This window comes from Triturus cristatus, chromosome 12 (assembly GCF_964204655.1).
Source record: "Triturus cristatus chromosome 12, aTriCri1.1, whole genome shotgun sequence".
In the NCBI taxonomy this organism is placed as follows: domain Eukaryota; kingdom Metazoa; phylum Chordata; class Amphibia; order Caudata; family Salamandridae; genus Triturus; species Triturus cristatus.
The window spans coordinates 371,497,864-371,569,952 of NC_140595.1; positions in this window are offsets into that span (position 1 = coordinate 371,497,864).

The window sequence follows — 72,089 nt, forward strand, 5'->3', positions numbered from 1 at the left end:
CACTAAAATGAGCTATTATCTTTTTTGATAGGTTTAGGGTACCTATACGTAAGTACTGATGCAGAGTTTAAAATTTAATAGGAAGACTCTCTTCCCTTCATCTGTGAAATGTACACCATCTCTTTTTTAATTACTTTGCCACTCCCCTCTCTTTGTCAGGGAGTCCCTGAAGGTTTACTAAAGTTAAAAAAAAAGATTTTTTTTTCTAAAAATGTCATTGGGGGCGCGCAGGGTGCGCGCAGGGTGTGAGCACCCCAAAAACAAAATTGACAAATAGATTAAAAAAACAAGTTTTTGTGTTTCGATTTTATGTGGCCCGTAAAAAGAGCCCTTGAGTTAATGTAGGGACAGAGGAAGAGAAAAACGAAAAAAAAAAATAACAAAACTATGGCCTAGTGCAAGGGTGCTCCTCAAATTTTCTCTGAATGAGATCAACACTGCTCTCACCCATAGTAATAAGAGTAGCACAATCCATGCAACGTGTACTCATCCTCCCAAAACAAGGACGAATATCCAGAGCTGTGTAAGAAGGTGAAGGCACCATCGCAGAAGAAGTGCTCGGCTGAGCTGCCGAAGATGTGCTCGGCTGAGCTGCTGCAGATGTCGTCGGCTGAGCAGGTGGAGGGTTTGCTCCAGAAGCTTGACGAAAAGTCGCAGGATGCATTTTCTCAACGTGCCTCATCATAGTGTGAATACTAAAAGAGTACTTCTTATTAGCATTCCCACGTGACAAGATGCGGTGACAAAGTATGCAGGTGACCTTTGGTGCATTCACCTTCTTTTGTCCCTCAGGAAAAGTGAAAAACTGCCATATAAAGGAGTCTTTCTGCTTCCTCTGCCTCTGTCTCTCAAGAGTGTCCTGCTCACTCTCAGAAGGTGGCTGGTGCTCTGCCATTGTCTCACAAAAACAGAGTAGCTCCTTCTCCAAGTGAATCAGAACTAATAGTGAGGGGAGTGGGTGTAGTTTTGGAAGAATCTGGAACTGAAAGTACTTTGAACCAATGAAAAGTGATGTTTCTTGATCACATGACTTGCCATGAGGGGATTGGGTGTGGTGTTGAAACAATCTGAAACTGAAAGTAATGAAAACCAATTAAAAGTGTTGTTTTATTAATCACATAACCCGAGGTGCGCGCACGGAGCAAGCTCAGAGCACGCACCATGCAATTACGCATGCGCGAACGCGTACGCGCGCATGCGCATAAGTATTATACGCGTACGTAACGCGCATACGCGGCACGCGCGCATGCGCGAATGTCAGCGCGCGTACTCTACGCGTATACGCGAGTGTAGCGCGTGGAGCACGTACGACGCACGCGTGCGTACGTACGCATGCGTACTGGGTGCGCGCTGGGGGCGCGTACTAAAACGTACGTATGCGTACGTATATAACGTACGCATGCGTACACAAAAAACGTACGCATGCGTACTAGGTGCGCGCTGCGAGCGCGCACTAAAACGTATGTATGCGTACGTAGATAACGTACGCCTGCATACATGAAAAACGTACGCAAAGGTACTAGGTTCGCGCTCAGTGCGCGCACCCTAAAAATTTATAGAAAAAAAAAAAGAAATAAAGTGGACATAAGTTAATAGAAGATATTAACTATGCCGTTCAACTTTATCCAAATTCAAAGTAAAAAAAAATGACCCACACAAAATTAAAGGATACAGATAATTTACTCAACCATACAGTCCATCACAGATGCACTCTTAAAACCATGCACCCGTAGAGACACCCACTCACACATTTATGCATAGAGTCACACACACACTACCCACACAAACACTCAGGAACCCATACAGATACTGAGACAAGCAATCAATAACTCATATACACACTTATATAGGTATTTACAAAACCATGCAGCCACTTATACACCAACATACAGACACATACAAACATTTACACAGTTTAGTCACTAGTCTGCAGTAAGATACATTTAATGACTCACTTATAGAGTATGTTACGCACCACAGAAAATCATCCATTTACACACTTGTACACCCACTCATTCTTCAACAGGCCTTTCCCTATATATATTAAACATATTAAAAATGTTCAGAAACACATACTCAAGGGATGATGTCACCAGTGATGTCATCAGTGATGTCATTTGAGATGTCATCACTGATGTCATGAGTGATGTCACTGACCATGTCATGAGTGATGTAATATGTGACGTCATCAGCAGTGGATCGCGGGCGCGCGAGTTATAGTTAGCTGAACTAACTATAACCGGGGAATTTCATTGGTTTTTTACGAGTAAAATGTCCAGCTAACTTAACATGTGTGAAACCTATGGTTTTTTCAGTGAATATATATATAAATTACCTAGTTAAAGTTAGGACTTAGTTTCCAAGTGAACGTTTTTTTCATTCCACAATAAAGTTGGTGCTGTTTGGCAAATCTTCACTAAACTTTAAAAACGAATTCAACACTTACTTCAACTGCTGTTTTGAAAGATTTGTTGTGATCTGTCAAGCAAGGGCAGTGAACCAGGGGGTGCTTAAAAGCAAGTTTTTCCTATGTTAATTCCCATAGGACATTTAGACATGCCTATAGCCCAGACTAGGCATGAAAAGATTGAAAGGACAGTTAAATAGGACAGCCATTTGCCACCGTGGTGTAACAGGAGGCCCAGTAGAAGGTTGTAACTGAAATGCATTGGCCTGGGATATGGATTTGATCTGTATAAGCTTGCAAAATTATATCTATTGAAGTATGAAAAATAAAGAAGAACTAAAAGGGTGAAGAAACCCACTGAGTAGTTTGTGATAAGTTGTGGAAGACGACGCCATTGGATGTGAATCTTTATATATATATACACATACATAAATACACATATATATGTGTATAAATATATATTTATACAAACAGACACACACACATATATATAATACACACACACACACACACACACACATGCTCTCACTACATAGGAGCTCTCAGATTCACTGCACATCACTGCTGTGATAGCTGAAAGGCTTGTGAGGAAGTTGGTAAGATATATACATTTAATTTGAATTCGGGTAGGGGTGGCTTTCATCCTTCTGAAGAGGCAAACATTTCTACTATTGACTTACAAAGAACATTACCGATTTTTAAAAGACTCCGCAGCAGGTGTTAATCTTACTGATATATTACAAGTTTTGGACCATGTCTTTTATTTAGAATGTTTTTCATAGCAGAAGTGAACGGCGCTAGTATTCTTGGCCATGTCATATAAACAGATTTTTGTCTGCAGTTTTGGAGATCCATCAGTGGCGGTTTCACACTGCAATGTCATCATTTCCAAGTGTTGGCGGAGTGGTGGTGCAGAGGAAGTTGACGAGACGTTCTTCGGTGATCCAGCTGCGAGGGGGGGCGATGATGGTGGTGGCGTCCAGTGGGCAAGGTGAAGACGTGACGTATACAATGATATTTAGTCCGGTGTTGTGGCTGTAGTTGAAGTTCCCTCTGGCAGGGGTGTTGTGCTCGACAGTGTATCCTGCTATGTGGATTGCTATGGTGACTTGCTGCTTGCGTCTGATGTTGGGAACCTTCCCCAGGAGAGGGTGGTGTTCTGGTCAATGGGTTGTCCAGGTGCAACTTGAGTTCATCGAGTAGGATGTTGTCGGTGGATGGGAGATCCTGGGGTGCAATGAGGCATACAATGGTATTGGAGAATGGGAGGCTATGGCCCGGGGGGGCCTGCACATGAGGGTGCCGCAGAGTATGTGCTTGGGGTTGGTCCGGAATTGGGAGTTGAGGTAGTCCATGGTCGCCGTTGGGACATAGAGTGCATGGTCAGTCGGAGTGTGCTTCTGTAGGTGATGGCAATGCCTCCTCCTGGACAGTTGGGGTGGTTCTTGTGGGTGATACTTCAGCCGTTAGTAATGGCGATGGCGATGTCCTGTCTGAGTGGAGGTTGGTCCTGGCAGGCGAGGTGGCATTCAGGGTTGATGGGAAGGAGGGTGCTGGTGTCGTAGTGTTGGAGTGTCAAAGAGGAAGGGTCCTTGGTGCTGAGCGTGGTCCAGGGGCAGACAGACACAGACGGGCTTGCCTATGGCTTGCCTTTGGCACAGAAGATGTCCATTAGAATGCAGGCATTACATCGTTAACAATGCAACTTCTACAACGCAGATGCCTTTACATCGCATTCGATTACAACGCATTCTTGGATGGATTTGGGTTTTGGATGTTGGATTTGAAATTTGGGGTGTTTTCTGGGGTAGTATTTGAAAATTGGGGTGTGTATGGCGTGAATTATGAAAATGCAAGTGTGCATTTGAGTAAAATGTTATTTTTAGGGTGTGTTTTGGGGGCTCAAAAAGGAATTTTAGGGTTCACAGTTTGGTTTGGGGTGCAAAGTTTAGTTTTCAGGTTGCACACACTGAAGTGCAAATAGTGATTTTAAGCCTCCACTATGCAACACCTTCCCTACTGTTGCAATATGCCTAGTATTAGTATGCATTGGACTGGAATGCGATGTAATGGCATGCGTCATAACTACGAATGTATCTTTGCCACATGAGTGGTATGCCCGCTGTGCATGGGCGCACAGCAGCTGCCATTGAGAAGTGCTAGGGGGGGCTGGACAGCTGGGAGGTGGTAAACGCCGCAAAGAACACTGGACGGGGCATGGACGCGGGGGTGTGTGAGAGTGGGTGTTGTATATATTTTAATGAAGGAAGTCTTACCTTTAAGCTGGGTCTTGTGTCTTCATTGCTTCTGCTCTCCTGCGTCTTCTCCCAGGAATAGGAAGTAGGCAGCCAGGCTCTCTCCCCTGAGCCAATCACAACTCTTCAATGTGGCGGTGGGATTGGTAATTGGAAACGGGACACGGCATTCAGCCAGGGGCTGGAGGGGTGGGCATGTCTCCATGCAGGCTGTAATGCAGCCTGCATTATGAACAGGGAAATGCGCATGACTGCTTTGGGCAGCCTGAGTGGGCCGACCAAACAGTCATTGCGCACTTGAGGGGGCATGCCAATCCTTCCATGTGCAGTCCCACTCACCCTTCCACCCACAAAGTAAACATGGCACAATTACATCAGTAAGTTATCATCATGTGATGATTATTCCTTCTGTGCACTGCTTGAAAGCAGTGGGGCGACGCTCTTCTGCCATAGTGGATGAGCGGGCACTGGGGTGCATCATCTACGTGTGCTAGGCCTGGGCGACTCGACCCCCAGGCATCCTGTGCTATGCGTCCCACCTTCTCCTTACCTGGACATTGACACTGTGGTGCAATCCGCTGCACTCTCTCGGAATCTGTGACTCAGCCAGCAGGATCCTCAGGCAGGGTGGATTTCACAAGCGTGGGTACAGCAGTCGCTGATGCAGTTGATGCAACAGAGCCCCCTTAGGCATGAAGTTGCAGCGCTCCCGCCACACAAGTTTGGCGCAGCTCAGCCAACCCAACATTATCCAGCCTGTGATGCAGAGAGACAACACCCACCATTGGTAATCCCCTTCGTGCACCCCTGTGTAGTGGTGGATCGTAGAATGCGATGCAGATCTCCCTACGTTGGGGCACAGGAGCACCTCTACTATTAACAGCTCCAAGGTGAGCAAGGCTGTCTTCTCACACAGGTCAGCAACGTGTCTCCATGCGACCTGCCAGACTTCACCACCAGGTATGGATGATTGTCGCGCCTCAATGTCTACTGCCACGGCTCATCGACTCCACAGCTCCTCCGCATCCCACTCCAGGCTCCAGAAGCAAGTGCAGTGAGGCATGCAGGCTGAAGATGCAGGTCCAGAGAGGCATGCAGGCTCCAGACACAGGTCCAGCAAGGCATGCAGGCTCCAGATGCAGGTCCAGCGAGGCATGCAGGCTCCAGACGGAGGTCCAGTGAGGCACCGATGCTCCAGATGCAGGTCCAGCAAGGCATCCAGGCTCCAGACGCAGGTCCAGCGAGGTCCAGCGAAGAATCCTGGCTCTCATTCTGGATGTTGGGTAGCTTGCAGGGGTTGTTGATGTGTGCTGCACTTGGCCCTGGCTGCTCCATTCTGCATTTTAATGTTTGTATGCCCATTCAAGTGCGGTTGACCGACAGGCTATTTTTTGCATTAGAGGCAAAAAAACTCATGCTGGGATGACTAACATGAGTTTTTTTGCCGCTAATGGGCCTATTGGTAGTTTTTGCCCGCTAACGCCGGAATTCCTATTGCCATCGTGCTAATGTTAGCGGCATTTTTCACCGCGATTCCTGATACTATCGCCATGTAGTGAAAGCTTGTTGATACGCTGCCAACATGGCAATAGTTTTCAGCGGTAAGCGGCGATAAAAATACTGCTGCTAACTAGCGTTAGCGATAGTTATCGCCATTGCTTGTACATATGCCTGATACAGTCTTGATGGAGGCGCAAACAGCACTGAACCTTTTTACCTGTAAAGCATTCCATCTCCTTGCTACATGATCCAATAATGTGAGAAATCACATTTTATTCTCAGAAAGAATGTCCTTGAGTCAAACGTTATCTTTACTCTACACCCCAAATTACCAGCTTGAGCATGTCCCCCTCAGTTATGCGTTATGTAACTCGTGACATTAAATATATTTTTGAAGGTCTTTGGGTCCTTAGTTCATAGTTTTCTCTACTACATTAATACTTAAACCGGCAAGAATGACAGTCCGCTTTTTCATAAAGCATACGACCCATCGACCGTAATAGGAGCTGCAGTTGGAACATTGTGCTGATGTACATTGGATCATTTCAGGTGATTCTCAAAAGCTGTCTCATTTTCAATGTTGGCATTTGGAAATTGTATATATTTTTTAAAATAAGATCTACGATTAAGATATAAACTGTGCACTTTGTGCCATGTGGGATTATATTAACAACCAGAATTGTCAACCATAGAAGTGTGACATGCTTTACTATTTGCTTTAGTGCTGTGGATGTGAGTCAGTACCTGTGCCATTTACTAAAGATGGCACAAGGAGAACCATTACAGTTCCTTTGATCTCCCCCCAGTTTTGTCATTACAGGTATCATTTATTGTTTCAAAGGTTTATGTACAACAACAGAAGGAAATGGCTTCATCTGATGTTGGTGCTCAGAATTATTCTGTGCGCTTAGGTTCTTAAGATTCAATGAAGAAAAAAAAGTTTCTTTTAGATTACTACAATAACAACTCAGAGAAAACAGGTACAAGTTTGATGGCTCAGAGAAGTAGCAGCCACCCGAATGCATGTTTTAAAAGTGCATTTGCCCCAAGATTGTTCTCTGTGGCTTTGTATTTCGATGTTTTGACTTTTGCATGTCCTTATTTTAAATAAATGTCCGAACTAATGTAAGATGTAATTTCTATAATAGTAAAGCCTTGCTTTCCAGGGGAAAACCATGTTAGATTTTTCATACCTGGAGAGATCATAGCTTAAGTTGTATTTCTATTCCTTTCCAACGTGTGATTAATTCTCGAATAGAATACACACAGATGTTTGAAGCCAATAATAAGCACTGTGATTAAGTAGAAACGTGAGTCCTCTGAAAATGTTTTTTTACAGCTAGGCCTACTTTGGTGGCTTACAGCATCAGAGGAATAAAACATTTTGGGGATGTTATATTGCATATAATTTGTAGTTAAACAAGAGCATTTTCCCTGCTAAAGCACAATGATGGTACACATTTGCCTTCAACCTCATTCATTCGGAATATATACATGCTCTTATACCACTTTGTAAATGTATGTTTCTAACTCCAGAAAAGATCTTTTATATCGCTACCTCTAGCTTCCCAAACACATAGGGGCCTATGTCCGCCCGCCACCCTAGCGGTGCAGGGACCGGCCGCCAGTGATGCGCTCCCGCACCGACAATCCTCTATTCCCAGCATTGTGGTGGGCGGTGGTCACAGCACTGCCCGTCACAATGCCGGGAATGCACGTTGTGCATTGTCATGCACTAGGTGACAGGCACCTTGCCTGTGACAATGTAGGGGGTACCATAGGTACCCCCCATGTGCACCCCCCCAATACCCTGGGGCGTCGCAACGGGCCCCTGTAAGTAAACTCCGCATGGCTTTCCATGGCGGGGTCTCCGCCATGGAAAGCCCTGCACCGCTGCCCATGCTAATATGGATGGCGGTGTCTTCCAGACACCACCACCATATCCTGCCCCTTTTCCGCCCGGTCGACTGGTCGACCGGCGGAAAACCGGAGGATGGTCTTTCCATGGGTGGCGGGCGGGGTATGATGTAGGGCAGATTGCCACCGCCATGCGGGGGGTGGCGATCTACCCTACATCATAATTGACCCCATAGTATCTTTATTAGAAATCTAGCCACAGAATATAAGCAGTTCTGCATCAGAAAAATTAAAATGACATGCTAATTTTCTCTCCCACCTCCGCCACCCATCAAAAATTACCTGACTGCAGTTTCCATTCATTGACACGTCATACCTTTATAGGCAATTACAACAGTGTGTCTTGCTTATGTTATCAACTATGTGGCTCCCCAACCCATTTTAGAAGTCTGTTACTACAGTCTAATTAGACATTCATATAATAAACACAGGGCTTCCTTCAAGAATTCATATAGGGAGAGGGTAATTTGCCTTTTTGATTGATATGTCCACATGGTATTCTGACTCATACTGGCATATGAAGGAGTAAATACTCTCTTCAATATTGCAGACATTCCTTCGAAGATGATTTTGCTTTGAGAGTCTTCCATTCTCCACTTTATTGTGATTTTTTTTTACATTGTTACCACCAACAAGGCAGTTGGGGAGGTAATGAAGTTTCATGGCTAACTTTGTGTACCTTCTATTCCTTCTGACCATATCCTTCTTTCTGTGATGGAGGTTGTGTCATAGGTCATATGTAAATTTAGCAGGGAAAACAATATAGTTTTATTACTAAAATGCTTATATTTATGAGCTGGTTTCCGCATTGTTTGAATGCTTGTGAAGGTCAGCTTTGTTATCTGAATACCACAGTCTTTTGATCAGGTAGACGGTCTGTTCATCAATCTTAGATCCATCAAGATGAATACTCAACTATCCGATTCTAGTTTCTCCCGATTAAAATATTTCACAATATTGTCCGTGAAGCTGTTGTGGTTAATTCAAGAAGGGTATAAATAGTCTTATGGGGAAGAATCTTTGGGTGTTTCCTTGACAGATGTCTGTAGGATTGCAATTTGGTTGTTGTCATCTACCATTTCCATTTGTTAAAGGTTCCACAGGTACAATATGGTACCAGGTCACTATTACACATGACTAAAGATGGTTGGTAAACATTCTAACTGGTGTTATGTATCTATTGTGGTTTGTGTGTTTGTGAAGTAGGTTTGATGTTGGTGTTAGAAGCTTAAGCACATCCACATATGATAAGTAATAGGGTGAGGTAAAAAAAAAAATGAGGGGTGAATGTCTTGATGACTTACCAATGATCTATTTCTCTTATTTCCTTTAACTTGTCCTGTAATTACCATCCACTCCTACTCGGAGTGATATGGTCAGGTTTAGTGGTATGTCACTGATTATCAACAGAAAATACTAGGACATAGGGGTCTTACACAGGGTTACAAGAGGACAAGGAGGACAATGATTTTTTGTTTATCAGCAGGGACCCTGTTTTTGGAGCTGTTAGGGAAATCTCATCTTCTAAGACCATGAAAAGCAATCTAAGTAATACAATTTCCATGAAGTAAATGAGGAATTATCCCAGCCTTAAATATATATGCATTTGCTAGAAAGTTCATTGCTTCCCACAATTGAGTCTAAGCTGGGCAACATAGCTATTTAAAGTCAAACTAAAAGTCCACCTATATTCATTTTTTGTGCAGAAAATCATGAGCAAAAATACTTCCAATGATTTGTTTTTATGATGTTTCTGGAACATAAACAGAGAGTCCATTATTTCACTTCCAGGGCACACCAAAACACACCTGCAACTGATGGTGGGTCTCCCAGGCCCTTCAATCTCATGGTTTTCAAATCCGGATGTGGTTTGTTCATTCCATTGATATATTCCTCTCCTTCTTCATTGGGGTGGTTAACCCTTTTAGTGCTTATGACGGAATGGTTCCATTATGAGCACCAGTGCTCGTGTGCTCATGACGGAACCATTTTGTCATGTGCACAAGCGCACTGAATCCTTCTGCTGTAAACAGCAGAGGTATTTCCTTTTTTTGTTTGTTTTGGCCTTCGGAGGTTGGGGAAGAGCTACCCCAAACTCCCAAAAGCATTTTTTTCTTTCAATGTAATGATGATCGCACACATGCCGCACTGACGTCATTACATTAAAACTGAAACTTAGTTTCAGTTTCATTGTTTCAGTGCTTTTTGGGATATCTCAGCCCCCCGAGCACCGAAACACAAGGGAGAGGTTAATTGGAAAGGGAAGAATCTCACCTTTCTAATGGTACCCCTCCCCAGTGGATCCCTCCTTGAGGATCGCCCCAAGAGGGTGATCCCCAAGCAGGGATCCACCCACTAGGAACCAGGGAGGGGGAGCGGCCCCTTGGGCAAGGGTCTTTGCCTCCCCATTTCTAATGCGCACATTCAGTCTTTCTGCCCCCCTGGGGGACAGATGGGACAGTACCCCCAATCCTCCCCAGGGGTGGCAGAAAACACCGTAGACACCAGGGATTTTTTTTTATAGTGCATGGGTGGGGACTGCCCAGAATGGGCATGCCAATGACTCCACCTTCCCCCCCAAAAAAAATACCAAAGTCTTTTTGCCTCCCCAGGAGGCAGATGGGACAATTTCCCCTGATATGCCCCCAGGGAGGAACAGAAAGCCCACTAGGCACCAGGGATATGGGTGTTTTGTAAATACGTAGGGGTGGGAGCTGCCTATAATGGGCATGCCAATGTCCCCACCTCCAAAAACATTGCCACAGTCATTCTTCTCCCCAACAGGAGGCAGATTGGGCAATAGCCCCTTATCTGCCCCCCCCAGCGGGCAGAAAGCTCACTAGGCACCAGAAATTTCTTTTTTTTAAAGTCCAGGGATTTCTTTTTATACATGCCAATGCCCCACCCCCAAAACATTTCCCCCGTCTGCCTCCCTGCGGGGCAGAAAGACTGTGGCAATTATTTTTAGGGTGGGGGCATTGCCACATTGATTCTGGGCAGCCCCCACCCCTCTGTATTAAAAAAATATATTGGTCTTGTAGGTTCACCAAGAACCCGAGGTACCCAGAGCAAACAGAAGTGTCCAGTGGACATACGATATATTGGTTTAAAAAATCTGCCATACTAAGAAGATGCTACAGGTGAAAATGTTGGACAGATGGGTGTTTTTTTCCAACTCAATTTCAATAAGTTTTATTTCAATTGTTCATTTCTATAGAAAAACCTTAAAGGATCTACACAAATGACCCCTTGCTAAATTTAGAATTATGTCTACTTTTCAGAAATGTATAGTTCTCCGGGATCCATTATTGCTTTCACACCCATGTCTACCACTAACTTGAAAGAGGTTGAAAGCACAAAAATTAGAAAAAGTAGGCTACGCCCCAGTAAAATGCCAAAACTGGGTAGAAAACTTTATTTTTCTGACAAAAGTCAGCCTGTTCCAGAATCCTGGGAAGATAATGATATTACTATCACAAACCCTATGTTGATACTTTTTGCAGGGAAAAATCAGATGCTTTCTTATGCAGCACTTTTTTCCCATTTTTCGTTAAAAACACAGAAATTTGCTGTACTTTGGCCAATTTCTTGTTCCACTCCAGGGGAATTCACAAACCCTGGGTACCTTTAGAATCCTCAAGATGTTGGAAGAAAAGAACGCAAATTTGGCATGGATACTCTATGTGTACAAAAAGTTACAGGGGACTAAGCACAAACTACCCCAAATACCCCAAAAAAGGCTTAGCACGGGGGGAAGGCCTAGCAGCGGAAGGGTTAATAGACATATCTGCAACATATAAGTACAATGTATCAATTTATTTTCACACCAGTTGTTGGACCTTTTGCAACATTTCTCTATGTATGCCTTGGTAAAATAACAAACACATATAAGATTTCAAGAATGCATAAATATTGTCTCTATATTAGGTGCTGTTATATATTTTCTTCTTCAAACTTATATAAATATGTGTTGTCAATACTACCATGTATTATAAATCTCCATAAAGTTAAATATAAATAAGAGGTACTTAAAATGATCTGTATTAGTTTTTAGGTAATTTTTTTCCACAATACAATTTTGTTTTTCTGTAAACACAGTCCATGTTGATATAGATTACACGGTGGATGGAGTATATCTATCTGTTGTTTGTAATGTCGGCATTTTAACTGTTATTGTTGGAAGTAATGTCAAGGATGAAAATACCTCCGTCAATAACACACCACAGTCCACTGTATTGTCAGGCAGACACTATGCTGACAATGTTGGTTTAGGATGTCAGACCGAACATGGCAGATGCCTGGCATATTTATTATGGATGAAGGACTACTAAATGCAATCTGTACCTACCTTTTCCGGAGTCCATGATCCCACAATGATCCATGGTTGATGGAATCTGTCATCCACCATGTAAGAATCTGTTGACAAACTTTCTGTCATGTTGCTGTACATATTTCTCAACATCATTAGGTCACCTGAATCCTAACCATCAAGTGTAGCAGATCTCAAAAGTTGGTGCTAATCTAATTTCCTTCTTCTGGAACACATCATGGGTAAAGAGGAAGGTGATAGGGCCCACAACTTTAACCTAATGAGTTGGATCTCCTTGTGGAGGAGGCCTTGAGCAATTACAGCAAGCCAAATGGGCAAACAGTAAGCGCAATACATGAAATGCTCCTAGTTTTAAATTAAATTAGTTATTAGAAAGATGGTGAGTGACTTCACACTCTTAATCTAATGTTTTTAATGTCACATCCACCATAAGATTAATGTTTAAAATCTTATAGTGTGCTAATTTTTGATTTACACACAAACTACTGCTAAATCATGTTATAATTTTACCTAATGTGTCTAAAATATAAATTCGCTGACTAGATTAACAATATTTCTACAAAACAATTTAAAAAAACAGAGCTCCTGGAGAGCCTGTCTATCTTTTAATTTTACAAGTTAACACCTGAGACATATTTTTTATTAGAAGTATATAAAGCATGAACCTTATTTTGTCTTGCCTAATCATTTTTTCTATCCAATACATCAAATATTAGTACATAATACACTCCACTAACATTGATGATTGGTAAGAAAGTTTTTGACATATAACTACTGGGGAAAATACCTTCGAAGCAAAGTATGGTAAGTTTTTAACAAAACATTCCAACATTGATGAGGGCATGCAGGATCCCCTTTTGGCATTGGGAAGCTGTGTGGCCAATAAGGGCAACAGTTAGCCAGCTGACAAAAATGATTAACATCCATGGTGACACTAAGTATGTAATGTTTTAATGTGTAGGTTGTCCAATGGATGTGTTGGCCATAGGAGTTATCTTCGCCCCTTTATTGAGGGTACTCCACTGGTTATCAGTTACCAGAACATCCTGCTTTAAGCTTCTTTGTATCATCCACACCCAAGGCAATAAAAGGCAAAGGGCCAGTTTTCAAGAAAATTGGAAAACATAACCACAAAGGATCCCAGCATACAAGATAAAAACACATGGGTGGAACATGTTTTTCTCTACAAGCAGCTAAACTATGAAATTTGTTACCCCCAAAAATAAGATCCACTGAAAAACATCTTATATTCAGAAGACTACTGATCAGTGTACTCACAACACAACAATGTACAGCAAGAGCATGAAGAAGACATCAAAACAATACATTATAAAATACATTGTCTCTGCTATGTAAACATAGATGCATGTATATCTATGCCACACAAACATATACACACATTCATATTCACAAACAAATACATGTCTATGCATTTAGAAATCATAATGGACCTGTATATATGTGCAACTATATGGATCTGTTCTATATATTGGAACATTACCATTATGTGTATGTATATGTGAGCACATTTGCTTACATATCTATCTATCTATCTATCTATCTATCTATCTATCTATCTATCTATCTATCTATCTATCTATCTATCTATCTATCTATCTATCTATCTATCTATCATCTATCTATCTATCTATCTATCTATCTATCTATCTATCTATCTATCTATCTATCTATCTATCTATCTATCTATCTATCTATCTATTTATTTTTCTCTCTAAATATACATTCACTGAAAAAACTAAAGGTTAAAGGGACGTTATAGTTAGGTGAAAACATCTGGTAAAATATACCATATTAAACTAACAAACCACTAAATGTCACTGGTTATGATTACCTCAAGTAACTATAACTCATGCCCTAACTATTAATCGCAATCACTCCATGTACTGCTTATGAACTCAAAAATTACATCACTTTTGACATTTTCTATGACATCATTGATAACATAACCGGAGTATCTCACTTGACATAATTGATGATGACACTATGCGTGGCAGGGCGTGAGTTATAGTTACTGCACTGATGCTGGTAGAAAGCTGGATATTTATCCAGAAAGTGTACATTTTGTGATATGATGTGATTTCATTCAGTAGTTGTTGAGGTATTAAGGTTCAACCATCATAGATATCTGGACCAACGGGCTGAATTAAAAAAAATGTAAGCCTTTTGATTGGCTGAGGGGGCTTTTTCAAACTGAAAGCTGTGATTGACTGTCAGTCAAAGCCACTTTAATCGATTAATTAAAATCACAAAGGTACATCACAATACTACATATTTTTAAATAAACACAAATACAATATAATAGCAGCGTTATAAAAAATTCATCCCGACAAATACAAATATCACTAAGATCATAGAGTAAACTGTACATCAAGTTTTTTCCTTGCCTGGGCTGCGACAACCAGGAAGTTAGCAATGTTAAAAATGATCCAAGGGGAATTTAATAATTGCAAATACATCAAAGCAGGTTTAACTTGATTAAAACCCCTCCCTCGCAACAATGGTATGATGTACTTCTTTCTACTTTCAACATGATATTTACAAAAAAAGGTAAAGTGCGCAGTGTCTTGAAATGAGTGACCATCGCAATTGCAAAAAGCAGCATCTACGGGTTTACTCCATCCCTGGAAGCTCCCTAAAACAAGGTGAATCAGGTTGAAACGAAATCTGGTCAGCAACCAACGATGATAGTGATTCCTGACCAGATTAAGGTAGGGCTCAATCTGGGGAGAGGATATTAATAAAAAATGAGCCCTTACCGATGTTTTTGTAAGCTCCTCTTCTTCCCGCTCTTGAGATCTTAAGTTTAAAAACTGGACTTTAACCCAGCCAATATCCCCCTTAATAATAGTTTCTGGGTTCTCGTAAATCTCTGGACGCCCTAGCTTATAAAACATTTTCTTGATATACAAGAGCCAAGGGATATCAGCCATTCTCTCTAGACCAATACAGTCTTTTAAAATCAGTCTATTAAGGGAAAGATCAGGATTCAACCATGTTTTCAACCAAAATGTAAGGGGGGCCAAACTTAAATGATCAGAAACAAAACCCATCCCCAATTCTTGGTGTATTGAGAAGGTTGGGGATGATTGGGGGATGGAGAGGAGTGAACGAAAACATTTGTTTTCTGCTATCTGGACTCCCTCCGCTTTTTTATACCCCCAGATAGCAGCACCATAGACAGCTATGGCTAAACATTTCGCCCTATAGATGGCGAGGACTGCGTCACATGGTTTACCACCCAAACGTCGGGCAAAACTTAAAAGAGCGGAAGATGATCTACCCACACTATTCTTTTTAGCAGTAAGCTGGGGGGCCCACGAACATCTATCGTCAAATATGACCCCCAAGTAGGTAAATACCTTAACTCTAGTGACCTCCACTCCTTTACAGTAACATTTTTTAACTTTATTTTTCTGAATACCCAAGGACATTACATGCGATTTGGAACTATTCACCACAAGGTCCAATGAGCTCATAAAATCCCCGAAGGAGTTCAATAGTCTCTGTAGACCCAATGGGGTATGGGCCAGAAGGACAGTGTCATCCACGTATAGAAGAGCAGGTAGGGTACTGCTCCCTATACGCGGAGTGTCCAAACTGGCCTTACCTAAAATTACATCTAGTCTATTGATATATAGGGTAAAGAGCAGGGGGGCCAGGATACATCCTTGGCGTTCCCCTCTGCCCGATTTAAAGTGACGTGTGCATTTTCCCTCATGGGAGACCCTCACTGCAGCGTATAGATCTTGGTGCAGTTCCGCTAAGAAGTGCACCAAGCAGGGGTCTATCCCTAGGTCCAACAGGATCATCCACAGCCTCGCTCTGTTCACCAGATCAAAGGCTGTGGATAAATCCATAAATGCCAAATATAGGGATCCTTTAGAGGCTTTGGTATATTTATTAATTAGCAGGTACAGGTTGAGGCACTGGTCCATGGTACCTCTACCTGACCTAAAACCATATTGTATCTCTGAAAGAATCCCCTTCTCCGTCACCCAATCAGAGATTTTATTTAAAACCACTTTACCCAAAATTTTGACCGCAGAGTCAATTAATGACATGGGCCGATAACATCTCGGGTCGCCCCTATCCCCCTTTTTAAAAACCGGTATAATAATTGATTTGGACCAAGACACCGGGAACCCATTCTCAACACTATCATTAAAAACATTAGTTAAGATAGCACTCCAAAGCTCAATATCCCCTTTATAAAGATCCAAGGGGACACCATCTGGTCCCGGGGCCTTATTCGAAGCAGAGTCTTTTATGGCCTTCCCCACATCGTTCTTGTCGAATATCAACTGGTTGAGGGGGAAGAAAATTTCAGGGACCTTTAAAGACTCAGGGGTCAAATTACTCGCATAAATTCCTTCAAAGTGAGTCAGCCACTCCCCCTCTGGGATGTTAATGTCGAGCGGGGCGTTATCGTTCCCTGTTAAAAAAGGGCTGTTCACTATACTCCAGAATTTTGCGCTATCCTTAAGGACCTCAACACCTCACACATGCCGCACTGACGTCATTACATTAAAACTGAAACTTAGTTTCAGTTTCATTGTTTCAGTGCTTTTTGGGATATCTCAGCCTCCCGAGCACCAAAACACAAGGGAGAGGTTAATTGGAAAGGGAAGAATCTCACCTTTCTAATGGTACCCCTCCCCAGTTGATCCCTCCTTGAGGATCGCCCCAAGAGGGTGATCCCCAAGCAGGGATCCACCCACTAGGAACCAGGGAGGGGGAGCAGCCCCTTGGGCAAGGGTCTTTGCCTCCCCATTTCTAATGCACACATTCAGTCTTTCTGCCCCCCTGGGGGACAGATGGGACAGTACCCCCAATCCCCCCCAGGGGTGGCAGAAAACACCGTAGACACCAGGGATTTTTTTTTATAGTGCATGGGTGGGGACTGCCCAGAATGGGCATGCCAATGACTCCACCTTCCCCCCCAAAAAAAATACCAAAGTCTTTTTGCCTCCCCAGGAGGCAGATGGGACAATTTTCCCTGATATGCCCCCAGGGAGGAACAGAATGCCCAATAGGCACCAGGGATATGGGTGTTTTGTAAATACGTAGGGGTGGGAGCTGCCCATAATGGGCATGCCAATGTCTCCACCCCCAAAAACATTGCCACAGTCATTCTTCTCCCCAACAGGAGGCAGATTGGGCAATAGCCCCTTATCTGCCCCCCCCCAGGGGGCAGAAAGCTCACTAGGCACCAGAAATTTCTTTTTTGTAAAGTCCAGGGATTTCTTTTTATACATGCCAATGCCCCACCCCCAAAACATTTCCCCCATCTGCCTCCCTGCGGGGCAGAAAGACTGTGGCAATTATTTTTAGGGTGGGGGCATTGCCACATTGATTCTGGGCAGCCCCCACCCCTCTGTAATTAAAAAATATATTGGTCTTGTAGGTTCACCAAGAACCCGAGGTACCCAGAGCAAACAGAAGTGTCCAGTGGACATACGATATATTGGTTTAAAAAATCTGCCATACTAAGAAGATGCTACAGGTGAAAATGTTGGACAGATGGGTGTTTTTTTCCAACTCAATTTCAATAAGTTTTATTTCAATTGTTCATTTCTATAGAAAAACCTTAAAGGATCTACACAAATGACCCCTTGCTAAATTTAGAATTATGTCTACTTTTCAGAAATGTATAGTTCTCCGGGATCCATTATTGCTTTCACACCCATGTCTACCACTAACTTGAAAGAGGTTGAAAGCACAAAAATTAGAAAAAGTAGGCTACGCCCCAGTAAAATGCCAAAACTGGGTAGAAAACATTTTTTTTTTCTGACAAAAGTCAGCCTGTTCCAGAATCCTGGGAAGATAATCATATTACTATCACAAACCCTATGTTGATACCTTTTGCAGGGGAAAATCAGATGCTTTCTTATGCAGCACTTTTTTCCCATTTTTCGTTAAAAACACAGAAATTTGCTGTACTTTGGCCAATTTCTTGTTCCACTCCAGGGGAATTCACAAACCCTGGGTACCTTTAGAATCCTCAAGATGTTGGAAGAAAAGAACGCAAATTTGGCATGGATACTCTATGTGTACAAAAAGTTACAGGGGACTAAGCACAAACTACCCCAAATACCCCAAATACCCCAAAAAAGGCTTAGCACGGGGGGAAGGCCTAGCAGCGGAAGGGTTAATAGACATATCTGCAACATATAAGTACAATGTATCAATTTATTTTCACACCAGTTGTTGGACCTTTTGCAACATTTCTCTATGTATGCCTTGGTAAAATAACAAACACATATAAGATTTCAAGAATGCATAAATATTGTCTCTATATTAGGTGCTGTTATATATTTTCTTCTTCAAACTTATATAAATATGTGTTGTCAATACTACCATGTATTATAAATCTCCATAAAGTTAAATATAAATAGGAGGTACTTAAAATGATCTGTATTAGTTTTTAGGTAATTTTTTTCCACAATACAATTTTGTTTTGCTGTAAACACAGTCCATGTTGATATAGATTACACGGTGGATGGAGTATATCTATCTGTTGTTTGTAATGTCGGCATTTTAACTGTTATTGTTGGAAGTAATGTCAAGGATGAAAATACCTCCGTCAATAACACACCACAGTCCACTGTATTGTCAGGCAGACACTATGCTGACAATGTTGGTTTAGGATGTCAGACCGAACATGGCAGATGCCTGGCATATTTATTATGGATGAAGGACTACTAAATGCAATCTGTACCTACCTTTTCCGGAGTCCATGATCCCACAATGATCCATGGTTGATGGAATCTGTCATCCACCATGTAAGAATCTGTTGACAAACTTTCTGTCATGTTGCTGTACATATTTCTCAACATCATTAGGTCACCTGAATCCTAACCATCAAGTGTAGCAGATCTCAAAAGTTGGTGCTAATCTAATTTCCTTCTTCTGGAACACATCATGGGTAAAGAGGAAGGTGATAGGGCCCACAACTTTAACCTAATGAGTTGGATCTCCTTGTGGAGGAGGCCTTGAGCAATTACAGCAAGCCAAATGGGCAAACAGTAAGCGCAATACATGAAATGCACCTAGTTTTAAATTAAATTAGTTATTAGAAAGATGGTGACTGACTTCACACTCTTAATCTAATGTTTTTAATGTCACATCCACCATAAGATTAATGTTTAAAATCTTATAGTGTGCTAATTTTTGATTTACACTCAAACTACTGCTAAATCATATTATAATTTTACCTAATGTGTCTAAAATATAAATTCGCTGACTAGATTAACAATATTTCTACAAAACAATTTAAAAAAACAGAGCTTCTGGAGAGCCTGTCTATCTTTTAATTTTACAAGTTAACACCTGAGACATATTTTTTATTAGAAGTATATAAAGCATGAACCTTATTTTGTCTTGCCTAATCATTTTTTCTATCCAATACATCAAATATTAGTACATAATACACTCCACTAACATTGATGATTGGTAAGAAAGTTTTTGACATATAACTACTGGGGAAAATACCTTCGAAGCAAGGTATGGTAAGTTTTTAACAAAACATTCCAACATTGATGAGGGCATGCAGGATCCCCTTTTGGCATTGGGAAGCTGTGTGGCCAATAAGGGCAACAGTTAGCCAGCTGACAAAAATGATTAACATCCATGGTGACACTAAGTATGTAATGTTTTAATGTGTAGGTTGTCCAATGGATGTGTTGGCCATAGGAGTTATTTTCGCCCCTTTATTGAGGGTACTCCACTGGTTATCAGTTACCAGAACATCCTGCTTTAAGCTTCTTTGTATCATCCACACCCAAGGCAATAAAAGGCAAAGGGCCAGTTTTCAAGAAAATTGGAAAACATAACCACAAAGGATCCCAGCATACAAGATAAAAACACATGGGTGGAACATGTTTTTCTCTACAAGCAGCTAAACTATGAAATTTGTTACCCCCAAAAATAAGATCCACTGAAAAACATCTTATATTCAGAAGACTACTGATCAGTGTACTCACAACACAACAATGTACAGCAAGAGCATGAAGAAGACATCAAAACAATACATTATAAAATACATTGTCTCTGCTATGTAAACATAGATGCATGTATATCTATGCAACACAAACATATACACACATTCATATTCACAAACAAATACATGTCTATGCATTTAGAAATCATAATGGACCTGTATATATGTGCAACTATATGGATCTGTTCTATATATTGGAACATTACCATTATGTGTATGTATATGTGAGCACATTTGCTTACATATCTATCTATCTATCTATCTATCTATCTATCTATCTATCTATCTATCTATCTATCTATCTATCTATCTATCTATCTATCTATCTATCTATCTATCTATCTATCTATCTATCTATCTATCTATCTATCTATCTATCTATCTATCTATCTATCTATCTATCTATCTATCTATCTATCTATCTATCTATCTATCTATCTATCTAGTTATTTTTCTCTCTAAATATACATTCACTGAAAAAACTAAAGGTTAAAGGGACGTTATAGTTAGGTGAAAACATCTGGTAAAATATACCATATTAAACTAACAAACCACTAAATGTCACTGGTTATGATTACCTCAAGTAACTATAACTCATGCCCTAACTATTAATCGCAATCACTCCATGTACTGCTTATGAACTCAAAAATTACATCACTTTTGACATTTTCTATGACATCATTGATAACATAACCGGAGTATCTCACTTGACATAATTGATGATGACACTATGCGTGGCAGGGCGTGAGTTATAGTTACTGCACTGATGCTGGTAGAAAGCTGGATATTTATCCAGAAAGTGTACATTTTGTGATATGATGTGATTTCATTCAGTAGTTGTTGAGGTATTAAGGTTCAACCATCATAGATATCTGGACCAACGGGCTGAATTAAAAAAAATGTAAGCCTTTTGATTGGCTGAGGGGGCTTTTTCAAACTGAAAGCTGTGATTGACTGTCAGTCAAAGCCACTTTAATCGATTAATTAAAATCACAAAGGTACATCACAATACTACATATTTTTAAATAAACACAAATACAATATAATAGCAGCGTTATAAAAAATTCATCCCGACAAATACAAATATCACTAAGATCATAGAGTAAACTGTACATCAAGTTTTTTCCTTGCCTGGGCTGCGACAACCAGGAAGTTAGCAATGTTAAAAATGATCCAAGGGGAATTTAATAATTGCAAAAACATCAAAGCAGGTTTAACTTGATTAAAACCCCTCCCTCGCAACAATGGTATGATGTACTTCTTTCTACTTTCAACATGATATTTACAAAAAAAGGTAAAGTGCGCAGTGTCTTGAAATGAGTGACCATCGCAATTGCAAAAAGCAGCATCTACGGGTTTACTCCATCCCTGGAAGCTCCCTAAAACAAGGTGAATCAGGTTGAAACGAAATCTGGTCAGCAACCAACGATGATAGTGATTCCTGACCAGATTAAGGTAGGGCTCAAACTGGGGAGAGGATATTAATAAAAAATGAGCCCTTACCGATGTTTTTGTAAGCTCCTCTTCTTCCCGCTCTTGAGATCTTAAGTTTAAAAACTGGACTTTAACCCAGCCAATATCCCCCTTAATAATAGTTTCTGGGTTCTCGTAAATCTCTGGACACCCTAGCTTATAAAACATTTTCTTGATATACAAGAGCCAAGGGATATCAGCCATTCTCTCTAGACCAATACAGTCTTTTAAAATCAGTCTATTAAGGGAAAGATCAGGATTCAACCATGTTTTCAACCAAAATGTAAGGGGGGCCAAACTTAAATGATCAGAAACAAAACCCATCCCCAATTCTTGGTGTATTGAGAAGGTTGGGGATGATTGGGGGATGGAGAGGAGTGAACGAAAACATTTGTTTTCTGCTATCTGGACTCCCTCCGCTTTTTTATACCCCCAGATAGCAGCACCATAGACAGCTATGGCTAAACATTTCGCCCTATAGATGGCGAGGACTGCGTCACATGGTTTACCACCCAAACGTCGGGCAAAACTTAAAAGAGCGGAAGATGATCTACCCACACTATTCTTTTTAGCAGTAAGCTGGGGGGCCCACGAACATCTATCGTCAAATATGACCCCCAAGTAGGTAAATACCTTAACTCTAGTGACCTCCACTCCTTTACAGTAAAATTTTTTAACTTTATTTTTCTGAATACCCAAGGACATCACATGCGATTTGGAACTATTCACCACAAGGTCCAATGAGCTCATAAAATCCCCGAAGGAGTTCAATAGTCTCTGTAGACCCAACGGGGTACGGGCCAGAAGGACAGTGTCATCCGCGTATAGAAGAGCAGGTAGGGTACTGCTCCCTATACGCGGAGTGTCCAAACTGGCCTTACCTAAAATTACATCTAGTCTATTGATATATAGGGTAAAGAGCAGGGGGGCCAGGATACATCCTTGGCGTTCCCCTCTGCCCGATTTAAAGTGACGTGTGCATTTTCCCTCATGGGAGACCCTCACTGCAGCGTATAGATCTTGGTGCAGTTCCGCTAAGAAGTGCACCAAGCAGGGGTCTATCCCTAGGTCCAACAGGATCATCCACAGCCTCGCTCTGTTCACCAGATCAAAGGCTGTGGATAAATCCATAAATGCCAAATATAGGGATCCTTTAGAGGCTTTGGTATATTTATTAATTAGCAGGTACAGGTTGAGGCACTGGTCCATGGTACCTCTACCTGACCTAAAACCATATTGTATCTCTGAAAGAATCCCCTTCTCCGTCACCCAATCAGAGATTTTATTTAAAACCACTTTACCCAAAATTTTGACCGCAGAGTCAATTAATGACATGGGCCGATAACATCTCGGGTCGCCCCTATCCCCTTTTTTAAAAACCGGTATAATAATTGATTTGGACCAAGACACCGGGAACCCATTCTCAACACTATCATTAAAAACATTAGTTAAGATAGCACTCCAAAGCTCAATATCCCCTTTATAAAGATCCAAGGGGACACCATCTGGTCCCGGGGCCTTATTCGAAGCAGAGTCTTTTATGGCCTTCCCCACATCGTTCTTGTCGAATATCAACTGGTTGAGGGGGAAGAAAATTTCAGGGACCTTTAAAGACTCAGGGGTCAAATTACTCGCATAAATTCCTTCAAAGTGAGTCAGCCACTCCCCCTCTGGGATGTTAATGTCGAGCGGGGCGTTATCGTTCCCTGTTAAAAAAGGGCTGTTCACTATACTCCAGAATTTTGCGCTATCCTTAAGGACCTCAACACCTCACACATGCCGCACTGACGTCATTACATTAAAACTGAAACTTAGTTTCAGTTTCATTGTTTCAGTGCTTTTTGGGATATCTCAGCCCCCCGAGCACCAAAACACAAGGGAGAGGTTAATTGGAAAGGGAAGAATCTCACCTTTCTAATGGTACCCCTCCCCAGTGGATCCCTCCTTGAGGATCGCCCCAAGAGGGTGATCCCCAAGCAGGGATCCACCCACTAGGAACCAGGGAGGGGGAGCAGCCCCTTGGGCAAGGGTCTTTGCCTCCCCATTTCTAATGCACACATTCAGTCTTTCTGCCCCCCTGGGGGACAGATGGGACAGTACCCCCAATCCCCCCCAGGGGTGGCAGAAAACACCGTAGACACCAGGGATTTTTTTTTATAGTGCATGGGTGGGGACTGCCCAGAATGGGCATGCCAATGACTCCACCTTCCCCCCCAAAAAAAATACCAAAGTCTTTTTGCCTCCCCAGGAGGCAGATGGGACAATTTCCCCTGATATGCCCCCAGGGAGGAACAGAAAGCCCAATAGGCACCAGGGATATGGGTGTTTTGTAAATACGTAGGGGTGGGAGCTGCCCATAATGGGCATGCCAATGTCTCCACCCCCAAAATCATTGCCACAGTCATTCTTCTCCCCAACAGGAGGCAGATTGGGCAATAGCCCCTTATCTGCCCCCCCCCAGGGGGCAGAAAGCTCACTAGGCACCAGAAATTTCTTTTTTGTAAAGTCCAGGGATTTCTTTTTATACATGCCAATGCCCCACCCCCAAAACATTTCCCCCATCTGCCTCCCTGCGGGGCAGAAAGACTGTGGCAATTATTTTTAGGGTGGGGGCATTGCCACATTGATTCTGGGCAGCCCCCACCCCTCTGTAATTAAAAAATATATTGGTCTTGTAGGTTCACCAAGAACCCGAGGTACCCAGAGCAAACAGAAGTGTCCAGTGGACATACGATATATTGGTTTAAAAAATCTGCCATACTAAGAAGATGCTACAGGTGAAAATGTTGGACAGATGGGTGTTTTTTTCCAACTCAATTTCAATAAGTTTTATTTCAATTGTTCATTTCTATAGAAAAACCTTAAAGGATCTACACAAATGACCCCTTGCTAAATTTAGAATTATGTCTACTTTTCAGAAATGTATAGTTCTCCGGGATCCATTATTGCTTTCACACCCATGTCTACCACTAACTTGAAAGAGGTTGAAAGCACAAAAATTAGAAAAAGTAGGCTACGCCCCAGTAAAATGCCAAAACTGGGTAGAAAACTTTATTTTTCTGACAAAAGTCAGCCTGTTCCAGAATCCTGGGAAGATAATCATATTACTATCACAAACCCTATGTTGATACCTTTTGCAGGGGAAAATCAGATGCTTTCTTATGCAGCACTTTTTTCCCATTTTTCGTTAAAAACACAGAAATTTGCTGTACTTTGGCCAATTTCTTGTTCCACTCCAGGGGAATTCACAAACCCTGGGTACCTTTAGAATCCTCAAGATGTTGGAAGAAAAGAACGCAAATTTGGCATGAATACTCTATGTGTACAAAAAGTTACAGGGGACTAAGCACAAACTACCCCAAATACCCCAAATACCCCAAAAAAGGCTTAGCACGGGGGGAAGGCCTAGCAGCGGAAGGGTTAATAGACATATCTGCAACATATAAGTACAATGTATCAATTTATTTTCACACCAGTTGTTGGACCTTTTGCAACATTTCTCTATGTATGCCTTGGTAAAATAACAAACACATATAAGATTTCAAGAATGCATAAATATTGTCTCTATATTAGGTGCTTTTATATATTTTCTTCTTCAAACTTATATAAATATGTGTTGTCAATACTACCATGTATTATAAATCTCCATAAAGTTAAATATAAATAGGAGGTACTTAAAATGATCTGTATTAGTTTTTAGGTAATTTTTTTCCACAATACAATTTTGTTTTGCTGTAAACACAGTCCATGTTGATATAGATTACACGGTGGATGGAGTATATCTATCTGTTGTTTGTAATGTCGGCATTTTAACTGTTATTGTTGGAAGTAATGTCAAGGATGAAAATACCTCCGTCAATAACACACCACAGTCCACTGTATTGTCAGGCAGACACTATGCTGACAATGTTGGTTTAGGATGTCAGACCGAACATGGCAGATGCCTGGCGTATTTATTATGGATGAAGGACTACTAAATGCAATCTGTACCTACCTTTTCCGGAGTCCATGATCCCACAATGATCCATGGTTGATGGAATCTGTCATCCACCATGTAAGAATCTGTTGACAAACTTTCTGTCATGTTGCTGTACATATTTCTCAACATCATTAGGTCACCTGAATCCTAACCATCAAGTGTAGCAGATCTCAAAAGTTGGTGCTAATCTAATTTCCTTCTTCTGGAACACATCATGGGTAAAGAGGAAGGTGATAGGGCCCACAACTTTAACCTAATGAGTTGGATCTCCTTGTGGAGGAGGCCTTGAGCAATTACAGCAAGCCAAATGGGCAAACAGTAAGCGCAATACATGAAATGCACCTAGTTTTAAATTAAATTAGTTATTAGAAAGATGGTGACTGACTTCACACTCTTAATCTAATGTTTTTAATGTCACATCCACCATAAGATTAATGTTTAAAATCTTATAGTGTGCTAATTTTTGATTTACACACAAACTACTGCTAAATCATATTATAATTTTACCTAATGTGTCTAAAATATAAATTCGCTGACTAGATTAACAATATTTCTACAAAACAATTTAAAAAAACAGAGCTTCTGGAGAGCCTGTCTATCTTTTAATTTTACAAGTTAACACCTGAGACATATTTTTTATTAGAAGTATATAAAGCATGAACCTTATTTTGTCTTGCCTAATCATTTTTTCTATCCAATACATCAAATATTAGTACATAATACACTCCACTAACATTGATGATTGGTAAGAAAGTTTTTGACATATAACTACTGGGGAAAATACCTTCGAAGCAAGGTATGGTAAGTTTTTAACAAAACATTCCAACATTGATGAGGGCATGCAGGATCCCCTTTTGGCATTGGGAAGCTGTGTGGCCAATAAGGGCAACAGTTAGCCAGCTGACAAAAATGATTAACATCCATGGTGACACTAAGTATGTAATGTTTTAATGTGTAGGTTGTCCAATGGATGTGTTGGCCATAGGAGTTATTTTCGCCCCTTTATTGAGGGTACTCCACTGGTTATCAGTTACCAGAACATCCTGCTTTAAGCTTCTTTGTATCATCCACACCCAAGGCAATAAAAGGCAAAGGGCCAGTTTTCAAGAAAATTGGAAAACATAACCACAAAGGATCCCAGCATACAAGATAAAAACACATGGGTGGAACATGTTTTTCTCTACAAGCAGCTAAACTATGAAATTTGTTACCCCCAAAAATAAGATCCACTGAAAAACATCTTATATTCAGAAGACTACTGATCAGTGTACTCACAACACAACAATGTACAGCAAGAGCATGAAGAAGACATCAAAACAATACATTATAAAATACATTGTCTCTGCTATGTAAACATAGATGCATGTATATCTATGCCACACAAACATATACACACATTCATATTCACAAACAAATACATGTCTATGCATTTAGAAATCATAATGGACCTGTATATATGTGCAACTATATGGATCTGTTCTATATATTGGAACATTACCATTATGTGTATGTATATGTGAGCACATTTGCTTACATATCTATCTATCTATCTATCTATCTATCTATCTATCTATCTATCTATCTATCTATCTATCTATCTATCTATCTATCTATCTATCTATCTATCTATCTATCTATCTATCTATCTATCTATCTATCTATCTATCTATCTATCTATCTATCTATCTATCTATCTATCTATCTATCTATCTATCTATCTATCTATCTATCTAGTTATTTTTCTCTCTAAATATACATTCACTGAAAAAACTAAAGGTTAAAGGGACGTTATAGTTAGGTGAAAACATCTGGTAAAATATACCATATTAAACTAACAAACCACTAAATGTCACTGGTTATGATTACCTCAAGTAACTATAACTCATGCCCTAACTATTAATCGCAATCACTCCATGTACTGCTTATGAACTCAAAAATTACATCACTTTTGACATTTTCTATGACATCATTGATAACATAACCGGAGTATCTCACTTGACATAATTGATGATGACACTATGCGTGGCAGGGCGTGAGTTATAGTTACTGCACTGATGCTGGTAGAAAGCTGGATATTTATCCAGAAAGTGTACATTTTGTGATATGATGTGATTTCATTCAGTAGTTGTTGAGGTATTAAGGTTCAACCATCATAGATATCTGGACCAACGGGCTGAATTAAAAAAAATGTAAGCCTTTTGATTGGCTGAGGGGGCTTTTTCAAACTGAAAGCTGTGATTGACTGTCAGTCAAAGCCACTTTAATCGATTAATTAAAATCACAAAGGTACATCACAATACTACATATTTTTAAATAAACACAAATACAATATAATAGCAGCGTTATAAAAAATTCATCCCGACAAATACAAATATCACTAAGATCATAGAGTAAACTGTACATCAAGTTTTTTCCTTGCCTGGGCTGCGACAACCAGGAAGTTAGCAATGTTAAAAATGATCCAAGGGGAATTTAATAATTGCAAAAACATCAAAGCAGGTTTAACTTGATTAAAACCCCTCCCTCGCAACAATGGTATGATGTACTTCTTTCTACTTTCAACATGATATTTACAAAAAAAGGTAAAGTGCGCAGTGTCTTGAAATGAGTGACCATCGCAATTGCAAAAAGCAGCATCTACGGGTTTACTCCATCCCTGGAAGCTCCCTAAAACAAGGTGAATCAGGTTGAAACGAAATCTGGTCAGCAACCAACGATGATAGTGATTCCTGACCAGATTAAGGTAGGGCTCAAACTGGGGAGAGGATATTAATAAAAAATGAGCCCTTACCGATGTTTTTGTAAGCTCCTCTTCTTCCCGCTCTTGAGATCTTAAGTTTAAAAACTGGACTTTAACCCAGCCAATATCCCCCTTAATAATAGTTTCTGGGTTCTCGTAAATCTCTGGACACCCTAGCTTATAAAACATTTTCTTGATATACAAGAGCCAAGGGATATCAGCCATTCTCTCTAGACCAATACAGTCTTTTAAAATCAGTCTATTAAGGGAAAGATCAGGATTCAACCATGTTTTCAACCAAAATGTAAGGGGGGCCAAACTTAAATGATCAGAAACAAAACCCATCCCCAATTCTTGGTGTATTGAGAAGGTTGGGGATGATTGGGGGATGGAGAGGAGTGAACGAAAACATTTGTTTTCTGCTATCTGGACTCCCTCCGCTTTTTTATACCCCCAGATAGCAGCACCATAGACAGCTATGGCTAAACATTTCGCCCTATAGATGGCGAGGACTGCGTCACATGGTTTACCACCCAAACGTCGGGCAAAACTTAAAAGAGCGGAAGATGATCTACCCACACTATTCTTTTTAGCAGTAAGCTGGGGGGCCCACGAACATCTATCGTCAAATATGACCCCCAAGTAGGTAAATACCTTAACTCTAGTGACCTCCACTCCTTTACAGTAAAATTTTTTAACTTTATTTTTCTGAATACCCAAGGACATCACATGCGATTTGGAACTATTCACCACAAGGTCCAATGAGCTCATAAAATCCCCGAAGGAGTTCAATAGTCTCTGTAGACCCAACGGGGTACGGGCCAGAAGGACAGTGTCATCCGCGTATAGAAGAGCAGGTAGGGTACTGCTCCCTATACGCGGAGTGTCCAAACTGGCCTTACCTAAAATTACATCTAGTCTATTGATATATAGGGTAAAGAGCAGGGGGGCCAGGATACATCCTTGGCGTTCCCCTCTGCCCGATTTAAAGTGACGTGTGCATTTTCCCTCATGGGAGACCCTCACTGCAGCGTATAGATCTTGGTGCAGTTCCGCTAAGAAGTGCACCAAGCAGGGGTCTATCCCTAGGTCCAACAGGATCATCCACAGCCTCGCTCTGTTCACCAGATCAAAGGCTGTGGATAAATCCATAAATGCCAAATATAGGGATCCTTTAGAGGCTTTGGTATATTTATTAATTAGCAGGTACAGGTTGAGGCACTGGTCCATGGTACCTCTACCTGACCTAAAACCATATTGTATCTCTGAAAGAATCCCCTTCTCCGTCACCCAATCAGAGATTTTATTTAAAACCACTTTACCCAAAATTTTGACCGCAGAGTCAATTAATGACATGGGCCGATAACATCTCGGGTCGCCCCTATCCCCTTTTTTAAAAACCGGTATAATAATTGATTTGGACCAAGACACCGGGAACCCATTCTCAACACTATCATTAAAAACATTAGTTAAGATAGCACTCCAAAGCTCAATATCCCCTTTATAAAGATCCAAGGGGACACCATCTGGTCCCGGGGCCTTATTCGAAGCAGAGTCTTTTATGGCCTTCCCCACATCGTTCTTGTCGAATATCAACTGGTTGAGGGGGAAGAAAATTTCAGGGACCTTTAAAGACTCAGGGGTCAAATTACTCGCATAAATTCCTTCAAAGTGAGTCAGCCACTCCCCCTCTGGGATGTTAATGTCGAGCGGGGCGTTATCGTTCCCTGTTAAAAAAGGGCTGTTCACTATACTCCAGAATTTTGCGCTATCCTTAAGGACCTCAACACCTCACACATGCCGCACTGACGTCATTACATTAAAACTGAAACTTAGTTTCAGTTTCATTGTTTCAGTGCTTTTTGGGATATCTCAGCCCCCCGAGCACCAAAACACAAGGGAGAGGTTAATTGGAAAGGGAAGAATCTCACCTTTCTAATGGTACCCCTCCCCAGTGGATCCCTCCTTGAGGATCGCCCCAAGAGGGTGATCCCCAAGCAGGGATCCACCCACTAGGAACCAGGGAGGGGGAGCAGCCCCTTGGGCAAGGGTCTTTGCCTCCCCATTTCTAATGCACACATTCAGTCTTTCTGCCCCCCTGGGGGACAGATGGGACAGTACCCCCAATCCCCCCCAGGGGTGGCAGAAAACACCGTAGACACCAGGGATTTTTTTTTATAGTGCATGGGTGGGGACTGCCCAGAATGGGCATGCCAATGACTCCACCTTCCCCCCCAAAAAAAATACCAAAGTCTTTTTGCCTCCCCAGGAGGCAGATGGGACAATTTCCCCTGATATGCCCCCAGGGAGGAACAGAAAGCCCAATAGGCACCAGGGATATGGGTGTTTTGTAAATACGTAGGGGTGGGAGCTGCCCATAATGGGCATGCCAATGTCTCCACCCCCAAAAACATTGCCACAGTCATTCTTCTCCCCAACAGGAGGCAGATTGGGCAATAGCCCCTTATCTGCCCCCCCCCAGGGGGCAGAAAGCTCACTAGGCACCAGAAATTTCTTTTTTGTAAAGTCCAGGGATTTCTTTTTATACATGCCAATGCCCCACCCCCAAAACATTTCCCCCATCTGCCTCCCTGCGGGGCAGAAAGACTGTGGCAATTATTTTTAGGGTGGGGGCATTGCCACATTGATTCTGGGCAGCCCCCACCCCTCTGTAATTAAAAAATATATTGGTCTTGTAGGTTCACCAAGAACCCGAGGTACCCAGAGCAAACAGAAGTGTCCAGTGGACATACGATATATTGGTTTAAAAAATCTGCCATACTAAGAAGATGCTACAGGTGAAAATGTTGGACAGATGGGTGTTTTTTTCCAACTCAATTTCAATAAGTTTTATTTCAATTGTTCATTTCTATAGAAAAACCTTAAAGGATCTACACAAATGACCCCTTGCTAAATTTAGAATTATGTCTACTTTTCAGAAATGTATAGTTCTCCGGGATCCATTATTGCTTTCACACCCATGTCTACCACTAACTTGAAAGAGGTTGAAAGCACAAAAATTAGAAAAAGTAGGCTACGCCCCAGTAAAATGCCAAAACTGGGTAGAAAACTTTATTTTTCTGACAAAAGTCAGCCTGTTCCAGAATCCTGGGAAGATAATCATATTACTATCACAAACCCTATGTTGATACCTTTTGCAGGGGAAAATCAGATGCTTTCTTATGCAGCACTTTTTTCCCATTTTTCGTTAAAAACACAGAAATTTGCTGTACTTTGGCCAATTTCTTGTTCCACTCCAGGGGAATTCACAAACCCTGGGTACCTTTAGAATCCTCAAGATGTTGGAAGAAAAGAACGCAAATTTGGCATGGATACTCTATGTGTACAAAAAGTTACAGGGGACTAAGCACAAACTACCCCAAATACCCCAAATACCCCAAAAAAGGCTTAGCACGGGGGGAAGGCCTAGCAGCGGAAGGGTTAATAGACATATCTGCAACATATAAGTACAATGTATCAATTTATTTTCACACCAGTTGTTGGACCTTTTGCAACATTTCTCTATGTATGCCTTGGTAAAATAACAAACACATATAAGATTTCAAGAATGCATAAATATTGTCTCTATATTAGGTGCTTTTATATATTTTCTTCTTCAAACTTATATAAATATGTGTTGTCAATACTACCATGTATTATAAATCTCCATAAAGTTAAATATAAATAGGAGGTACTTAAAATGATCTGTATTAGTTTTTAGGTAATTTTTTTCCACAATACAATTTTGTTTTGCTGTAAACACAGTCCATGTTGATATAGATTACACGGTGGATGGAGTATATCTATCTGTTGTTTGTAATGTCGGCATTTTAACTGTTATTGTTGGAAGTAATGTCAAGGATGAAAATACCTCCGTCAATAACACACCACAGTCCACTGTATTGTCAGGCAGACACTATGCTGACAATGTTGGTTTAGGATGTCAGACCGAACATGGCAGATGCCTGGCGTATTTATTATGGATGAAGGACTACTAAATGCAATCTGTACCTACCTTTTCCGGAGTCCATGATCCCACAATGATCCATGGTTGATGGAATCTGTCATCCACCATGTAAGAATCTGTTGACAAACTTTCTGTCATGTTGCTGTACATATTTCTCAACATCATTAGGTCACCTGAATCCTAACCATCAAGTGTAGCAGATCTCAAAAGTTGGTGCTAATCTAATTTCCTTCTTCTGGAACACATCATGGGTAAAGAGGAAGGTGATAGGGCCCACAACTTTAACCTAATGAGTTGGATCTCCTTGTGGAGGAGGCCTTGAGCAATTACAGCAAGCCAAATGGGCAAACAGTAAGCGCAATACATGAAATGCACCTAGTTTTAAATTAAATTAGTTATTAGAAAGATGGTGACTGACTTCACACTCTTAATCTAATGTTTTTAATGTCACATCCACCATAAGATTAATGTTTAAAATCTTATAGTGTGCTAATTTTTGATTTACACACAAACTACTGCTAAATCATATTATAATTTTACCTAATGTGTCTAAAATATAAATTCGCTGACTAGATTAACAATATTTCTACAAAACAATTTAAAAAAACAGAGCTTCTGGAGAGCCTGTCTATCTTTTAATTTTACAAGTTAACACCTGAGACATATTTTTTATTAGAAGTATATAAAGCATGAACCTTATTTTGTCTTGCCTAATCATTTTTTCTATCCAATACATCAAATATTAGTACATAATACACTCCACTAACATTGATGATTGGTAAGAAAGTTTTTGACATATAACTACTGGGGAAAATACCTTCGAAGCAAGGTATGGTAAGTTTTTAACAAAACATTCCAACATTGATGAGGGCATGCAGGATCCCCTTTTGGCATTGGGAAGCTGTGTGGCCAATAAGGGCAACAGTTAGCCAGCTGACAAAAATGATTAACATCCATGGTGACACTAAGTATGTAATGTTTTAATGTGTAGGTTGTCCAATGGATGTGTTGGCCATAGGAGTTATTTTCGCCCCTTTATTGAGGGTACTCCACTGGTTATCAGTTACCAGAACATCCTGCTTTAAGCTTCTTTGTATCATCCACACCCAAGGCAATAAAAGGCAAAGGGCCAGTTTTCAAGAAAATTGGAAAACATAACCACAAAGGATCCCAGCATACAAGATAAAAACACATGGGTGGAACATGTTTTTCTCTACAAGCAGCTAAACTATGAAATTTGTTACCCCCAAAAATAAGATCCACTGAAAAACATCTTATATTCAGAAGACTACTGATCAGTGTACTCACAACACAACAATGTACAGCAAGAGCATGAAGAAGACATCAAAACAATACATTATAAAATACATTGTCTCTGCTATGTAAACATAGATGCATGTATATCTATGCCACACAAACATATACACACATTCATATTCACAAACAAATACATGTCTATGCATTTAGAAATCATAATGGACCTGTATATATGTGCAACTATATGGATCTGTTCTATATATTGGAACATTACCATTATGTGTATGTATATGTGAGCACATTTGCTTACATATCTATCTATCTATCTATCTATCTATCTATCTATCTATCTATCTATCTATCTATCTATCTATCTATCTATCTATCTATCTATCTATCTATCTATCTATCTATCTATCTATCTATCTATCTATCTATCTATCTATCTATCTATCTATCTATCTATCTATCTATCTATCTATCTATCTATCTATCTATCTATCTATCTATCTATCTAGTTATTTTTCTCTCTAAATATACATTCACTGAAAAAACTAAAGGTTAAAGGGACGTTATAGTTAGGTGAAAACATCTGGTAAAATATACCATATTAAACTAACAAACCACTAAATGTCACTGGTTATGATTACCTCAAGTAACTATAACTCATGCCCTAACTATTAATCGCAATCACTCCATGTACTGCTTATGAACTCAAAAATTACATCACTTTTGACATTTTCTATGACATCATTGATAACATAACCGGAGTATCTCACTTGACATAATTGATGATGACACTATGCGTGGCAGGGCGTGAGTTATAGTTACTGCACTGATGCTGGTAGAAAGCTGGATATTTATCCAGAAAGTGTACATTTTGTGATATGATGTGATTTCATTCAGTAGTTGTTGAGGTATTAAGGTTCAACCATCATAGATATCTGGACCAACGGGCTGAATTAAAAAAAATGTAAGCCTTTTGATTGGCTGAGGGGGCTTTTTCAAACTGAAAGCTGTGATTGACTGTCAGTCAAAGCCACTTTAATCGATTAATTAAAATCACAAAGGTACATCACAATACTACATATTTTTAAATAAACACAAATACAATATAATAGCAGCGTTATAAAAAATTCATCCCGACAAATACAAATATCACTAAGATCATAGAGTAAACTGTACATCAAGTTTTTTCCTTGCCTGGGCTGCGACAACCAGGAAGTTAGCAATATTAAAAATGATCCAAGGGGAATTTAATAATTGCAAATACATCAAAGCAGGTTTAACTTGATTAAAACCCCTCCCTCGCAACAATGGTATGATGTACTTCTTTCTACTTTCAACATGATATTTACAAAAAAAGGTAAAGTGCGCAGTGTCTTGAAATGAGTGACCATCGCAATTGCAAAAAGCAGCATCTACGGGTTTACTCCATCCCTGGAAGCTCCCTAAAACAAGGTGAATCAGGTTGAAACGAAATCTGGTCAGAAACCAACGATGATAGTGATTCCTGACCAGATTAAGGTAGGGCTCAATCTGGGGAGAGGATATTAATAAAAAATGAGCCCTTACCGATGTTTTTGTAAGCTCCTCTTCTTCCCGCTCTTGAGATCTTAAGTTTAAAAACTGGACTTTAACCCAGCCAATATCCCCCTTAATAATAGTTTCTGGGTTCTCGTAAATCTCTGGACGCCCTAGCTTATAAAACATTTTCTTGATATACAAGAGCCAAGGGATATCAGCCATTCTCTCTAGACCAATACAGTCTTTTAAAATCAGTCTATTACGGGGAAAGATCAGGATTCAACCATGTTTTCAACCAAAATGTACGGGGGGGCCAAACTTAAATGATCAGAAACAAAACCCATCCCCAATTCTTGGTGTATTGAGAAGGTTGGGGATGATTTGGGGATGGAGAGGAGTGAACGAAAACATTTGTTTTCTGCTATCTGGACTCCCTCCGCTTTTTTATACCCCCAGATAGCAGCACCATAGACAGCTATGGCTAAACATTTCGCCCTATAGATGGCGAGGACTGCGTCACATGGTTTACCACCCAAACGTCGGGCAAAACTTAAAAGAGCGGAAGATGATCTACCCACACTATTCTTTTTAGCAGTAAGCTGGGGGGCCCACGAACATCTATCGTCAAATATGACCCCCAAGTAGGTAAATACCTTAACTCTAGTGACCTCCACTCCTTTACAGTAAAATTTTTTAACTTTATTTTTCTGAATACCCAAGGACATCACATGCGATTTGGAACTATTCACCACAAGGTCCAATGAGCTCATAAAATCCCCGAAGGAGTTCAATAGTCTCTGTAGACCCAACGGGGTACGGGCCAGAAGGACAGTGTCATCCGCGTATAGAAGAGCAGGTAGGGTACTGCTCCCTATACGCGGAGTGTCCAAACTGGCCTTACCTAAAATTACATCTAGTCTATTGATATATAGGGTAAATATCAGGGGGGCCAGGATACATCCTTGGCGTTCCCCTCTGCCCGATTTAAAGTGACATGTGCATTTTCCCTCATGGGAGACCCTCACTGCAGCGTATAGATCTTGGTGCAGTTCCGCTAAGAAGTGCACCAAGCAGGGGTCTATCCCTAGGTCCAACAGGATCATCCACAGCCTCGCTCTGTTCACCAGATCAAAGGCTGTGGATAAATCCATAAATGCCAAATATAGGGATCCTTTAGAGGCTTTGGTATATTTATTAATTAGCAGGTACAGGTTGAGGCACTGGTCCATGGTACCTCTACCTGACCTAAAACCATATTGTATCTCTGAAAGAATCCTCTTCTCCGTCACCCAATCAGAGATTTTATTTAAAACCACTTTACCCAAAATTTTGACCGCAGAGTCAATTAATGAGATGGGCCGATAACATCTCGGGTCGCCCCTATCCCCTTTTTTAAAAACCGGTATAATAATTGATTTGGACCAAGACACCGGGAACCCATTCTCAACACTATCATTAAAAACATTAGTTAAGATAGCACTCTAAAGCTCAATATCCCCTTTAAAAAGATCCAAGGGGACACCATCTGGTCCCGGGGCCTTATTCGAAGCAGAGTCTTTTATGGCCTTCCCCACATCGTTCTTGTCGAATATCAACTGGTTGAGGGGGAAGAAAATTTCAGGGACCTTAAAAGACTCAGGGGTCAAATTACTCGCATAAATTCCTTCAAAGTGAGTCAGCCACTCCCCCTCTGGGATGTTAATGTCGAGCGGAGCGTTATCGTTCCCTGTTAAAAAAGGGCTGTTCACTATACTCCAGAATTTTGCGCTATCCTTAAGGACCTCAACCGAGGACAGAGCGTCCCAGGCCTCCTGCTTCAAATCGTTTTTCCGGCGCTGGATTAAAGATTTATAGTCTTTCCTAAGGGTAGCTATTAAAGCCTTATCACGGGGTAGTTTTTTTAAGGCAGTTAATAAACTTTGATGAGCCCTGGAGCAACTATTTTCAAACCACTTGTTTCCCTGTTGACTGCGCGGTTTGCTAGGTATAGTTAAGTCTGAAGAGACCTGTTTACAAATTGAATCAAAGGCAACTATTATCTCACCACCCGAATTAGAAGGGTCCATACACTTCCTAAACTCATCACTTCTTTTTTCCATTAAGCTCTCCATAAAATCCTCTGGTACTACTTTGACCCACTTTACTTTCCTGTCCTTTTCACTAGTGACCAGGGTAGCAGAGGGAACTGTCGCCAATGGGGCCGCCTTAAAGCAAAAAGCCTTATCAAGTTCCAGGATCACTGGATTGTGATCGCTAAAAGGAGAGCGAAAAACACTATACCTGTGAACCCAACTTAAAAGAGCAGGGGATAGGAAGATATAATCAATAATTGATTCACTGTCCGTTGCCTCAAACGTCGCTACCCGTTCATCCTTAGATAAAAGACAAGGCTCAAAGAGATCCGCCAGTAGGAGGAGCTCTTCAAGTGCCTCACCCTTAGTTGAATGTTCAAAATGTGGGGGAACCGAGTGGGGGGGACCAAAGAGGTCAACAATCTTACAGTTAAAATCACAGAGATGAATATTAAAATCACCCATAAAAATGATGTGTACAAAAGTGGTTTGACATGCATTATACAAATCTAAAAAGTTTGCTAAAAAACGAAGGTGCTCATTCACGGGTACACAATCCCCTGCATTATAAAAATTGATAAACAATATTTTAGGTTGGGACTCAGTAATGAATTCCATGATTTGGCAGTTTTGTGAGGCAGTGTCTATCTGAGTTATCTCGGCCTTAAGTTTTATGGAAAAAAGGAACAACAGCCCCCCCTTTGCCCTGCCAGCTGCTGATGGTAAGGCAGGCAGACAATAGGATTTAAATCCATCAATCCACAGGTTGTTGTCCCTAGCCCATGTCTCCTGAAGAGCAATAATATCAAAACCTGCCACAAACTTTAGCCAATTTACATCTTCTTGTTTGGAACGTAACCCGGCTGTATTCCAACTCATAAGCCTAATAAGAACTCCAGAATCCACTGTAATAGCACTTTCCTTTACAGTACTACTAGTTGTTGGGACTGGGAGGTCTAGTCAATCATTTAAATCTAGCTGGGACAGGGTTAAAAACCTGTTAGATGTAGCAATAGCCTCTGTAGACCTGTCTCTCCAGTTATTTCTGGGGTTAACCTGAGATACTTTAGGGAAACACCAGGGCGCAGCCTCTTCGCTAGTTCCAGCGCAAGGCATAGAAACCAAAGTGGTCTCTGGTCGTGGTGCATGGCGAAAACTCCCACTGGGTTTAGAAAATCTAGGGGGCGGTGGGTAAAAAAAGCCTAAAGGGACAGCCCTGATATTACCAACCTCCCCATCCATATCTGAGGCATCCCATAACATACGTGGTACGACATAGGGGCTGTTAAAATTTACCACTACACAGTCCCATTTGAGTTTTTTCTGTGTGCCTCCAATCCAACCAACCCGCCTAGCTGTTAGGATATGGCGAGAGATATTGGCATAGCCAGAAGAATTCTGGTCACACCATTTCCTGGTAACTGACAATAATTATTTGGTTGATTCATCCTTACCAGGTGCTAATGGTGGGACCTTGACCAAAATAACCACCAACGGGTCAGCCTCGGGAGGGAGATTAATGCAGGGTTGGGTGGATGAATTACATGGGATAAGGCCACTAACGGGCTTAACCTGGGACCTAGTTTGTTTTACAGGCCTGAGCTGCCCATTCAACTGCTCCTCTAGGTCTCTTGTTTTTAAAATTGTCAATTCATTACTCGAATTAGAGGGCACAGCTGTAGTCAGGATACTAGAGGGACCCCCCTCTAAAGTGCTATTTAGACCTTCTATTGGGGCATAGGTCAAACTAGGTGAGGTACTGTTATGTGGGGGAATGCGAACCTTATTAATTGCTGAGAGGGCAGAATCAATCTTGGCACATTTTTCTAGTAGGCTGGCAACACACAAATTCAAGGTGTCAACAATGTCTTTTGCCATGCTGGTAAGAGTCTCCTCAAGTCGACTAGAAAAGATGTTCTCCACCATGTCCCGGATAGAGGAATAAAGAGAGTCCATAGTCACAGGGCTACCCTCTGTTAAGGTACAAATAGATGCAGGGTCCCGCTTATTTTGCTTTTTTCTCACTCTCTTTGCGCTCTTTAGATGAAGTTTTGATGGCCTTTTTCCTACAGCGGTCTGCTGAGACGTAGGTTGAGGGTTAATCAAAGGTAAAATAGTGGCCGTAATGTCTCCGGGAACACCAGGATGATCCAATGCCTGAGCTGGAGGTCCAATCACAACAACCGGCTCCAGTGGGACGGGAGTTCTCCCTTTGGGCTGTGGGGGACCTGTTTGTTGGTCATGTGTGGAGTCAAGACCAAGTTCCCTCTCAGCTTGCGCAATTTCTGAAGATAGTACCCCCACAGCTGAGGTTAGATATGAAATAATGGTACCCGACTTTCTGGGAACTTTAGCTTTGGCTCCCCCCTGATCCTGAGTATTAAGTAGTTTCCGCTTACCCATCCCTGGATCTGGATCTGTACAGGAAAGAGGGTTGGCCCGGCCTGGCCTCCTTTGGCCCCTGACGGCCACAGACGGCCCGCCCTTTGCCCGGGCTTAGCCCGGCGCCCGCTCGCGCGCGTCCCGCATTGCGGGAGGCGCGGTAAGTTTAAATGAAGCCCCGGTGTCAGGGGGCGTGGCCTCTGCTGGCTGTAAGACCCGCTATCTCCTGGGTCCGGTGGTTTCTCTGGCCGTCGAACACTGGGTCCCACTGCTGCCGCTGCGTCTCCCCTGTGATTGACTGGTTGCAACATGAGCAGAAATGTTGTGGCAGTTATCGCAGGATTCGGGGACTTGGTCCCCTGCCCAGAAGGTATTTTGTTTTACAAAAGTACTTAAGGGGGCATGTTGGGCATAACCTGACCCTCTGGACCTTGTAGAGAGGGTACTAGATAGACACCACACTGGTCTCTAAATAATTTTGTTTTTTTATCATTTACTGCTCCTGGCTAGGAGTGCCCCAGAATGCCCTTTGTGCACTAAATTGCAACTTTTTCCTGTTTTGTGGTGTCCCAATTTCGGTAGGGGCACCGTCAGCATGTTTACAAAAGTGTTGTGGGGACTGTAAAGAGAGAAAAGCAGCTCCCAGAAAAAGGTAATTAAAAATAACTCTATGTTTCCTGGCATGTATACAGCGTTACCCCAGCACACATTGATGGCTTTTCTAAGTATTCCTAGAGCTTGAGGATTTCTCTTCAACTGAGGATTGCAGGGTCGTCTTGTGGTTGATTTTATGGTTCTATAATATGGTCTAGTGTGTCTAAAAGAAATAATCCAACACAGTTTTATATTGTTGATGCCGCCAATAGGCGTGCCTTCATATATTGATATATTAACCCATTGTCAAAGCCAATAATCTTGTCCTCTATCATGACATGGTCACTCCGTGACAAAGCAAATAGGCTTGTCTTGTATACTTATTTGATCACCCCTTGACAAAGTCAATGGTCTTGCCTTTATATAATGATTCTGTCGCCTATTGACAATGTCTTCATATAATGATGTGGTGACCCCTTGGAAAAGCCAATTGTCTCTCCATGTTCATTGATGTGGTCACCATTTTACAAAGCCAATGGGCTTTTCTTGCATAATAACCAATAGGTTTGTCTTCATATAATGATATAGCTACCCCTTGACAAAGCCAATAGGCTTGTCTACATATAATGATGTGATGACCCATTGACAAAGCCAAAAGGCTTGCCTTGTATATTGATGTGGTCACCCCTTGACAAAGCCAGTAGGCTTGCCTTCACATAGTAATGTGGTAACCAATTGACTTAATCTACATATTGAGGTGGTCACCCCATGACAAAACCAATATGTTTGCATTTGTAAAATGATTTGGTGACTTCTTGACAAAACCAATAGTCTTGCCTTGAATGTTGATATGTTGACCCCTTGAAAATGCCAATGGGCTTGCCTTGTAAATTGACGCAGTCATCTCTTTGCAAAGCCACTAGGCTTATATTTTATTTCTTGATGTGGTGAGCTCTTGGGGAAACCAATAGGCCAGCATTATGTAAAAAGATGCCCCATTATATCGTAATGATCTCTCTCATTGGCTGGCTATGCAATGGGTAGTTGGCTGCCCCAGTGGGGTTGCATGCAGTGATTATCCACCACCGGTCAGGGACATTTTAGTAGGTATAGTAGGAAGATCATACTTATAAATTCACTGAAAAATTTTGAAGGTTAAAGTGACATTATAGGTAAGTATGGCAATAAGATCTTACTTTATATTAAGAAAACATATAATTTCACTGAAAAAAACAAAGAGTAAAGTGATGTTATTGTTATGTGAAAATTAAATTTAGAAAATAACATTTTAATCAAAAAAAATGCTGAAATTCGCCAGTTATAGTTTACTTAGCTAAATATAACTTGCACTGCTTATGACCTCACATATCATATGACACAATTATATTCAATAACATCATTTATGACATTACTGATCACAACTCAAATGACATAATTGATGACAATACCCAATGAGTGTGCCCAGTTTCCTTTACACTTCTGATACTCCAAGGTATTTAATTAGATATATCTATTGGCCTTCAACAATAACAATTTAAAGGGTGTCATTTTAAGTAAGGCAGATCTACTGACTTTTTCAAAGGGTCAGCACACAAAGATATAAAAAGCGGGTATATTGGCTTTATCAAGAGAATAGCATATAAATATATCTAAATCAGACCTATTGTCTTTGTCAAAAGTCACCAATAATTATAATTAAATGTATATTAGATATTTTCACACATTGTGGTGTTTAATAAATGTGATTGTCTTGCATTTTTTAATCAAGCCTTATTAAAAAAACATCAACATATCTTTGAGTCCTTTTTAAACATTTTTTAAGCCACAAAAAACAAACCTAGAACTCACCAGAAGGGGTCTGTGCACTCCAGCTGATGAACATACAACTCCACCTTAGAGTGCTTTAAAAAAAATGTGGTAAGCTCTCCTGTGGTAATGAATTTGAGGCCCCAGGAGATTCACAGTTTTGTTATGCTGCTGGGGACCTGCTGCACTATCTTCAGTACTCTACAACATAAAAAAAAAATGATTGGTGGTACCCCTGCCCCTTCTAGCGGTACCACCAAGATTGAAAAAAAATAAACAAAATGCCCTTAAAGGGTATTATAGAGTGCTGCTTGTCGGGAATCATGAATAAAAAATTACTGACTCCTGCCACTCATTAAATATTCCTTTTATTTATTTTTGGTTTTAATTAGGTTTTTTTGGAAGCCCCAGTGCCAACTCATGGCACCCTCACCTTTTTTATTGTTGGGGTGTAGAGGGATCCCCAAGTCACCTGCAGCCCCTGCCAACTCCCCAACACTGCTGGCAGGAGCCACCAATTGTTTTACTGTGGGTGCCTTGGTGCCCAGTTGGGGCACCACAACTTGTCAATAGTTGGGGACCACATGGGATGTCCCAAAGCCCCCACAGCCGTTTTCGTTGCCCAGCAACCACCCATTGCGGTCCACACTATCTCAAGCAGGAAAAAGCAGTGTCCCGGGGAAGGGGTTCCCGGAACACTGCTTGGATTGGGCTCCAGGAGATGAGGTCCTCTGAGCTGGTCTATAGGTTGGGGAGGGGGGCCCAATGCCCTCTCCCCAAAAAGAAGCTAGCCCTGGAGTTAGAGGCCACACGCTCTACCCCAAAAATCAAAATCAGCCCAGGGACCTAGAATGTCTCATGGAGTGAGGCTGCATGCTCCCTTCCCATCAAATATTTTCCAGTCCCCCATGGCCTTTACGAAGGCTCAGAGAAGGGGGCTGAACCCCCTCCTTTGAAAATAAGACAACTGTGACCCTCTGGGCCCTGGCCCACCCGAGGGTACTTATTTTTAATAAGAGATCCTATTGTTAGTAGATAAAACAGTTTTGGCTTGAGGGGAGTGATCCTTTCTATACCTACCCAGCTGTCAACTGTGTAGATATAGTTAGGACCATTTTTCCACAGGAAAACCATTTTTTTGGTTTGCTAATAACTTTTCACTGTTGGACAAATCTTCACAAAATTTTCCCCCACAAAAAAAGTTCATCCACCTCAGCTCCCTCCTGATCCATCACGTGGAGGGGTTGAGAAAAAGGGGGGTCCTAACATGTGTTTCTTCCTTCATTTCTACAAAATTGAACAGCAATATTGCAACAACTGTGTAACAGAATTGTGCCAAATTTGGAGTAAAGAAAGATCTTGGTGCAGAAAGTGTGCTGTTTGTCACAAACGTTTTTGCGATGATCTCAGTAGTAAAGCCACCGACCTAAGGTCAGAGGCTTTATGACCGCGATCATAATAGGCCCCTTAATATGTTGTTTGTAATAATGTGTATAGTTTTTATGACATACCATGAAAAGAGGTACAGCCAACCCAAAGGAAAGATTACTTAGAAATACAGATTAAATTATTAGGGAGGAAATTTTACAGTGACATTCTCTGGCTTTAGTGTAAAGGTATCAGTGGAGCAGTAACTGCGATTAAAGGCAATAATCAATTGACAAGCTTAAACTGTTCATTGTAGAGTTTCATAGATCAATTAACCAATAAATCAGTGCTTGTTAGGGGCGGATACTCTGAAAGTTTGGGGAGGGGGTTGAAGGTCCGGCTAGTCACTGTGGTTCATTGGAAGAGCCAAGTCTTGAGATTCTTCCTGAATTGTGTCAGGAACTTTAGAGGAACTTTAAAAGAAAATAAGGATTTTGCAAACTCTTGATTCTTGTAGAGTAAGGAAATTATCAAACCTACAAGGACATTCATTGGCTTGCCTCTCAAACGATATACGTTAAGCTATTTTTCAGCATCTTTTAATGCTGTTGGTGCACTGCTCAAATATGTGAACTCTAGTTAGAAGTTTGTAGTGTGTAAAAGGTCCAGCTATGCATTTAGAAGCTTTTATTAATGCTACATGGTACTGTTTATGAAATTACAAATATCTTTGAGATATTAAAATATCTTACTTTGGAGCTACAAGTCAGCCTGAAGTAAATAAAGCAATAGTAGCACCTGCCTCAGAGACTGAAAGTTATGGTATTAAATTACACATGTTCAGCAAAGTCATAATAGAATTTGAAGTTAAATCTGCTCAAACTCCAAACAAGATGTGGGGTTGTTGCCATTATTAGCACTACAAAGCACAGTTAAGAAAAATAGATAAATGTGAAGAAAACTGAAAATGAAGACTTTCAGTAGGTTTGATTGATGGGATAATCAAATAGTGTGTAAGTACTGAATAACTAAACTTGATCATAATAAAATGCCTGCTTGAGGTACTCACAATAAGTAAGACATTAAAAAAAATATTCTTTGGGAACTGAATGAGCTAAAAGTGTATGAGACCATTCTGATTCAAACAGTACACCCTTTTCATGGAGATAAAAAGTGCAGAATTACCTTCAAGTTAGTTAGTGAAAGGTCTTAAAGAAAAGTTGTGCGTTTTCTACTAATTTTAAACAAAATATTTAAACTCTTGGTGTAGATCGAGAAGTAGAAGTGGTCTTAGAAAATGGTGGGACAAAAATAAAAAGATGTTTCACAAATTAGTTAGTATTGGAACATGGACATGATTTAGGGGCTGCCAGGGGTCACTGCTGCAACTCCTGGCATGCCCCTTGTGGCTCCTGGCACTGACTTTGTGAACCCAAGCAATAGCAGTGGCAAATTTAGGGCCAGGAACAGAAGCAGCTTGTCCTTATGGATGTCTGTGGGGGCTTCACTCTCTCTTGATTTTTGTCAATTTATTATTATACTAATATTGAACAATAATACATTATTGACTATTAGTCTGGTGCACAAATAGCTGGATATGACTTTCCCTGCCAGCTGAGGTAAGTTAAAATAAATGCTTTTAAATGTATGCATGCGGTGTACTTGCTGGCAGTTTTGAGAGTGTTTATGTAAGAGAGAGTGTGTGAATGTGTGTATATGTAGGCAGAGTGTGTGTGTATGTGTGAATGCATGTTTATGTCTAAGCATGTGTATTTGTGATCAAAAGTGGAGATCAAGGGGCATGTGAAGTCACTTTCGCTACCCCTGGCATTTTGTTGCATTGATTTCCATGTACAGGAAAAGTAAAGAAAGCCATAGTATACTTCAAAAGAGAACATATTCTACATAGATGTAGATTTAGCCCAGTGTGTAACTTCTCTGGGCACACCCATTTCCAAGTGTGCTGTTACTGAGCAGTTTCAAAGAGTAGCAAACACTGAAGAGATATATGAGCATTACAGTATTCACCCTCTAAACTCTAGGGATGTAATGGATGCTTTAAAATTATATTAGATGATGGAAGCTAAAGAAAAAGTATTAGTGTGTGGGATAAAAAGCATAGAACCTAGTTGCTTTCAACATGTGAAAAGGATATTGATATTATGATCGCCCAGCGCAGATTCCTGCTTCAGGGGATAAATCAACTAGACTGTACTTGAAGAGCCCAAATTTAGGCAAAACATTCTTTATCTGTTTTACATGCTGCTTGAAAGTGAACTTTCAATTTTGTTGTATGCTGTTGCACATGTTGTGAAAGCAGGAGACAGTTTGTTAATAAGGTTAATGAAAAAGATGAGAATCTTGAGTGTGTGAGAAGCAATGAGTACTGGTTTTGTCAGCACGGTGAAATTGAGTGCATTTTTGCAGAATTTGGGTGCCCTTAGCTGGTACGTAACTCTTAGGTGTGCGGAGTATGCTCGGATGATTTACACAACTTCCTTAGAGAAGCTAACTTCAACATTTATGGCGTTATCTTTAAAACCCCAGGTGAATTATGCTCCATAGATCCCACAAATGTTTGCAGATACTTTAAACATGGATGTCAAGCCACGCCTCACTTTATCTGCAACAACAAAAAACTCCTATTGGTGAGGTCACTGAATAAATATAGAGAAAAAAATACCAAGCTAGAGGTGCCCCACACATTTGTATGCTACTGTGGGTTAAAAGGGCACATAGATTTGGAGAGTATACTGATGATTCAGTACTGTCATTCACTGAGTGGTACATACATTGTGAGATTTCTAATGAGTCTGAGAATAGAGAACTTAGGCAGCAAGTGTTATGATATTAGTCTCACAGATGTTGCAAATACTGTAGTTGGAGATACCGATCAAAAGGAAAATAATATAGAAAGCGTTGCTTTGGTTTCTCCAGGCCTGCTATCTCAAAAGGCAGAGTAAACAGTTTCTTGTCTGCAGTCAAACTTGAAATTACTGGTAAATCTCCAAAGAACACATATAACATTAGAGAAGTGAGGCTTCAAAACTTATCAATGACTCCAACACTTTCACTTTCTGTATGTGGAATGAAAATATGAACATTCAGTTTGTAGTTGGCAATTCTATTGCTGCTGCTCAATATGTTACCTCTGACATCACAAAGTCTGAAAAGGCAGGATGAAAGAAGTGTTTGAAAAGAATTCTGCAAAAACATATTTAACAAAGACACAGTATAGCTTCACTTTGAAGGTTTTTCCCACAGTGAAGTAATTTCAAATGAAGCATGTGACAGATTGAGTTCCTCTATTTAATATGGAACGTTCAAATCAATTGTCTGGATTAGTTTAGGGCTTGCTTCTACTCATAGCATAGTATTTAGGTCCTTTCATGAGATTGAGATTCCTACACACTCTGATCCTGATAGAAGAGACATTGTGAAAACAAATATGCTGAACACTTACTACCCAAGTCAAAGTCCATTTAGAAAACCTCTGTTTGTATGAAATAGTTCAGTTCAACACATACAGAAACAATGGGGAAGAAAACATTGAAAGTGGTAAGGTTGTTGTTACTGGGTGCAATGGTTGTTTATTGAGACACAATAAAACAAGTCTCATCAACTTCGGCCTGATCACAATCTTGGTGGATTGGATACTCTGCCACAAACATGACAAATAGCTCATCCACTATATTACAATTCCATTATTCTTATGGAGCTTTTTATACAGTGGTTGGGATCCCATCCACGAAGATCATAATCAGACCCTTAGTTGTCATAGTGCAGATAAAAGAAAATTATTTTACTTGGCTCTTCTGCAACTCTTCAAACCTTGGAGAAATGAGAAAGAATTGATGGGCCAATATGATTGCTATATGGATGCTTTCAATGCAATTAAAGATCCCTGAGAGTGTTCAGTGTTTCCAATGTATTTGAAAATGCTAAATGATGAGATTCAACAAGAGGAGACAGTAGCAACTAAGGTTTCAAAGGATAGTTCACAAATCTCATAGTCAAGATCCACTTGGTCAGCCTATTATTGAGAATAAGGCAATCATTGCCATGAGTGAGGTGCAGTATGCTATGTATCAGGTCAAGATTCAATCTATAGACTTGAACAATTTAGCTGCTAAACTGAATTAAAAGCTACTACAGATATACCAAAAGATAACTGCATCTGTGGATGATGGAATTCTGTATGATAACTCAGCGGGTACTTGCACAAGTTTCAAGCCTACACGTCTATACGTCAACAAGCAGACACTGGGAAATGTTTCCTCATAAAACTGCTTACTGCATACATCTGCAAAAATACTGATTGTAACCTTTCTTGTGTGGTGACAGCACACACCAGAATGGCTCCACACACTATAAAAGGTATGCATTTGTTTTGACTTTTGATGTTACCAGTAGAGCCTGACAACTAACTGGAGCACCATATGTTAATCGGTGATACTTGTTTTGAAGCATCACAGGTGTTTAAAAAATTGATGGTCCTGATTATAGATGATGTTAGCATAGTATCAAACACAATGCTTGCCTTTATTCATCTGGGAATTCAAGAAGATCTCAGGGCAGATTATGATACCTTCTTTGGAGGTAAAAATCTTATAGTTTTTGGGGACCGATTTCAGCTGACCCCTGTGAAAGGTCATCCAGTGTTCAATAAACTGCTCCGTGGGCAAACTAGAAACTCTAAAGGCAGCATAGGATAAGTTAACATTTGGTTGAATTTCCAACAAAGAGCTAACTATGAATATCAGACAGATGTGGAGTATGGAGGTATCTTTAAGGATATTAGAATAGGAATAGTATGAAAAAAGCTAAGTCAGTTGAACTTTAGGTACTCTTTTTCCACAGCTCATGTTTGCAGGAGCTGTAATGGAAGAGCTCCTTAAATGTGAGAAACAGATTGTATACCTCATGTCAACTTCGGACAAGTGTGCACAGTTCATTGCAAACATACTGATATTAGAGACTGAGAATATTATTGAACATCCATATAAAGGCCAGATGGAGCATCAATGAATGAATTTACCACTGTGTCAATCAGTGGTAAAGAAGATGGAGCACTAGAGATATGAGTGTCTAGAACAGCAGATTTAGCGAAAAATTTTAGCCCCTGTAAAAATTGTAGAATCATTCTGCATCAGAATTTGAACGTTGAGGAGGGTTTTGTGAATGGTTCCATGGGAAATGTGATAGAATTCATCACATATTCAAATAAACATGAGTCCGAGTACATTCTGATATGATTTGACCATGTATAGGATCCAAAACAAACAGGTAGGTATAGAGCTAGATTCCTGCTGATGAAAGAAGTGTCTATACATAGAAAACAGTTTTTCCTATGTTTGGCCTATGTAGTTACAATACATAAGTCTCAAGGATTACGTCTCAATGCAGCTTTTATAAGTAAAGAAAATTATGCATTCAAAGAGATGTCTGATGTTGTAATGTCACATGTTAGATAACTTTCAGTCCTGTACATCGTAGATTTTGATGAGAGTAAAGTAAATGCAGAGTCCATGTGTCAGGGAATATAATCAGTTGAGAAGTCTGAATGATCCTAATCCGGGTAAATACCCAATCTATGAAAAATTAGCTATCTGTGCCAAATGCAAACTCAATAAAGTGAGGGAGGAAAGGGTTGGCCAAAACAGGAGAGTTTAAAACTAAAGGAACTGAAAAAGGTAAAAGTTGAAGATGTAGCAGAAATGGTTGGATATCACCTCTCCGATGTTTCTGGAGTTGTGGTATTTTAATTTTCTTCAGGGTGCCCAATTTACACCATCTCCACTGATGCACGGAATTGAGCAAAAGGCATGTAAACCAATAGATCGAGCCATCTCTATTCTACTGAGGACTGTGCAAGACACAAAGGGGCTTATTTACAAGCCCCTTGCGTCACATTTTCCCATATTAAAAATGATGTACCGGCAGCACAAGTGTCTTGTACATAAGTCCCCAAATATGCTTGTCACTCCGCTACAAGTATATATGATTGGGTTGACATATAAACTGGTCTCATACGATCTACTCTCAATTCACAAGAAGATGCTCAAGAATTTCTAACCGTGATTTTAGATATTCTTGAAAATTAACAACTACCAATAAATTATGCCTTTGGAATAAGCTGCTCACAGCAATTTGTCAATATAGCACAACTACTCACACTCACTTAGAGCAATTTGTGTATGTAACTATACCAGACTGTAAAATAGTGCAATTTCGCAAATTAATAAAGAGAGCTGTGCAAAATAATGCGCAACTCTAGTTGTTGATTGCAGCAAAAAATATGTCATCTTAACAAAAGATGTGGAGCAGGTAGCACTAAAATAAAAACAGACATTTTAAAGCAGGGCAGATTTCACTTTCAGGGAAAACATACACTACAGCCACCATCATTTTTCATAAGGTAGAGCGTGTTAGGTTAGATCACTACACAGTCTGTTTCAAAAGTCTATTTGGATTGACAGAGTGTAATGAGACTTGTCTTACATTCAAACAGAGATTAACGTGAAAATTACAAAACTCATATCTCTTTTTTCTCCAACCAAAGTTCTAAAAGACAGCTGAACTGCACAGAGGTGTTCAATATATTTTGGGTATGCTCTCTATGTACGGCGTCATGTGACCTAGCAAGTGTGACGACAACCTATTATGGTGTTAATTTTCATAAAATGGAGTTTGAAGCAATCAAGTCTGTAAATAGTGTGTGACTTGTAGTGGCATGCTAATTCGACTCCTATTGTTTTTTTTCTTCAGGTATTACATGATTAATTTACTCAATTATTTGGTCGTTTTTTTCATTTAAAAAACACAATGAACATTATGTAAAAAGGATTTTGGAACTTAAAGGTTCTGAAGTGGAACCAAAAAAAGTAAACAATAGCTTTTATAAATGCAATCATGGACTGCTCTCCAGCAGAAAGTATTTTCCTGCATACTGTGCATTAAGATGTAGGATGGCGGTAGGAAGACTGGCAGAAATTGAAGAAGACACTGAGTCCCCATCTGATATCAGAACTCATGTTGCAAGCTAAGCACTGTCTGGAAGCACAACAGGGAAGGCGGGATATTTATATTCGCCCATCACACACCTAAATAGCAGAGCTGTACGGAGCTCTTGAGCCGCCGAGGGGCCAGGGGAGAAGCCATAGAGGTTGCCAAGGCGGCTGAGTGTAGTGCCCTGCTCTTCTGACTGGCCAGCCAAAACCGAACACCACCTCAGCACAATAGGGGCTAGCGATGAGGTGAGCGGTGAGGGGAAAATAAATGAAAACTGGAACACGGGGCGGGCCCCGCAGACCCTGTGCGGTGACGCAATCGTCACTGCCATCATTGTCTCTGGCGGGGGGAGTGAGAGAGTACTTGTGGTTTTAGGCCCACCCCGTGTCCTAGGCTCATGTCCACAGATAGCCAATTGGGAGTACAGGTGCAAGCCATGTCAGCTGCTCCACCTGGGGGCCATGACAGCAGCAGGAGGTGAGTGGCGGGGTCCATAGAGACTGTCCCGAGAATGAACCCCAGGCCCCCTGTGAGGTGGCCCGTATAGCACTGGATGTGGATTGTGGTGGTGCCTGTAGTGCCCCGCTCGCCATATCTGGAAATTGTGCATATACTGCTAGTTTGACTCGCGCAACAATAAAAAATAAACAGCAGTCCACCCACTCATTGGTTGAGCTTGCTCCTGCCCACGCCTAAGCCTTAGCCCCAGAGGCGTCGCCACTGAGCCCACTCATTTGGAGCACCACACCGGACCAGTTGTCGCAGCAGCCTACGCGCCACACGTCATTGTGCAGAAACAGCCCAAATGCAGTCCCAAAACAATGGTACATACCATTCTGACTTGCTATTAGGAAGAGATGTCCTTGCCATGCCCCTTCCTAATAGCAACTCGCAAACACTATTTTGTGAGTCACTGACTCTTAATATACCGTTTCTACATAACACCACCCTTTTTTGCGGTCGCAAATGGGCTGATTTCCCATTTGAGACTTCAAAAAACTGTTGTACATCTGGCCCTTAGACCTGCTGGACCACACCAAAGTAGGCCTACATAAAGCTCTCAATGCACTGACAAATACAATCTACAGAATAAGCTGGTTGCCAATGCAAGTAAATCCAAAATAGTGATTTTTAGTATTCACCCCAAAACAAAGGCTGACCAAATGGAGGCTAAGATTACTGAGCCTGGAATATGCACAAGGCTACAACTACCTGGGTGTTTGGTTATGTGAAACAGGCCAACCTTCGCTCCATCTATAAAAAATGAGGTCGAAAGGGAAAGTGGTCATATACTCCTTTCCTGAGCGAAATGCCACCCTTGACAGTCCTACCACTACGGCTATACGAAGGGTGACAAGGGCCAAATTGCTTCTGAGTGTCAAGCACCTGCGGCAGGCATTCCCCAATATATCTGTGGACCTGGAAAAAATACAATTCTCAGCTTGCAAGAAATTAATCCACCTTTTCCCCGGTACAAGGAACACGCTAATCCTTCTAGAATTTGATCTTATTCAACAAAAACTAGAAGGGCTTGCTGCATTGGGAAAGTATTTTTTCCTGGTAACCGTGGCCCCAGGTAAATACATGAATATACTCATAAAAAACGTTTTTACCAGACCAAACAACCCCTGGTCCACAATTCTCTTGGCAGCAAAGGAATCCTTGCAACTGGCTACAGAGAACTGGGGACCAAACATAATTGATTATACATCCATTAAAAAAACAGTAAAAAGGAATGTATGACGTTACAACCCATACATTTACAACACATGCCTTTACCACACAGTTTTTAGATCGCAACATCCTTTACAACGCATACATTTACATCGCATGCCATTACAACGATTTTATTACAACAACATTTACAATGCATTCCATTACATCGCATTATACCGTTGCAACGCATACCACTACATTGCATTTAAGGTAAATGTTGGATAGCGTAGGGGTAAAAGTTATTATTCTAACTCCAGTGGGTGCAACAGTAGGGTAAGTGTTGGATAGTGTAGGGGTATAAATTAATATTCCAACTAAAAGGGGTGCAACAGTAGGGTAAGTGTTGGATAGTGTAGGGGTACTATGTGTTGTAATGGTATGCGTTGTAATGACATGCGATGTAATGCCTACGTTGTAGTGACATGCGTTGTAGTGTCATGCGTTATAGGGACATGCAATGTAATGACTGCGTTGTAAATGTAGTGTGATGTAATGACTGCATTGTAAAGGTTGTTTCCCGTAAAAAGACAAATATATCTTTGGTCTCGTGGTTTAGACTTGTAATCTCTCGAGGCAATGGACCTCCATGCAACCATGAAACTGCAGAAACCCTAAGAGCAAAGCCCCACCTCAATAAGGCGTTAGGGAAAAAGCCTTAAATCAAATCTTAGCAGCACCACTGTCCCCGCTTCCCTTAACAGAACTGTATACAACTTGGAAGTTACTTGGACACATCGCAGAGTGCAGACTGTGCAAATATCAAAGGGAATCATTTGCTCACATACTTTTATGCTGTCCAGCATTGTGACAGGCCCGTCAAATTAATTTCTGGCCAATTTTCCTCCGTCAGGGCACTTGTACAGCAAACAAAGCCGTCCACCAGCTCTACATCTTGGACATTGTAAAATACATGGCCAAGTTTGGAAAATTTGCACAGCACACTCGCTCCTTACTGAAAGACAAAATGGCCAATGCAGTGAGCGATCCAATGGCAGACAAGTCCTATGCTCCTAGGGGCCCAATATTGGCATGATCTTCTACCGCCAACAGGAATCGAAGCCATCATGGGCGCTTTTCAACCCCGCATCCCTACGTGTGGCCGCACAGATCATTGGTAGCAAAATACTGTTCTCTTTCACATGGCATTTTGGACCCTTTAAAAAGCACTGGCACTTTATTGAAGACCCCAATAGAATATGGCTAAACTTTTATAGTTGTCCTGCTTCAAGTTCGCTATATAGAACTTTTACTAAGCTAACAGACACCGGAATGAGAGCTAATCTATTATATATAAAATTGCTGTCACTTTCTTTTAACTGTAATGATTTTAAGTAAATCACTTACTTCCCCATCATTCAGAAATTATTGCCTCAATGATGTGCATCTCTGGCAGTTTCGACTCTTGTGAGTTGGTGAGGTAGATGGTCCTCAAATGCATCAGCTTACTAAAGGTACAATGTGGGAATATTATGTAGCAGTACCTCTAGATCGCTCTTTTTGGCATGAATTGCACTTCACAATCTTTTCCACTACTTTTTTTTCCAGATGAGATGCTGAAGACATACCTGGCAATCAACATATTATTAGTAGGCAGCTCCTCCTGCTGCTGTCTTTATTTATCAGAAGCAGTTTCAAATATTTCAAACAAATGAAGAAAACACAAAATGGGTACCAGGGCAAAGGAGAGAAGTGTGATGAGCTTGCTGACACACGCAAAGAAGTAATGCAAAGAACTACCGGCAGAAGATGGAGGTCAGGTCATTTAACGAATCAGAATCGTTCTTTGTATGTGTCATAGGATCCATTGTGCCATTGTGGTGCCATCACGGCGCAACCGCAAATCCAGAAAGACATACACTGTCTAAGCCTTTTCGGTGCACCCCTTGCCTCAATATACACTATTAACATGTCTTATATAGGTAAATTAACTTTAAAAAAAACATCACACAGGAATCACAGTAGTACCATGGTTCCAGGAAGCCCAAGCTCAACTGCATGGAAACTGCACAGTCAGGTATTTAGCCTTGCAGTGGATCTACGGATCCTAAAAAAAACCACAAAAAAATAAAAAAATGTCCCCACCCCCATTAATATATGTTAATTGTCTTTTGTTTGTAGCATGGAAACTAGAAAACTAATTGTAAGAATAAAAATTGTTTTCTAAAATGAGCGCATCAGGGTGTTAGCACTTGCGGGGCTGGGCACAGTGCTTGGCTGCAGGCCTCACATGGTGCTGCACAGATTATTTAACTTAAAAAAACGTTAGAAATTCACTGAAAAACACAAAGATTAAAGTGACTTTACGGTTAGGTATGGTAATGCTATCTTACATTGCATTTTAAAAAAACACTTTCAAATTCACTGAAAAACCCAAAGGTTAAAGTGATGTTATAGTTAGATGACATCTTTGAGTCAAAACCCTTTACTTTGAATGTGAAAAAACACTAATATTTGCCAGTAATAGTTCAGGGAGCTGACTGTAACTTGCTCCCCGTCATGCACTGCTTATGACCTCATATATTACATCATTCATAAAATGCTCAATGAAATCATTGATAACATCACGGAAGACAACTCAAAACAACATCATTGATAACATCAATGCTAACACCACCGACTACATCATCCACTGAGTGCGACAGATAAATTAATTCAATCTCCTGTACTTTTACTTTCAATAATCAAGGGCAAAGAGTTAGCCCTATTACTGAGCTTTGCAAATTTGGAGGGTATTTTTTATTTATGTGACCAGTTAGGCTCATAAAAGGGCTATCTGTACTAATGACTTTCGCATTGTTTAAAGTTTTTTAATCTGCAGCTAGTGGCTTCTCTTTGAATAGTACTGTAGAATTCCATGCCTGTCCATTGTCGAGCCTAGATAACTTATCTATTGGACTTGTATCATATATACACATAAATATTGACACCCAAATGAACAGGCACATGCACTCAACACTTAAGCACACATACATAGACACTCTGCTGACAAGTAAGAAAACCAGATATAGATGCACATATACACAGCTAGCATAAAAAAATACAATTTAAATATAGACATAGGAAAACACACTCACAAAAGTACAATTATACTCACACCCTCTCGCACATTCGGTCACATATATACACACATAATAAAGCACAGACACATAATTATTGTCATATGCACATTGCCTCACTTAGTCACTCAAAAGCATAAACACACAAATCTGCATGCATATATGTGCTCACCACACACACTATGATAGATGTCAACACACTAACAAATAACATGTAGTTTGTCTATCTTTGAACCAAAGTCGATGGTTCCTAAAAGAACCATTATTTTTTGGGAGACTTTAAAATATGATTTACGTTTTTTAATTTTAATTATTTGCATTTGAAAGAACAACTGTTTCATAAAAAGGATTCAAACTTGAAAGTAGAGATAAAAAAAATTAGCAATGGTGGTCTGCCACTGCCTTCATAAATTGAGGCACAGTCTGTTCTCCTATGGTGACAATCTTTTTGCATATCGTCCAGAAGGTAGCCATTATTTGGAGAGGAGTAAATGTGAATGGTAAGTTGCTGATGATGCCAGTAGGTAGAGTCTCCAGGGGGCAAATGCTGTGCCTTCTGAGGCTTCACGCTGGAGTTCCGCCTTTGCAAACTGCCAAGGGTGGATTGTCCAGAGGTGCTTCGGCATTCTTGAAGTGCCACATGAGTATTTATTTTCAGTTGCCCTTGACATTTCCCACTGGCAAAACTTGCAACCAACCTTTTCTTTCCAGGTGATATGTCAAAAAAGACCCAAGCAATTGATTGCTTTTTGGGAGGTGGTTGCTCCTCCTCCTCCTCTTTTTAGTGCTCCTCTGCTGAAATCATTTCTAAATTGTAATCAAAATCCAAAAAAGATGAAATGCTAAATACTTTTGGGAGGTTGGACACACACTCAAATGAGTAATTTAGGGTGGGAACTTCCTCTCAAAGAAAGTTGACTGTCATCATAAAAAATGTGTTTGTGAATTTGTGGCAGTGTCGCGGTCTCGCCCACAAAGGCTCCGCATATCTTGAAAAAGTTAGTAAAATATGGATAAAACCACTAAAAGGCAGGTGATGTTATAATTTGCTATTCCCAATATTAAACCAATGTGGTGCAAAAGTGACACAAATTAAAAAGGAGATTTATGAAGCTATCCAACACCAGCTAGTGTGGGCCTGAGTGGCTTCATAAATCTTGAGTAATGCAACACAGTGCACATCACTTTGTTGTATTACTCTGTGCCAGGAGGCGTTTCCCTGGTCGTGGCAAGGGTGTTCCCATGCAACATCCATAGATTTTGATGCACCAAAAACCTATGCCTCCCCAGGCTAGGCATCACGAGGAGCACACATAGAAAGACCCTTCCTGCACAAAACAGGTGCAGGGGAAAAGTCAGGAATGTGTCATATTGACTGAAATATGGTGCAGTCCTGCCTTTTCCCTGTCACACACACTACGACATGGCCATATATATGGCTAAAGTTGTTTTACTTCAAAGTCTCAAAGCATTTTTGTTTTTCAGTGTGAATTGCTGCCTGATTCCAATCTGAGTGCACCTCTTCAATCTCTGTGACAGATATTTTGCTTGTTTTTCCTTTCACCTTCTTTTTTCATAATTGCATAGTCAGTTATAATGCCTCTGACAAAGGCCTAGCGTGAGTCCCAAACTGAAATAAATATTTGCTGAATCCAAGCTTTTCTTTAGCAAATTCAATATTGTTCATTTGACTTTGCTGAGAACAATTTGGGTACTCTTGTATGGAGCAATCAAGAGACCAACACATATTTGGACATTTCATTGGTGAGTGTGTGTTAAAAGTTAGAGATAATATAGTGTAGTCTAATATATGCCTTCAATATATGTTTACCTAAAGTTCCTCCTGTGGAGTTATCATAGAGATAATAATGAAAAAAAATAGTATATGACAGGTTTTATGTAGTAAGAAAAAACTTCAGTTTTGAATGTTAAATACCATAGAGATTAAAATTGCAAATATCATCTTGAACTTGGGTTATTGAGGGTCCAGCAGTTTACTCAAAAAATCCTTAGATGTCAAGTCTAGAACAATTGGAGGAGGGTAAAAGGTCAGTTTGGGGTCAATTTATATGAAGAAGTTTGGATGCTCTAACTATCAGCCATAATATTGAATTGTAAGAACCCAGATAGATGTGTCCAATATGCTTCTTACCTTCCATTTTTTTAAAGTGCAATTTCTGCTTCAATGGTAAAAATTCAGGGTTAACATCCTTCGATTGATGATCGCAGAGCTCAGCATTAACCCCCTTCAGCTAGCTGCCATTGTGCTACTCCTCCCCATTGCTTCCCTCATTTGGCTTACTTACATGTTAAAAAATGTGTTGGTCTAGTTGTTGCACTTACACCACATTCATTTTCTCTGTAGGAGGGTTTATTGGTTGTTTCAGGCTCCCCATTGTGGACCAGGGACTCCACACATAATTCCTGATTCATTAATTTCATCTTTCTGGGCCAGATTGTATTAGCTCTGTTGGTGCTTGCTTATTAATTCTGTTACCTTTCTGTGCTAGCTTCACATTTCAACTACCTGTTCCATGCAAACACTGATAAAAGTCTTGAAGATTCACATTGATAATGTTCCCTTATTATCGATCCCTGTTTGAGAGTATGATGTTGCCACATATAAATCATGAAATGTCAGTAACTTAAAATGCACACGTTTCACATTCTATAATAATTGCACACACTACTTGCTCTATGAATCATATGGTGTATAGGTCTAGAATTTGAATATTAATCAAAAAGGTTTACCATTTTAATTAATGCACTTGATCAACTTACCATAATCCCAAAACATTAGAGGTTAATTCTAGTTTATTAATGCAAGAAAGATGTAACTACTCATAACTCTCTCTTGTAGTGAAAACTGTTTGCAAGAAGGTTCTGTGCATCTCTTGCTGCCACATCTTCATGAGGATTGGGCACTGACTACTGTAGCCTCCATGTCCACTTGAATCACATGTGCTACATTTCATAGTAAACATAATATTGATACACTAAAGAGTACTTGTGAAATATATACTTTTAGATCATTTAAAAGTTGTCTATTTGTTGGGAGTACTATTTTTTATAATGTACTGGTCCTAACGCAGGTATACTACTATTTAAATATTTGTGGAGGGAAACAATAACTTTTTCTGCTACTAATTACAGGTTTTGGGCTGCAGGACATCCCTAACTTCACCCCAACAGGCAGCACAGTAATAAGGCTCCATGAGCACTTAGTTGCTCATACTCACCATCCATTTTACTTATGGCCGGGTATGGAGTCACAATGGTGGTGGGGTAGCCACATAGCAAACTAAGGCCTGGGAGTAACCAGTCCTTCCAGTTTCCCCCACCCTCATGTTGAGGGACTACCACACATTCTGCTGAACCTACTACTTATTTATGCCACGATTTCCTGAGGCCTTAGGTGGAGGAGATTGTCTCCATCACTCGCAAACACCAAGGAAACATGGTATTCCTTAAAATTCTCATTTCTGGCTACAAAAGCACCTGCTGACAAATGTAGAGGTATGAAGGATTTTCTTCCCAGTGTTACATTTTATCTGTGAGTGCCACTTTTGAGAAAGTAGTTACACACCATCCATGGAAGTTAATCCCTGGGTCGTCTGGGATCTAGTAGGTCCTGGGAAGTCCCTCTTTATTGTTGTCCATACACGGCAGTGAAGAGGAGTTATGGAGACTTCCTTAGGCATATTAACGGTTACAAAACCATTCATCCTCCTGCAGTACACTCCATTCATGGGAGAAGTAAGGGGGATTATGTATATATATTTCTAACTACGTAAACGCAATCATTCTTGTACTGAAAAAATCTGATACTTTTTATCAGATGCTGTTATATGATATTAACAAAACACATTGTTTAGTGGTATTGAATTTTTATAACAACATCCCAACAGATCAGCTTGCGGGGGTATTGAGGAAAATTGGTAGTGATCCGATTATTTTGCTGAACAAAAATGGTAAAGACGTATGTGTCATCTGGGGTGGGGACTTTAACTCTTTTTTATGCCATCATTCGGAGGGGAATATCTGTGGGATTGGATTGGAGGATGGGACCACTGGTATACATTTCACTCATACAATTTTTGGGGAATTTTTTAATGAAATCATGTTCTCATCCGACCTTGGTTTTGCAAACGATGCAAGACTAATGATTATACACTACGGTGGCCCATGGTGGAACCGGATGTATTTACCAAGTCATTAGTAACTAATTGCAACCCTGCCTTTTTAGCGTATTTTGACATGACCACCTCGCATGTAGATATTTTAACATACATACAAAAGCCCTTAAAAAATTGAAATACGTGCTACACAAGTCTATTCGAGATCCACAAGAAATTAAAGCGGCGGGGTGGGGAATACAAAAGTTCCCTCAAATACAGTAAACATGTGTTAAGAGAAGAACTTTGGAAAGCTCTGCAAGAAGCAACATCAGTCAGAGACAACATTGCTTTCTGGAAGGCAGTGAATGCTCCATTTCTTGCCCCTTCAGATCTACCATCCATTGAGATAGCTATCTCTGAAGAACAATGGGTGGATCACTTTTCAAGTCTGTATAATAAGAACAGCAATGTTCACAAAACTTAAATGGCAATCCTCTAAAATCAACAGGAGCCAATGCCCCCTATCCACTATCCGATAGATGTATACTTCTCACTAGAAAAGGTCAATCGTGCCATTATTGCAAGTCTGGGTGGGAAAGTTCCCGGCCCAGGCAGAGTACTGGTAGACCTATATAAATCAAACTTGCCCCTATGGAGACCCCTGTTAAATCAAGTAACAAGAGGGTGTTGCTCTTCTGGCTTTATAGCAACATGGTCAGAATCTACTCTGGTCCCAATTTTTTTAAAAGAAGATCGTCACAACCCTGCATTCTACCGACCCATCTCCCTTTTGGATTCATTGGTTAAGGTGGTAGGTCACATCGCACTGAACAGACTACAAGATTGGTTTGAAGACAAAGGCATTATAACAGACCACCAATATGGTTTCAGGCAAAGTCTGGGCACGGTCGAACAGGGCTTAAACCTAAACATTCTCCTGGGAAAGTATACTTTGGCTAAACAGGGTAGGCTATACTTGGCCTTTGTTGACCTTACTGCAGCCTTCGACTGCGTCATTCATGAGAAAATATGGAAAATTCTAGAAGATATGGGCATGGAAACCTCCATTATATTGTTTCTGAGGCAGCTATATAACGATGCTAAGGCAAGGGTAAGATATGGGATTGCTGGGGAGTGTACGGATAGTTTTAAAATTAGTAAGAGGGTCAGGCAAGGTTGTGTCCTGGCCCCCTTTCTTTTTACATTTTACACTAATCAATTAGGCCACGTGCAAGTGAATCAGTGCCAGGACCTCCCTCAGATAGACAGATGCTCAATACCTGTATTACCATATGCGGATGACACAGTTCTGATGTCACTAACTCAATGTGGGACTACAAAGGGTTGTTTCTTGCTTTACAAATTGTATGCACAATCTGGGGCTCAGGGTGAACACCACTAAGACCTATATAATAAAATGTGGGCACGGGCACGATAGCACAAAATGACGGGATATCATCATTGACCATCGGGGGAGCTGGTCCCAGGCTGTAAAAGCAAGAAAGCTATCATTTATAAAGGCCACTGCTGCCCTGGCCAATCTTGTGAGAAAACTGGGAAGAAGGCCAGCTGTAGAGCTATTACATATTTATAAAGCAAAAAGGGTTTCTACGGCTACGTATGGGGTGGTATCTGGGGATATGAAGACCCCCAGTCCATACAATTAGTCGAGAACTCCTTGCTCAGATATATATTGCCAGTCCCAAGCAGTAAATCAACCTATATATGCCATGAGGGACTGGGGATGCCATATATATCTGATCTTACAAAAACCCAACCCATACTACTGTGGCATAGAGTATGAACTAACCGCAAAACTAGTCTCAACTGGGACATTATACGGGGTAGTTTAAAATTACATTGGGCAACATGCATTCCATGGTTAAAATATATTTAAAAATGTATGGCAGACTTGGGCACCCAGAATACTTTGAAAAACCTAGCACATTAACTTGTGTCTCTAGATTTAACTTAAAAGAAAATGTGCACAATGTTCCTTGAAACTATTAGATTTGCTACAGAAATTTTAAAGACCACAGTGCAGGCGAACCAGCTGATGTTAACCACTTATAAAATCCAACCCTATTTAAAAACCACGCTAGGAGGGTATGATAGGATGGTTTTAACCCTCTTCAGACTGGGGGACTTTCATAGGCTAACCAGCTTCCCTAATCTGAATGGCTGGTCAAAGATTCTGAGTTTGTGCCCATGCAACGGTATGTCCCGCAATCAACAATCTTTCATTTTGTAAATTTTACACTGAACCTAGAAAGCGATGGCTTTTACCAATGCTAAGGGTTCTTGGACATAGACAATGTCGGCCAGCCTTCTTAGTGTTACAACTCCCAGAGCACATAAACTTTACAAGGTGCATAGCTTGTTATTTGAAATGTGCAGTTAAACATAGGAAATCGATTTGCATATGACTTTCTACATGCACATTTTTAACTTGAATATTTTAAATGATACAGTCTTGTAGAATTTATATTGATTTTAATACAGATGAACTTAGTAGTTATGTGCTTTTAATGTGTGCTTTTATGATTTAAATTGTAAACTCGAATAAAGCTTATATGAATTGAATTGACTCCCTTAGGAAGAAAGCATGTCTTCAAAAACAAGATTCCATTTTCCAACCATGAACGGTTGCCAATGCAAAAAGAGCAATTGATGGACAGAATGCAGAACAATGTCATACGTTCACCCCAGTACAGAGATCTGGGCCTAAATCCATCGTTTTTGTGCTCCCCATGCCATTCCAGTTTGAACACAGTCATATGTAAATCAGTATTGACACTGCGCCCAATGGGATCAGTGCAGCCCGAGCTGCCAAGCCAGGTCCTCCCTGGACTGAAAACAAGCATCCTAGGACCGGTTTCGGGTTTCACCCCTCATCAGTCATGATAGCTTGACTCCAGTGGCATGGAGAGAATAGGACCAACTTCTGGGCATACTCGTCCCACTTGGGGTGACAAATGCAAAAAGAACAATTGATGGGCAGAATGCAGAACAATGTCATACATTCACCTCAGTACAGAGATCTGGGCCTACATACATTGTTTTTTTACTCCCAATGCCATTCCAGTTTGAACACAGCTATATGCAAATCAGTCTTGACCCTACTCCCAATGGGAACAGTCTAGCCCGAACTGCCAAGCCAGATCCTCCCTGGACGGGAAACAAGCATCCTAGGACTGGTTTTGGGGTTTCACCCCTCATCGGCCAGGATAGCTGTACTCCAGTGGCATGGAGAGCATGGGACCCACGTCTGGGCATACCCATCCCACTCAGGGTGAAAAATGCAAAAAGAACAATTGATTGACAGAATGCAGAACAATGTCATACATTCACCCCAGTGCAGAGATGGATTCAAGGTATCCTGGCTGATGAGGGGTGAAACCCCGAAACCGTTCCTAGGATGCTTGTTCCCGGTCCAGGGAGGACCTGGCTTGGCAGTACAGTGGGCTGGACTGTTCCCATGAGGCACAGGGTCAAGACTAATTTGCATATAACCCAGCTCTCTTGACTGGGGGTGAATGTTTTGATTTGTTCTGCATTCCGTCCATCAATTGTGTGTATTTTGCTTCACGAACGGTTACCAGGCAGAACAGATCCTAAGCATGTCTCTCCCATCATGCCCTTGACCCTGTAAAATTATAGTTAATTACTGTCAATAGCCATATTGCAAGAAAGGCGAGCAGGGTGGTGGGGTTTAGGGAACGGCTGAGACACTGCTTCCAGATAGGTACAAATGAAAGTTGAAGTTTAGGTCTTGTTAATCAGGAAATCCAGTACTGCAGAAATCAAAATGCTCCCCCTGATGTGGGTTCATCATGTCTCCACCAAACTAACATTCAGGCTCTCTCTCTCTCTCTCTCTCTCGCTCTCTCTCACTCTCTATTTTGCTAATTACTTCTGTATTTTCCTCATGCATAACAAATTATAATCAGGGCTGTAAGTGTGCCGGGTCCTACCAGCAGTTGTAAAAAGCCGGAGCTGAGACGGGTCCCTACCAAGCTCTCTATTTATTTACTTTTAACTCTGCAGTCGTCACTTCCCTGCCTTTGATGTAGCTTCGAAGAGACTTGTTATAGTTCTTTCATAGTCTCATCATTTCAGAACTGAAGCATTTTATATATTTTATACAACTAAGCCATAGTTGTAGCTTATTTATTTTATGCAGCTAGCAACCATTGACAAAGCCAATAGTCCTGGCTTGTTGTAGCTGTAATGGTACTTGTATTATGTATCTGGATGCCATAACAGAAACAGCAAAATACCATCCGAGCGGCACACTATGCTAAGCAATAGCTTTTAGCTCAGGTGTTTTTAAGCTACAGCCTTTATTGAATAGGCCATGCCCCTTTAAGAGACCCCCACTCACTTTTTCATCCCATTTAATGAATGACTAAAACTAGTGAATATTTCCGACTTTCATGAGTCAATTTTAACTTTATGCGCACAGGCAAATTAAGGAAATGAAAGAGTGAAATGATTATGTGCTTAACTAATGAGCCTATTGGTAAATATGCCAGGAAGCAATAAGTAAGAGAACTCAAAAAATGGTGCAGCCCAGCATCGCTGCTGTTAGATTAGTAAATAGCAACCCTTAATTCGTGTTCAGATATTTATTTTACCTGATAGAGTTGTCGTGTTGAACGAGAACTTAACTGTTACAAATAGTTAATATCCTTTTAAAAGTTCACATTTTGTAAGCTGCACACTTACAATGCAATATGGAAAACACCACTTCTTATAAGGACATTGTCATTTTTGTAATTTGAACATTTATAGCGACAATATTAGACCAAACTTCTCTTCTTTTGCATGTACTGATGATAGATACATCTGACCAAAGAGGGATTTTAAGGCAAAAATGACTTTTATTTATATCTAACATCACAGCAGTAGCCTTTGCTTCTTAGCTGCTTAACAGAATAATTTCGAAGGTACATTTGCATGAATGCATTTTTAAAAAAAGCAGCTGCACCTGGAGAAAAAAAAAAGAAAATGACACCTGGAGATATTTCAAATTAGTATTACTTTAATAAATAGTGCTCACGAATCTCGTTAGCATCTTATGAATAATCATTATGTGCCTATTTAATGAATCGCTTCAGTTCACGGTACTCGAGATAAATGTAGATGAAGATGACTTTTTCAAAGGAAGATTCAGACCTTTCGTTGGGCTTGTTTAGAAAAGAACATATTCATATACATTCTTTTGTTGTATTTCGGACTGAAATAAATTTAAATGAGATAAATCAGCTCAGTGGTGGCCTGATTTAACTCTGCTGGTACACGTGTGAGTCCCATAGGTCACGTATCAATACAATGTTCATCCTTCATCCTTCAGTAGATAACAAACTGAATGCCATTCTAATACCTGGGAGCGTACAATAGCTCAATAAATCCTGTCTCTAATGTCCTTATTACCACTGAGTTGTGACGTCTCCAATCACCTGCAATAACAAAATGATGTAGGTGCTGAACTGTAATATGTTAAGCCGCGGCCCGTGCAGGTAAGATCGTGGGGCGGTGGGTCCGGGTGGAGGGTGATTTTGAAGGCTGATGACGAGGGAAAATTAATTATTTGTTTATTTGTTCCTCATCATCGCCCCGCGAAACCCCACACCACCCGGCCTCACCGCTCTGACCTGCACGGGCCGCGGCACAATGCCTGCTGCCAGAGCCGGCAGCCCTGATGAAAGGCAGGTCAGGGAGCATACTTACAGCTTCAGTTCAAACAAGGAAAATGGGAGGTGGCTTTTCCATTTTATGATTTGTTTTCCTAGAAAGAAAATGTGATGAGTAGAGATGATAAATGTCTGTTTATTTTTTCCAGGTCGTAGGTCATTATAAGAAAAGTAGAACTTCTGCATATTTCTACACAATCTGACCAGCAACATTTTTTCATCTGACAAACATTTAACTGGTTCTGGTATCTTTTTGCAAAATGTACTCACTGGTTTTTGTTGTGTTTGATTACACATCCCAGATACTGCTTTTACTCCTTTTGTATGCCTTGAACTTAAAAGAGCAAGGCACCATTGATTTGGAAGCTTATGCGAAGGGTGATGGTGTGACCATGTATTATATGGGATAAACTAGCTCTACAGACAAGGATACTGCAGGTAACCTCACAGTCTCATGATTAGGGGTGGGCGGAATTTGCGTAATCGCGTTACGCAAATCTTCGCGAAACGGTAAAAAAATCTCCGCGAACATGCAGAAATTCCGCGAACACGCGGAATTGCTTGTTCGCGATGCTTTTTTCCTGTTCACAGTTGCTGTTTGCGTGATCGGGGAGAAATATCTCGCGAACACGCATTTTGAGAACGCGAACAAGAATTTTGGGCAATTTCGCGTTCTCTGCGGAACGTGAAATTACCGAAATTCCGCAAACGGAACGGAATTTACCGCCCAGGCCTACTCATGATCTCATGTGATCTTATCATAGAACGCATTCTTTAGAATCATTCCTCTGTATGGTCAGTGAACTCCTCGGCCACTTGCAATATCCTTATACTGTACAAAAGGGTGTTTTTAATCCCATATATATTGTGTACCAATTTCAACTGCCACTTGCAACACTTAAGTCTCAAAATGAGTTGACAGCCCCATCAAAGTAACAAAGTCTATCATAATTCCATGGTCCCATTAAGATTAATTTAGGATCTCCAACTGCTGAAAGCAGCAATAATCTCTGGAGAAAACTGTGGTAAATATTGATTTGCCAACGGAACTGGATCTGGAATTACTGACTACCCTACTAATTCTTAATTTCTCAGTGAAATATTAGGGTCTCCCTTGCACTATGTTGTGTCCTCACACACAGGTTGACACAGGTAGCCAGGTAGAGTTTGGTAGTCTTCTTTATTGGTTCCATATAAATATGTACACAAGTCCATATTCCAGTTGCCAGCCTTAACTCCAGCCCCACCAGGAGCAGTCTCCCTGCTGCTCAGCCCATCACTAACTGTCCCCACTCTTCCACACAGGCACCGAGGCATTCTATTCATCACTGTCACACCAACATTCCGTTACCATCTCTCACTCTGGCTGAGCAGCTAGGAGACAGCTAGACTGGGTAGCATTAAATATCACAGTGAGGATATAACATTATCCCCTTCCTTTTAAAAGAAAAATGAAAGTGTGGGAAAACAAGGGAATAACTATAAACATGAAAATATACAGAAGAAGAAAAAGTTCTAACTCAGTGAAGCAAAACTAAATACAACTTCACAAGAGAAGAAACGCAGAGTAATCGGAAGGAAGGACAAATATTGACAAGTAAGAATAAATCAAAAGCAAGCAATATCCATATCCTTCCCAATAAACAAATTCAAAATGTAGAGAAGGGTGGACCACATTCCAAGACAATCACCTGAGGCCAAAAACGGACAACAAGGGTGAAACCAACATGAAAAATGAACGTGTACCACAAAGTAAACAACACAGAGGGTACACACAGTGAAGCGCAGGGCCACTTACACAGACCAACACGTCAGGCATGGGGAGACTTACACACAAGACATGACGTGCAGCGTAATGTGACTTACAAACACATTAAGACCCAAAAAGCAGACCAAACGTGCAGCGCAAGACGACACACGCAAAGTGAAAATGGGGCTAACACACATCCTATGTAGGGATGTACCCTTGGACTTCACACTATGTAAATGGGGACAAAACCCATAACCTAACCTTATGTAAAGGTTAACATCATAAACTTGTGTATATGGGAACTAACCCATAAACCTACCCCCATGTAGAGGTCACTAACTGTAATATGTAGAAATGGGACAAGTATCCATCCCTCATGTAAGGGAGGAAACTGTGGCTACCACCCACAAAGATACATGAGCCACCCATTTGTAGGGAAACGTAAACTGTGGCATCACAAAACACAAAAATGTCTTCCAAAAGTCATGCAACAACTCTAAATGTAGTACATCTTTATGCTACAACCCACACCGGTGAGCAACCTCTCAACCGGGTTGTACTACACTGTGCACACACAGGTACAGTGCACGCCACCTGAAACTTGTTGGTAATACAAATGCAACATGTAAAACCATGGCCTCAAAAATACGAATGCCAGAAATCAAACACATTACAATATTAGCCCACATTGCATTATACTTGAAGACACATTTTTTGAAGCTGAAGCTGTGAGCCCCAGAGCAATGTCAAACCTTATAACCTAAAAGTAGAATGTAAATGTCACAAGTACAGCAGTATCCATAGTTTAGCAAGTAAAACCATTGTCAATCGATGTACACCCAAAAAAAATGGATCTTCACCAAAATGATCCATAGCTTGTGCTGTGAAACGTTGCCCATAGTCCTTGCGATGTGCGTGGTCTTATACTTGCTCAAAACCAAAAGTGTAGATAACTGTTGACTGGCTCCGGAGATAAACAAGGTGGACATAGCAGGAAAATACCCAATGTAACTTTACCTCCGACACACGTGAAACGGCGCTTCCCACTAAAATATTCCCACAATGACAAATCCTCATCTTGTTCCACAACCCCCCGAGGCAGACTGTTGTTCATCGCAACTGGAGAACGATGATCATAAAACGTGTGAGCACAGCACGTGGTTGGTGGTTGGCAAAACATCCAGGAAACACAGGAGAGAACAGAAGAAGCAGCCACCAACCACAAGATGGCGGCACGCTGCGTACGTCGAATCGAATGGTTCACGGCGCGTCCATGCATGCGGCGTCAGGAAGCAGCAAAACACTTTGTACATCGAGGAATGTCACCGGAGATCTATTGAGACGTCACAGAACTCAAGACGCAGGGAAGACTGCGCTCACAGCTGATATGATGTGCAGCAGTTAAACAGTCACTTATGGGGAAAATTGCCAGAGACCAAAAAAACGTTGAAAAACAAGACTTGGCACATCCCACGTAACAACTGTGTAAAGTCAGACCAGACAACTAGCATAAGACCAACAGAGACCGCCGTTTACAGCTTGCCAAAAACAAATTCCTCCACATAAACAACCATGGAAGCTCACACAGTTCTCCACATTCCAACACTGCATCCCAATGTAACTTTGAGGCAGAGAAGTTGTAGCATGTAGCAAGTGTCTTCGTGCATACAGCAGCATGCATGAGTAATGTGCAGTACCCAAAACCACCAAGCTGCATGTAGATCACTTCCGTAATAGTGCTACTGTTCACACTTGTCTCCGAGGCAACCTAATATTAATCAAAATTCACTCCTGTGACTCAGAACTAGGACTGGGCGGTAAATTCCGTTCCGCTCGCGGAATTTCGGTAATTTCGCGTTCCGCGGAGAACGCGAAATTGCCCAAAATTCTGCTTTCCGCGACTTCGCGAAATTTTTTCTTGTTCGCGTTCTCAAAATGCGTGTTTGCGAGATATTTCTCCCCGAGCACGCAAACAGCAACTGTGAACAGGAAAAAAGCATCGCGAACAAGCAATTCCACGTGTTCGCGGAATTTCTGCATGTTCGCTGGGATTTTTTACCGTTTCGCGGAGATTTGCGTAACACGTTTATGCAAATTCCGCCCACCCCTACTCAGAACAAGGCTCACCTCCCAAAATCTGCACAGCCTTAGCTAGGACGTCCTCGCATTGAGACAGCAACCATCTTGCCTCAGCAAAACGAAAGAGTGTTAAATAATCCCTCTGTGCAGACACTCATCGCAGTGCACAAAAACATCTAGATCCAGTGCACATGCCAAGACACTGAATGTGCACCTCAGTAGAGCATAAAGATTGCTTTATAGAACTTGAGCTGCAAATTTCACTCATCCACTCTTTGTAGATCTCACAAAATGATGTAGCTTGATCTCTCACATGTGGCAGTAGTGTGCCTTACACCACTTACACACTGGCAACAAAAACCATTTTAAAAGTTCAATGGAGCATGTCCAGGCTGGGCAATGGTGGTAGGGTCCGTCCGTTGACAAGGACACTGGTGGGGCTAGCTTGCCTGTAGTAGCTCCAAACTTGCTTATTGTAGTTGCTGTAGTTTCTTGTAGTTTATCTTGGTTTCTTTAGTTACTCTTGTTTCTTGTCCAGTTGTAGACATCTTTAAAATCCTTAATAATGCTAGAGCCCAGGTCCAGTCATTGCAAAAATATGTTGTATCGTAAGACAGGTTGACACAGGTAGCCAGTTAGAGTATAGTAGTCTTCTTTATTGGTTCCTTATAAATATGTACACAATTCCATATTTCAGTTGCCAGCCTTAACTCCAGCCCCACCAGGAGCAGACTCCCTGCTGCTCAGCCCATCTCCAACTGTCCCCACTCATCCACACAGGCACCCAGGCATTCCATTCATCACAGTCACACCAACATTCTGTTACCATCGCTCAGTCTGGCTGAGCAACTAGGAGACAGCTAGTCTGGATATCATTAAATATCACAGTGAGGATATAACACAATCTCTAGTAACTCTCACTGCTGGAGTTACTGGTGCCTCAGTTATCACTAACAAAGGGGAAGCGGGTGGTCTTATGATAAGGCCCTTATGCATGAGAAAACTGGTGGATAAAAAGCAGTTTCTTTCTATAAGTCCCAGGCCACCAGTGGTACACTATTGAGTCTCAGATGTTAGTGTTTCTCTTGAGATCGGCTATGAGCTAAAGTAGGTCCACTGCATGCTTACCATCTCATCAAACTTGTCTTTATCTCTCAATTGCTACCGCTGTTTCTGATCGGTAATCAATTCACAAGAAAGCCAATTCATACAACAAGAAGCTGTGACTATGGTATGCAGAAGAGCTGAGATTTAAAAGAATCATCGGTTTTCTTGAATGAATCTTTTACCAAGCATATGTCTCCAGGACTTACAAATAGCTGCCAACAGCATCCATAAAGAGATGCCCTGACACAGACCAATAAATTACATATTTTTCAGATCAAATTTTTAGTTTTCGCTGCTCAAAGTGACTCCCACAATTGGTCTGGAGATGTCTTCAGGTCATTCATCAATATGTAAATCTCCTTCATGTTCCTGTAATCGTTTACTATAGAAAGTAAATGAGATTATATTTCCTTCACTTCTAAACTGCAAGCGTTTTATTCCAATATTCAAGCTCCCCATCCCTTTCTTCATTGCTAACCTTTGATACTCTTCTCTAATTATCTTAGTTTTCAACTCAAATACTGGACAGGTTTTTGTGTTTATCAAAGTATTTAGTTGAGCCTCTCCAACATCATTATTCAATTTTCCTTCCATTGATTACTGATTCTCCTTCTCAAGTCATTTTGTTATAATCCATAAATCCAGTCAGGGTGTTCCCTTGGTCAAATAAAATCTGCACAGGATCTGGCTAACTTCTGTCTCTGGTCCCATTACTGGCCACTCTTTCTAAGCAATCTGTATGAACATTCTATGGTGCTGCATCTTGAAAACCGTACTCACACCTGTAAATTTATCAGCCATGTTTCATTGTTGGTGAATTGTAGAGATAGCTTCGATTCAGGTAATAGGTACCATATTAGTCATGATGGATGGTGAAAGTGCCTGTTTGTTTATGTTGCATCGTCTGCCAGTAGACTTTGGTGCCACTGATAATTGGTGTTGCGTGTCTATCAGCTACATGTGCAAGAAAATATTGTGCCTGATTTCGATTTTGATGGACTGGTTATTTTATCACAAATGTGACGAATAACCTGTCCACCATCGTACAAGTGCTGATGATTGTAATGCACTTGTAATGAAGCTGAAGGGATATCCATCATGTTTGTAATGGAGTAACCCTTTTGCAAAAATCTGAATCAAGCTCATTGCCTAGATGTGTATCTAATCTTTTTGCTCCAACTGATCCAAGTTAATTTTGATAGAATAGTAAGATCCAGTGCCATACTGATATGACTTAGAATTGATCAGGTGCAAGACAAGGAAGACACCAACTGTATTGATGCATACCCTTGCCAAACAAAATACATCATATGAGAGTCTGTCTGGATGTCACGGAGGAATGGATGTCCACTCACTTCCTAAAATGTAAACTTCCTAACAGTGAATGTGTGGTGTCCTCTTGTACTTACGTTAGGAATCTTAACATGAGTTTCAGAGAAGAAAGTGGAGGGCATGTCAAGATTCCAGGGGAGGCAGTTATTGTCAGGTTGTCCTTTCTTGAGAGAAGACGTACGCTGAATAAAGGAAAAGAAAGATTTAAACTTATGGCTCAAGAGTAATCATTGATGGAAGATCACGGCACTGGCGACGATTGGTATCGTACCAAGCATGGGTCCATTTCAAGTTGACCACAGAAGGGAACCCTGAGGTCCAGTCGGCGGTTGAAAAGGCAATTTGCAGATCGGCAGTTTCATCAAGCTGCCACCTGCTCTGCATCATGCGTGGCAGTAATGCAGACACAGACCTTGTGTCGGCTATTTGGTTTTGTGTGTGAGACAGTTCTTCTAGTTATAATTTAAGCATGTGCGCATGCCAGCATGAGAACAGGCTGCAGAAGGTTAAAGCGAGCTTTAGAGGAAAAGTTATTAGGAGCGTAGTGCATGTGCACGCCAGCGTGAGAGAAGGCTGAGTGAAGTCAGCGTGTGCCAGAAGAAAAGAAAAAGCAACAGATTAAGTGCAAGA